We start from the raw sequence: 72089 nt of genomic DNA, 5'->3' as shown, positions 1-72089 counted from the left end.
TTGATCTCAGGTCCAGCATCGTCAGTGATGGTTTTGTACTGAGAGCGGAGACGAGATCCTCGGCCCCAGAATCTGTGAGACCGACACGGATCAGCCTGGAGATGAGAGAGAATGAGGGTGAAGGACACAGAGAGACAGGGGACGGTACAAATCCCCAGTGTTTATCAGTAACACAATTACTGATCACATTAATGTTCAGTGTCAGACACCCAGTGACTGTAAACACAATCTCCCACAGTCTGGTACTTACCGCAGTTTCTGTATTTTACACTCCGGGTTCCTCAGAGCCGCAGAGACCAGTTTCACTCCTGAATCACCCAGTTTATTATAACTCAGGTCTAGCCCCGTCAGTGTTGCGTTTGTACTGAGAGCGGAGGCGAGATCCTCGGCCCCAGAATCTGTGAGACCGACACATTTCAGCCTGGAGATGAGAGAGAGTGAGGGTGAAGGACACAGAGAGACAGGAGACGGTACAGATCACCAGTGTTTATCAGTAACACAATTACTGATCACATTAATGTTCAGTGTCAGACAGCCAGTGATTGTAAACACAATCTCCCACAGTCTGGTACTTACCCCAGTTTCTGTATTTTACACTCCGGGTTCCTCAGAGCCGCAGACACCAGTTTCACTCCTGAATCTCCCAGTTCATTATAACTCAGGTCCAGCTCCGTCAGTGATGGTTTTGTACTGAGAAATGAGACGAGATCCTCGGCCCCAGAATCTGTGAGACCGACACCCCACAGCCTGGAGAGGAGAGAGAGTGAGGGTGAAGGACACAGAGAGACAGAAGACGGTACAAATCCCCACTGTTTATCAGTAACACAATTAGTGATCACATTAATGTTCAGTGTCAGACACCCACTGATTGTAAACACAATCTCCCACAGTCTGGTACTTACTCCAGTTTCTGTATTTTACACTCCGGGTTCCTCAGAGCCGCAGAGACCAGTTTCACTCCTGAATCTCCCAGTTTATTATCACTCAGGTCCAGCTCCGTCAGTGATGGTTTTGTACTGAGAGCGGAGACGAGATCCTCGGCCCCAGAATCTGTGAGGCTGACCTTCCTCATCCTGGAGATGAGAGAGAGTGAGGGTGAAGGACACAGAGAGACAGGAGACGGTACAGATCCCCAGTGTTTATCAGTAACACAATTACTGATCACATTAATATTCAGTGTCAGACACCCAGTGATTGTAAACACAATCTCCCACAGTCTGGTACTTACTCCAGTTTCTGTATTTTACACTCCGGGTTCCTCAGAGCCGCAGAGACCAGTTTCACTCTTGAATCTCGCAGTTTATCAGCACTCACGTACAGCTCCGTCAGTGATCGATTTGTACTGAGAGCGGAGACGAGATCCTCGGCACCAGAATCTGTGAGACCGACATCCTTCAGCCTGGAGATGAGAGAGAGTGAGGGTGAAGGACAGAGAGAGACAGGAGACGGTACAATTCCCCAGTGTTTATCAGTAACACTATTACTGATTACATTAATGTTCAGTGTCAGACACCCAGTGATTGTAAACACAAAATCCCACAGTCTGGTACTTACCACAGTTTCTGTATTTTACACTCTGTGTTCCCCAGAGCCAAAAACACCAGTTTCACTCCTGAATCTCCTAGTTCATTATAATTCAGGTACAGCTCCGTCAGTGATGGTTTTGTACTGAGAGCGGAAACGAGATCCTCGGCCCCAGAATCTGTGAGACCGACATTGTTCAGCCTGGAGATGAGAGAGAGTGAGGGTGAAGGACACGGAGAGACAGGAGACGGTACAAATCCCCGGTGTTTATTAGTAACACAATTACTGATCACATTAATGTTCAGTGTCAGACACCCAGTGACTGTAAACACAATCTCCCACAGTCTGGTACTTACCATAATTTCTGTATTTTACACTCCGGGTTCCCCAGAGCCGACAACACCAGTTTCATTCCTGAATCTCCCAGGTCATTCTCCCCAAGTCTAAACACAAACAGACAAATTGATGAACAAAGTGATACAAACCGTGGGTCTGAGGGTAATTCTCTCACTCGGATATTTTAGGAAACATTAAACCCTTCCGTAAATCACTGATCGGAGTTCCTATCAATGTCAATGTCCCTCACTGCCCAGCTCCAGGGTATTCACCCAATGTCAGTAATTTAGTCTGTTGCTGTGAGCCTGTGAACTCCACATATTCTGTCCCACAGGAGGAAGAGGGATGAGGGAAAGTGTTCCCACAGGAGGAAGGGGGATGTGGAAGAGAGATCCCACAGGTGGAAATGGATGGGGAAAAGAGATCCCACAGGAGTTGGGGGGGGGGGTGGGGAAGAGAGTTCTCACAGTTGGAAGGGGGATAAGAAAGAGAGATCCCATGGGAGGAAAGGGAATGGGAAGGAGAGATCCCACAGGAGGAAGGGGGATGGGGTAGAGAGATCCCGCAGGAGTAAGGAAGATGGGGAAGAGATCCCAAAGGGCGAAAGAGAATGGGAAGAGAGATCCCACAGAGCAAGATGGGAAGAGAGATCACATAGGAGGAAGGGGGATTGGAAACAGAGATACCACAGGAGGAAAAGGGATGCGGCAGAGAGATCCCTCAGGGGAAGGGGGATAGGGAAGACATTTCCGGCAGGAGGAAATGGATGGGGAAGAGATTTCCCACATGAGGAAGGGGGATTGGGAAGAGAAATCTCACAGGAGGAAGGGAATGGGGAACAGAGATCCGACAGGAAGAAGGAGAATGTGAAACAGAGATCCCACAGGAGGAAGGGGACTGGGAAGGCAGATCACACAGCAGGAAGAGGGATGGGGAAGAAACATCCCACAGGAGGGAGGGGGATTGGGAACAGAGCTCCACAGGTGAAAGGGGGATGGGGAAGTCGGATAGCACAGGAGGAAGAAGATGGGAAGGAGATTTTCCATAGGAGGAAGTGGATATAGAAGAGAGATCCCGTAGTAGGAAGCTGAATCAGGAAGAGAGATCCAAGGGGATAAAGAAGATCAGGAAAATAGATCTACAGGGGGAAGGGGATGGGGAAGAGAGTTCCCACAGGAGGAAATAGGATATGGAAAAGAGATACCACAGTTATGGGGGGATGCGGAAGGAGAGATCCCACCGGTGGAAGGGGGCTAGGAAAGAGAGATCCTACGGGAGGAAGAGGATTGAGAAGGAGAGTTCCCATAGGAGCAAGGCGGATGAGGAAGGGAGATCACACAGGAGGAAGGGGGATGGGGAGGAGGTCTCATAGGAGGAAGGCGATGGCGAAGAGAGATCACACAGTGGGAACGAGAATGGGGAAGAGCGATCCCACAGTAGGAAGGGGATGGGGAAGAGAGATATCACAGAAGGAAGAGGGATGAGTAAGAGAGATCCCACAGGAGGACGGGGGATGGGGAAGAGAGGTCCCACAGGAGGAAAGGGGCTGGGGTAAAGAGATCCCAAAGGAGGAAGGGTGACAGGGAGGAGAGATGTCCCACAGGAGGAAGAGGGAAGGGGAAGAGAGATCCCAGAGGAGGAAGTGGGTGGGGAAGAAAGATCCCGCAGTAGGAAGCTGAATCAGGAAAATAGATCCAACAGGAGAAGGGAGACTGGGAAAAGAGATCTACAGGAAGCAGTGGGATGGGGTAAAGAGATCCCACAGGACTTGGGTGTATTGGGAAGGAGAGATCACACAGGAGGAAGGCGGATGGGGAAGAGATTTCCCACAGGAGGTGGGGGGATGGGGAAGAGTGATCCCACAGGAGGAAGGGGGATTGGGAAGAGGGATCCCACAGGAGGAAGGCGGATGGGGAAGAGATATCACGCAGGAGGGAGTGGATGAGGAAATGAGATCCCGCAGGAAGAAGTGGCATGGGGAAAATAGATCCCACAGGAGTTGGGGGTATTGGGAAGGAGAGATCCCACAGGAGGAAGGGGATGGGGCAGGGAGATCCCACAGGAGGAAGGGGGATGGGGAAGGGATCTCATAGGAGGAAGGCGATGGGGAAGAGAGATATCATAAAAGGAAGAGGGATGGGAAAGAGAGATACCAGAGGAGGAAGTAGGATGCGGAATAGCGATCCCGCAGGAGGAAGAGGGATGGGCAAGAGAGATCCAACAGGAGGAAGAGGATTGAGAAGGAGAGTTCCCATAGGAGCAAGGCGGATGAGGAAGGGAGATCACACAGGAGGAAGGGGGATGGGGAAGAGCGATCCCACAGTAGGAAGGGGATGGGGAAGAGAGATATCACAGAAGGATGAAGGATGGGTAAGAGAGATCCCACAGGAGGAAGGCGGATGGGGAAGAGAGATCCCGCAGGAGGATGAGGGATGGGGAAGATTGATCCAACAGGAGGACGGGGGATGGGGAAGAGATATCCCACAGGAGGAAAGGGGCTAGGGAAAAGAGATCCCAAAGGAGGAATGGTGATACGGATGCGAGATCCCACAGGAGGAAGAGGATGGGAAAGAGATATCCCACAGCAGGAAGAGGGATGGGGAATAGTGATCCAACAGGAGGACGGGGGATGAGGAAGAGAGATCCTACAGTAAAAAGGGAGAAGGTGATGACGGATCCCACAGGAGGAAGAGGATGGGAAAGAGATAGCCCACAGGAGGAAGAGGGAAGGGGAAGTGAGATCCCAGATGAGGAAGTGGGTGGGGAAGAAAGATCCCGCAGTAGGAAGCTGAATCAGGAAAATAGATCCAACAGGAGAAGGGAGATTGGGAAAAGAGATCTACAGGAGGAAGGGGATGGGGAGAAGAGAACCCGCAGGAAGCAGTGGGATGGGGAAAAGAGATCCCACAGGACTTGGGTGTATTGGGAAGGAGAGATCACACAGGAGGAAGGCGGATGGGGAAGAGATTTCCCACAGGAGGTAGTGGGATGGGGAAGAGTGATCCCACAGGAGGAAGGGGTATTGGGAAGACGGATCCCAAAGGAGGAAGGCGGATGGGGAAGAGATATCACGCAGGAGGGAGTGGATGAGTAAATGAGATCCCGCAGGAAGAAGTGGGATGGGGAAAAGAGATCCCATAGGATTTGAGGGTATTGGGAAGGAGAGATCCCACAGGTGGAAGGCGGAAGGGGAAGGGAGATCTCACAGGAGGAAGGGGATGGGTCAGGGAGATCCCACTGGAGGAAGGGGGATGTGGAAGGGGTCTCATAGGAGGAAGGCGATGGGAAAGAGAGATACCAGAGGAGGAAGGAGGATGGGGAAGAGCGATCCCTCAGGAGGAAGAGGGATGGGCAAGAGAGATCCAACAGGAGGACGGGGGATGGGGAAGAGAGATCCCACATGAGGAAGGGGGATGGGGAAGAGAGATCCCACAGGAGGAGTGGGATGGGGAAGAGAGATCCCACAGGAGGAATCGGTTGGGAAAGAGATATCCCACAGCAGGGAGAGGGATTGGGAATGGTGATCCCACAGGAGGAAGGGGGCTGGGGACTAGTGATCTCACCGGAGGACGGGGGATGAGGAAGAGAGAACCCACGGGAGTAAGGGGGATGGGGAAGAGATCCCAAAGTGATAAAGAGATTGGGAAGAGAGATCACACAGTCGGAAACGGAATCAGCAAGAGAGATCCCACAGGAGAAGGGGAAGGCGATGAGAGATCCCACAGGAGCAAGATGGGAAGGCGATGAGAGATCCCACAGGAGCAAGATGGGAAGAGAGATCACATTGGAGAATGGGGAATAGGAAAGAGAGATTCCACAGGAGGAAGAGGGATGCGGCAGAGAGATCCCTCAGGGGTAAGGGGGATGAGGAAGAAATCTCCAGCAGGAGGAAGTGAATGGGGAAGAGAGATCCCACAGTAGGAAGGGGGATTATGAAGAGAAATCTCACAGGAGGAAGGGGATGGGGAAGAAACATCCAATAAGAGTGAGGGGGATGGGGAAGAGAGATACCACAGTTATGGGGGAATTGGGAAGGAGAGATCCCACCGGTGGGAGGGGCATAGGAAAGAGATATCCTACAGGAGGAAGGGTATTGAGAAAGAGAGTTCCCATAGGAGCAAGGCAGATGAGGAAGGGAGATCACACAGCAGGAAGGCGATGGGGAAGAGAGATCCCACGGTAGGAAGGGGATGGGGAAGAGAGATCCCACAGGATGAAGGGGGATGGGGAAGAGAAATCCCACAGAAGTAAAGAGATGCGGAAGAAATCCCTCAAGAGGAAGGGCGATGGGGATGAGAGATCCCGCAGGAGGAAGAGGGCTTGTAAGGCAGATCGCACAGCAGGAAGGGGGATGGGGAAGAGATATTCCACAGGAGGTAGGGGATGAGGAAATGAGATCCCGCCGGAAGAAGTGGGATGGGGAAAAGAGATCCCACAGCAGTTGGGGGTATTGGGAAGGAGCGTTCCCACAGGAGGAAGGCGGAAGGGGAAGAGAGATCCCACAGGAGGAAGGTGGAAGGGGAAGAGAGATCCCACAGGAGGAAGTGGACTGGGAATGCAGATCACACAGCAGGAAGGGGGATGGGGAAGAAACATCCCACAGGAGGAAGGAGGATGAGGAAGAGCGATCCCGCAGGAGGACGAGGGATGGGGAAGAGAGATCCTCAGTTATGGGGCGATGGGGAAGGAGTGATCCCAACGGTGGAAGGGGGATAGGAAAGAAAGATCCTACGGGAGAAAGGGATTGAGAAGGAGAGTTCCCATAGGAGCAAGGCGGATGAGGAAGGGAGATCACAGGAGGAAGGGGGATGGGGAAGAAGTCTCATAGGAGGAAGGCGATGGCGAAGAGAGATCACACAGTAGGAACGAGAATGGGGAAGAGCGATCCCACAGTAGGAAGGGGATGGGGAAGAGAGATATCACAGAAGGATGAAGGATGGGTAAGAGAGATCCCACAGGAGGAAGGCGGATGGCGAAGAGAGATCCCGCAGGTGGAAGAGGGATGGGGAAGATTGATCCAACAGGAGGACGGGGGATGGGGAAGAGATATCCCACAGGAGGAAAGGGGCTAGGGAAAAGAGATCCCAAAGGAGGAATGGTGATACGGATGCGAGATCCCACAGGAGGAAGAGGATGGGAAAGAGATATCCCACAGCAGGAAGAGGGATGGGGAATAGTGATCCAACAGGAGGACGGGGGATGGGGAAGAGAGATCCCACAGTTAAAAGGGAGATGGTGATAAGGGATCCCACAGGAGGAAGAGGATGGGAAAGAGATATCCCACAGCAGGAAGAGGGATGGGGAATAGTGATCCAACAGGAGGACGGGGGATGAGGAAGAGAAATCCCACAGTAAAAAGGGAGATGGTGATGAGGAATCCCACAGGAGGAAGAGGATGGGAAAGAGATATCCCACAGCAGGAAGAGGGATGGGGAATAGTGATCCAACAGGAGGACGGGGAATGAGGAAGAGAAATCCCACAGTAAAAAGGGAGATGGTGATGAGGAATCCCACAGGAGGAAGATGGAAGGGGAAGTGAGATCCCAGAGGAGGAAGTGGGTGGGGAAGATAGATCCCGCAGTAGGAAGCTGAATCAGGAAAATAGATCCAACAGGAGAAGGGAGATTGGGAAAAGAGATCTACAGGAGGAAGGGGATGGGGAGAAGAGATCCCGCAGGAAGCAGTGGGATGGGGAAAAGAGATCCCACAGGACTTGGGTGTATTGGGAAGGAGAGATCACACAGGAGGAAGGCGGATGGGGAAGAGATTTCCCACAGGAGGTAGTGGGATGGGGAAGAGTGATCCCACAGGAGGAAGGGGTATTGGGAAGACGGATCCCAAAGGAGGAAGGCGGATGGGGAAGAGATATCACGCAGGAGGCAGTGGATGAGGAAATGAGATCCCGCAGGAAGAAGTGGGATGGGGAAAAGAGATCCCATAGTATTTGAGGGTATTGGGAAGGAGAGATCCCACAGGTGGAAGGCGGAAGGGGAAGGGAGATCTCACAGGAGGAAGGGGATGGGTCAGGGAGATCACACTGGAGGAAGGGGGATGTGGAAGGGTTCTCATAGGAGGAAGGCGATGGGAAAGAGAGATACCAGAGGAGGAAGGAGGATGGGGAAGAGCGATCCCTCAGGAGGAAGAGGGATGGGCAAGAGAGATCCAACAGGAGGACGGGGGGTGGGGAAGAGAGATCCCACATGAGGAAGGGGGATGGGGAAGAGAGATCCCACAGGAGGAGTGGGATGGGGAAGAGAGATCCCACAGGAGGAAGGGGGCTGGGGAAAAGAGATCCCACAGGAGGAAAGGTGATAGGGATGAGAGATCCCACAGGAGGAATATGTTGGGAAAGAGATATCCCACAGCAGGGAGAGGGATTGGGAATGGTGATCCCACAGGAGGAAGGGGGCTGGGGACTAGTGATCTCACCGGAGGACGGGGGATGAGGAAGAGAGAACCCACGGGAGTAAGGGGGATGGGGAAGAGATCCCAAAGTGATAAAGAGATTGGGAAGAGAGATCACACAGTCGGAAACGGAATCAGCAAGAGAGATCCCACAGGAGAAGGGGAAGGCGATGAGAGATCCCACAGGAGCAAGATGGGAAGGCGATGAGAGATCCCACAGGAGCAAGATGGGAAGAGAGATCACATTGGAGAATGGGGAATAGGAAAGAGAGATTCCACAGGAGGAAGAGGGATGCGGCAGAGAGATCCCTCAGGGGTAAGGGGGATGAGGAAGAAATCTCCAGCAGGAGGAAGTGAATGGGGAAGAGAGATCCCACAGTAGGAAGGGGGATTATGAAGAGAAATCTCACAGGAGGAAGGGGATGGGGAAGAAACATCCAATAAGAGTGAGGGGGATGGGGAAGAGAGATACCACAGTTATGGGGGAATTGGGAAGGAGAGATCCCACCGGTGGGAGGGGCATAGGAAATAGATATCCTATAGGAGGAAGGGTATTGAGAAAGAGAGTTCCCATAGGAGCAAGGCAGATGAGGAAGGGAGATCACACAGCAGGAAGGCGATGGGGAAGAGAGATCCCACGGTAGGAAGGGGATGGGGAAGAGAGATCCCACAGGATGAAGGGGGATGGGGAAGAGAAATCCCACAGAAGTAAAGAGATGCGGAAGAAATCTCTCAAGAGGAAGGGCGATGGGGATGAGAGATCCCGCAGGAGGAAGAGGGCTTGTAAGGCAGATCGCACAGCAGGAAGGGGGATGGGGAAGAGATATCCCACAGGAGGTAGGGGATGAGGAAATGAGATCCCGCCGGAAGAAGTGGGATGGGGAAAAGAGATCCCACAGCAGTTGGGGGTATTGGGAAGGAGCGTTCCCACAGGAGGAAGGCGGAAGGGGAAGAGAGATCCCACAGGAGGAAGGTGGAAGGGGAAGAGAGATCCCACAGGAGGAAGTGGACTGGGAATGCAGATCACACAGCAGGAAGGGGGATGGGGAAGAAACATCCCACAGGAGGGAGGGGGATGGGGAAGAGAGATCACACAGTAGGAACGAGAATGGGGAAGAGCGATCCCACAGTAGGAAGGGGATGGGGAAGAGAGATATCACAGAAGGATGAAGGATGGGTAAGAGAGATCCCACAGGAGGAAGGCGGATGGCGAAGAGAGATCCCGCAGGAGGAAGAGGGATGGGGAAGATTGATCCAACAGGAGGACGGGGGATGGGGAAGAGATATCCCACAGGAGGAAAGGGGCTAGTGAAAAGAGATCCCAAAGGAGGAATGGTGATACGGATGCGAGATCCCACAGGAGGAAGAGGATGGGAAAGAGATATCCCACAGCAGGAAGAGGGATGGGGAATAGTGATCCAACAGGAGGACGGGGGATGAGGAAGAGAAATCCCACAGTAAAAAGGGAGATGGTGATGAGGAATCCCACAGGAGGAAGAGGATGGGAAAGAGATATCCCACAGCAGGAAGAGGGATGGGGAATAGTGATCCAACAGGAGGACGGGGAATGAGGAAGAGAAATCCCACAGTAAAAAGGGAGATGGTGATGAGGAATCCCACAGGAGGAAGAGGGAAGGGGAAGTGAGATCCCAGAGGAGGAAGTGGGTGGGGAAGAAAGATCTCGCAGTAGGAAGCTGAATCATGAAAATAGATCCAACAGGAGAAGGGAGATTGGGAAAAGAGATCTACAGGAGGAAGAGGATGGGGAGAAGAGATCCCTCAGGAAGCAGTGGGATGGGGAAAATAGATCCCACAGGACTTGTTTATATTGGGAAGGAGAGATCACACAGCAGGAAGGCGGATGGGGAAGAGATTTCCCACATGAGGTAGGGGGATTGGGAAGACGGATCCCACAGGAGGAAGGCGGATGGGGAAGAGATATCCCGCAGGAGGGAGGGGATGAGGAAATGAGATCCCGCAGGAAGAAGTGGGATGGGGAAAAGAGATCCCACAGGATTTGAGGGTATTGGGAAGGAGAGATCCCACAGGTGGAAGGCTGAAGGGGAAGGGAGATCCAACAGGAGATAGGGGATGGGTCAGGGAGATCCCACAGGAGGAAGGGGGATTGGGAAGACGGATCCCACATGAGGAAGGGGGATGGGGAAGGGGTCTCATAGGAGGAAGACGATGGGAAAGAGAGATACCAGAGGAGGAAGGAGGATGGGGAAGAGCGATCCCGCAGGAGGAAGAGGGATGGCCAAGAGAGATCCAACAGGAGGACGGGGGATTGGGAAGAGAGATCCCACAGGAGGAGGGGGATGGGGAAGAGAAATCCTACAGGAGGAAGGGGGCTGGGGAAAAGAGATCCCACAGGAGGAAGGGTAATAGGGATGAGAGATCCCAAAGGAGGAATAGGTTGGGAAAGAGATATCCCACAGCAGGGAGAGGGATGGGGAATAGTGATCCCACAGGAGGAAGGGGGCTGGGGACGAGTGATCTGACCGGCGGACGGGGGATGAGGAAGAGAGAACGCACGGGAGTAAGGAGGATGGGGAAGAGATCCCAAAGTGATAAAGAGATTGGGAAGAGAGATCACACAGTCGGAAACGGAATTAGCAAGAGAGATCCCACAGGAGAAGGGGAAGGCGATGAGAGATCCCACAGGAGCAAGATGGGAAGAGAGATCACATTGGAGAATGGGGAATGGAAAAGAGAGATTCCACAGGAGGAAGAGGGATGCGGCAGAGAGATCCCTCAGGGGTAAGGGGGATGAGGAAGAGCGATCCCGCAGGAGGAAGAGGGATGGGCAAGAGAGATCGAACAGAAGGACGGTGAATGGGAAGAGAGATCCCACAGGAGGAAGGGGACTGGGAAGGGAGATCACACAGTAGGAAGGGGGATGGGGAAGAAACATCCCACAGCAGGGAGGGGGATGGGGAAGAGAGAGCCACAGGAAGAAGAGGATGGGAAGGAGATTTCCCACAGGAGGAAGTAGATATAGAAGGGAGATCCCGCAGTAGGAAGCTGAATCAGCAACAGAAATCCAACGGGAGGAAGGAGATCAGGAAAAGCGATCAACAGAGGGGAAGGGGATGGGTAAGAGAGATCCCACAGGAGGAAGGGGGATGGGGAAGAGAGATCCCGCCGGAGGAAATGGGATGGGAAAAAAAGATACCACAGTTATGGGGGGATGGGGAAGGAGAGATCCCACCGGTGGAAGGGGGCTAGTAAAGAGAGATCCTACGGGAGGAAGGGGATTGAGAAGGAGAGTTCCCATAGGAGCAAGGCGGATGAGGAAGGGAGATCACACCGGAGGAAGGGGGAATGGGGAAGAGGTCCCATAGGAGGATGGCGATGGGGAAAAGAGATCACACAGTAGGAACGAGAATGGGGAAGAGCGATCTCACAGTAGGAAAGTGATGGGGAAGAGAGATATCACAGACGGAAGGGGAATGTGGAATAGAGATCCCACAGGAGGAAGGGGGAAGGAGACGAGAGATCCCGCAGGAGGAATAGTGACCGGGAATAGTGATCCCACAGGAGTAAATGGGCTGAAGAAGAGAGATCCTACAGGAGAAAGGGGGATGTGCATGAGAGATCCCACAGGAGGAAGAAGATGGGAAAGAGATATCCCACAGGATGGAGAGGGAAGGGGAAGAGAGATCCCAGAGGAGGAAGTGGATGGGGAAGAGAGATCCCACAGTAGGAAGCTGAATCAGGAAAATAGATCCCACCAGAGAAAGGAGTTTGGGAAAAGAGATCTACATGAGGAAGGGGATGGGGAGTGTGAGATCCCACAGGAAGAAAGGGATGGGGAATAAATATCCCAGAGGAGGGAGGGGATGAGGGAATGAGATCCCGCAGGAAGATGTGGGATGTGGAAAAGTGATCCCACAGGAGTGGGGGGTATTGGGAAGGACGGATCCCACAGGAGGAAGGCGGATGGTGAAGGGAGATCCCACAGGTGGAAGGGAATGGGAAAGATTGATCCCACAGGAGGAAGGAGATGGGGAAGTCGGATCGTACAGGAGGTAGGGGGATCGGGAAGTGAGACCCTCAAAGGGAGGGGGATTGGGAAGAGGTCCCATAGTAGAAAGGCAATGGGTATGAGAGATCGCACAAAAGGAAGGGGGATGGGGAAGAGAGAGCCCTCAGGAGGAAGGGGTATGTGGAAAACAGATCCCACAGGAAGAAGTGGGATGGGGAAAAGAGGTCTCACAGTTATGGGGGGATGGGGAATGAGAGATCCCACCGGTGGAAGGTGGATAGGAAGGAGAGATCCTACGGGAGGAAGGGGATTGAGAAGGCGAGTTCCCATAGGAACAAGGCGGATGTGGAAGGGAGATCACACAGGAGGAAATGGGATTGGGAAGAGGTCTCATAGGAGGAAAGCGATGGGGAAGAGAGATCACACAGTAGGAACGAGAATGGGGAAGAGCGATCCCACGGTAGGAAGGGGATGGGGAAGAGAGATCCCACAGGAGGAAGGGGGCTGTGGAAAAGAAATCTCACAGGAGGAAGGGTGATAGGGATGAGAGATCCCACAGGAGAAAGAGGATGGGAAAGAGATATCTCACAGCAGGAAGAGGAATGGGAAATAGTGATCCCACAGGAGGAAATGGGCTGGGGAAGAGAGATCCAACAGGAGGACGGGGGATGAGGAAGAGAGAACCCACAGGAGGAAGAGGATGGGAAAGACATATCCCACAGGAGGAAGAGGGAAGGGGAAGAGAGATCTCAGAGGAGGAAGTGGATGGGGAAGAGAGATCTTGCAGAAGGAAGAGGATGGGAAAGAGATATCCCACAGGGGGAAGGGGGATGTGGAATAGAGATCCAACAGGAGGAAGGAGATCGGGAAAAGAGATCTACAGGGGGAAGGGGATTGGGAAGAGAGATCCCGCTGGAGGAAATGGGATGGGGAAAAGAGATACCACAGTTATGTGGAATGGGAACGGAGAGATCCCACCGGTGGAAGGGGGATAGGAAAGAGAGATCCTACAGGAGGAAGGGGTTTGAGAACGAGAGCTCCCATAGGAGCAAGGCGGATGAGGAAAATAGATCACACCGGAGAAAGGGGGATGAGGAAGAGGTCTCATAGGAGGAAAACAATGGGGAAGAGAGATCACACAGTAGGAACGAAAATGGGGAAGAGCGATCCCACAGTAGGAAGCGGATGGGGAAGAGAGATATCACAGAAGGAAGGGGAATGTGGAAGAGAGATCCCACAGGAGGAAGGGGCATGGAGACGAGAGATCCCGCAGGAGGAGGAGGAGGGATGGGGAATAGTGATCCCACAGGAGTAAGGGAGCTGGGGAAGAGAGATCCAACAGGAGGACGGGGGATGAGGAAGAAAGATCCCACAGGAGGAAGAGGATGGGAAAGCGATATCCCACAGGAGAAAAAAGGGAAGGGGAAGAGAGATCCCGCAGTAGGAAGCTGAATCAGGAAAATACATTCCATGGGGGAAAGGAGATTGGGAAAAGAGATCTACAGGAGGAAGAGGATGGGGAGTTGAGATCCCACAGGAAGAAAGGGATGGTGAAGAGATATTCCACAGGAGGGAAGAGATGAGGAAATGAGATCCCGCAGGAAGAAGTGGGATGGGGAAAAGAGATCCCACAGGAATTGGGGTTATTGGGAATGAGGGATCCCACAGGCGGAAGGGGGATGGGGAAGTGAGATCCCTCAGGAGGGAGGGGGATTGGGAAGCGGCCCATAGCAGAAAGGCGATGGGGAGAGAGATCACACAAAAGGAAGGGGGATGGGGAAGAGAGATTCCGCAGGAGGAAGGGGGATGGGGAGAGGTCTCATAGGAGGAAAGCGATGGGAAAGAGAGATCACACAGCAGGAAGCGGATGGGGAAGAGAGATATCACAGAAGGAAGGGGAATGTGGAAGAGAGATCCCACAGGAGGAAGGGGGATGGAGACGAGAGATCCCGCAGAAGGAGAAGGGATGGGGAATAGTGATCCCACAGGAGTAAGGGGGCTGGGGAAGAGAGATCCAACAGGAGAAAGGGGGAAGTGGATGAGAGATTCCACAGGAGGAAGAGGACGGGAAAGAGATATCCCACAGGAGGAAAAGGGAAGGGGAAGAAAGATCCCGCAGTTGGAAGCTGAATCAGGAAAATAGATCCCACAGGAGAAAGGAATTTGGGAAAAGTGATCTACAGGGGGAAGGGGATGGGGAAGAGAGATCCCACTGGAAGAAAGGGATGGGGAAGAGATATCCCACAGTAGGGAGGGTATGAGGAAAGGAGATCCCGCAGGAAGATGTGGGATTGGGAGAAAAGATCCCACAGGAGTTGGGGGTATTAGGAAGGAGGAATCCCACAGGCGGAAGGTCGATGGGGAAGGGAGATCCCACAGGAAGAATGAGATGGGGAAGAGTGATCCCACAGGAGGAAGGAGATGGGGAAGCCGGATCCCACAGGGGGAAGGGGGATGGGGAAGTGAGATCCCTCAGGAGGGAGGGGGATTGGGAAGCGGTCCCATAGCAGAAAGGCGATAGGGAGAGAGATCACACAAAAGGAAGGGGGATGGGGAAAACTGATCCCACAGGAAAAATTGGGATGAGGAATAGAAATCTCACAGTTATGGGGGGATGGGGAAGGAGAGATCCCACAGGTGGAAGGGGGATAGGAAAGAAAGATCCTACGGGAGAAAGGGGATTGAGAAGGCAAGTTCCCGTAGGAGCAAGGCGGAAGAGAAAGGGAGATCACACAGGAGGAACGGGGGTGGGGAAGAGGTCTCATAGGAGGAAAGCGATGGGGAAGAGAGATCACACAGTAGGAACGAGAATGGGGAAGAGCGATCCCACAGTAGGAAGCGGATGGGGAAGAGAGATATTACAGAAGGAAGAGGGATGGGTAAGAGAGATCCCACAGGAGGAAGGGGGATGGGGAAGAGCGAACCCGCAGGAGGAAGGGTGATGGGGAACAGAGTACACACAGGAGAAAGGGTAATGGGGAAGAGAGATCCCACAGTAGAATGGCGAATGGGGATGAGAGATCCCACAGAAGGAAGAGGATTGGAAAGAGATATCCCACAGGAGGAAGAGGGAAGGGGAAGAGAGATCTCAGAGGAGGAAGTGGATGGGGAAGAGAGATCCCGCAGAAGGAAGATGATGGGAAAGAGATGTCCCACAGGGGGAAGCTGGATGGGGAATAGAGATCCAACAGGAGGAAGGAGATCGGGAAAATAGATCTACAGGGGGAAGGGGATGGGGATGAGAGATCCCGCTGGAGGAAATGGGATGGGGTAAAGAGAAACCACAGTTTTGGGGGGATGGGGAAGGAGAGATCCCACCGGTGGAAGGGGGTTAGGATTGAGAGATCCTACGGGAGGAGGGGATTGAGAAGGAGCGTTCCCATAGGAGCAAGGCGGATGAGGAAGGGAGTTCACACTGGAGGAAAGGGGATGGGGAAGAGGTCGCATAGGAGGAAGGCGATTGGTAAGAGAGACCACACAGTAGGAACGAGAATGGGGCAGCGCTATCCCTCAGTAGGAAAGGGATGGGGACGAGAGATATCACAGAAGGAAGGGGAATGTGGAAGAGAGTTCCCACAGGAGGAAGGGGGATGGAGACGATAGATCACACAGTAGGAACGAGAATGGGGAAGAGCGATCCCACAGTAGGAAGCGGATGGGGAAGAGAGATATTACAGAAGGAAGAGGGATGTTTAAGAGAGATCCCACAGGAGGAAGGGGCATGGGGAAGAGCGAACCCGCAGAAGGAAGGATGATAGGGAACAGAGTACACACAGGATTAAGGGTAATGGGGAAGAGAGATCCCAAGGAGGAAAGGGGCTGTGGAAAAGAGATCCCACAGGAGGGAAGGTGATAGGGATGAGAGATCCCACAGGAGGAAGAGGATGGGAAAGAGATATCCCATAGGAGGAAGAGGGACGGGGAATTGTGATCCCACAGGAGGAAGGGGGCTGGGGAATAGATATCCAACAGGAGGACGGGGGATGAGGAAGAGAGATCCCACAGGATGGAGAGGGAAGGGGAAGAGAGATCTCAGAGGAGGAAGTGGATGGGGAAGAGAGATCCCACAGTAGGAAGCTGAATCAGGAAAATACATTCCACGGGGGAAAGGAGATTGGGAAAAGCGATCTACAGGAGGAAGGGGATGGGGAGTTGAGATCCCGCAGGAAGAAGTGGGATGGGGAAGAGAGATCCCGCAGAAGGAAGATGATGGGAAAGAGATGTCCCACAGGGGGAAGGTGGATGGGGAATAGAGATCCAACAGGAAGAAGGAGATCGGGAAAATAGATCTACAGGGGGGAAGGGGATGGGTAAGAGAGATCCCACAGGAGGAAGGCGGATGGCGAAGAGAGATCCCGCAGGAGGAAGAGGGATGGGGAAGATTGATCCAACAGGAGGACGGGGGATGGGGAAGAGATATCCCACAGGAGGAAAGGGGCTAGTGAAAAGAGATCCCAAAGGAGGAATGGTGATACGGATGCGAGATCCCACAGGAGGAAGAGGATGGGAAAGAGATATCCCACAGCAGGAAGAGGGATGGGGAATAGTGATCCAACAGGAGGACGGGGGATGAGGAAGAGAAATCCCACAGTAAAAAGGGAGATGGTGATGAGGAATCCCACAGGAGGAAGAGGATGGGAAAGAGATATCCCACAGCAGGAAGAGGGATGGGGAATAGTGATCCCACAGGAGGAAGAGTGATGGGGAAGAGAGATCCCACAGTAGAAAGGGGGATGGCGATGAGAGATCCCACAGGAGGAAGAGGATGGGAAAGAGATTTCCCACAGGAAGAGTGATGGGGAAGAGAGATCCCACAGTAGAAAGAGGGAAGGGGAAGAGAGATCCCAGAGGAGGAAGTGGATGGGGAAGTGCGATCCCGCAGTAGGAAGCTGTGATGGGGAAGAGAGATCCCACAGTAGAAAGAGGGAAGGGGAAGAGAGATCCCAGAGGAGGAAGTGTGATGGGGAAGAGAGATCCCACAGTAGAAACAGGGAAGGGGAAGAGAGATCCCAGAGGAGGAAGTGGATGGGGAAATGCGATCCCGCAGTAGGAAGCTGAATCAGTAAAGGAGTTTGGGAAAAGAGATCTACAGGAGGAAGGGAATGGGGAGGAGTGATCACACAGGAAGAAAGGGATGGGGAAGATATGTCCCACAGGAGCGAGGTGATGAGGAAATGAGATCCCGCAGGAAGATGTGGGATGGGGAAAAGCGATCCCACAGGAGTTGGGAGTATTGGGAAGGAGGTATCCCACAGGCGGAAGCTGAATGGAGAAGGGAGATCCAACAGGAAGAATGGGATGGGGAAGAGTGTTCCCTCAGGAGGAAGGAGATGGGGAAAAGAGATTTCGCAGGAGGAAGGGGGATTGGGAAAACAAATCCCACAGGAAAAAGTGGGATGAGGAAAAGAGATTTCACAGTTATGGGGGGATGGGGAGGGAGAGATCCCACAGGAGGAAGGGGGATGGGTAAGAGAGATCCCAGCGGAGGAAGTGGATTGGGAAGAGAGATCCCACAGGAGGAAGGTGGATGGGGAAGAGAGATCCCATAGGAGGAAATGCATGGGGAAAAAGAGATCCCGCAAAAGGAAGAGGATGGGAAGTAGATTTCACACAGGAGGAAGTAGATATAGAAGAGAGATCCCGCAGTAGGAAGCTGAATAAGGAAGAGAGATCCAACGGGAGGAAGGAAATCAGGAAAAGAGATATACAGAGGGGAAGTGGATGTGGAAGAGAGATCTCGCAGGAGGAAATGGGATGGTTAAAAGAGATACCACAGTTATGGGGGGATGGGGAAGAAGAGATCCCACCGCTGGAAGGGGGATAGGAAAGAGAGATCCTACGGGAGGAAGAGGATTGAGAAGGAGACTTCCCACAGGAGCAAGTCGGATGAGGAAGGGAGATCATACCGGAGGAAGGGTGATGGGGAACAGTGATCCCACAGGAGGGAGGGGATGAGGAAATGAGATCCCTCAGAAGAACTTGGATGGGGAAAAGAGATCCCACAGGAGTTGGGGGTATTGGGAAGGACAGATCCCACAGGAGGAAGGCGGAAGGGGAAGGGAGATCCCACAGGAGGAAGGGGATGGGGAAGGGAGATCCCACAGGAGGAAGGGGCTGGGGAAAAGAGATCCCACAGGAGGACGGGGGATTGGGAAGGCGAGTTCCCATAGGAGCAAGGCGGATGAGGAAGGGAGATCACACAGGAGGAAGGGGGATGGGGAAGATGTCCCATAGGAGGAAAGCGATGGGGAAGAGAGATCACACAGCAGGACCGAGAATGGGCTAGAGCGATCCCACAGTAGGAAGGGGATGGGGAAGAGAGATATCACAGAAGGAAGAGGGATGGGGAAGAGCGATCCCGGAGGAGGAAGAGGAATGGGCAAGAGAGATCCAACAGGAGGATGGGAGATTGGGAAGAGAGTACCCACAGGAGGAAGGTTGATAGGGATGTGAGATCCCACAGTAGAAAGGGGGATGGCGATGAGAGTTCCCACAGGAGGAAGAGGATGGGAAAGAGATATCGCACAGCAGGAAGAGGGATGGAGAATAGTGATCCCACAGGAGGAAGAGTGATGGGGAAGAGAGATCCCACAGTAGAAAGGGGGATGGCGATGAGAGATCCCACAGGAGGAAGAGGATGGGAAAGAGATTTCCCACAGGAGGAAGAGGGAAAGTGAAGAGTGATCTCAGAGGACGAAGTGGATGGGGAAGAGAGATCCGGCAGTCGGAAGCTGAATCAGGAAAATAGATCCCACAGGGGAAAGGAGATTGGGAAGAGATCTACAGGAGGAAGGGAATGGGGAGGTGAGATCCCACAGGAAGAAAGGGATGGGGAAGAGATATCCCACAGGAGGGAAGGGATGAGGAAATGAGATCCCGCAGGAAGAAGTGGGATGGGGAAAAGTGATCCCACAGGAGTTGGGGGTATTGGGTAGGAGAGATCCGACAGGAGGAAGGCGGATGGGGAATTGAGATCCCACAGGAGGAAGGGGATGGGGAACAGTGATCCCACAGAAGGGAGGGGATGAGGAAATGAGATCCCTCAGGAAGCATTTAGATGGGGAAAAGAGATCCCACAGGGGTTGGGGGTGTTGGGAAGGAGACATCCCACAGGAGGAAGGCGGATGGGGAAGGGAGATCCCACAGGAGGAAGGGGATGGGGAAGAGAGATCTCACAGAAGGAAGGAGAATGGGAAAGAGAGATCCCACTGGAGGTAGGGGGATGGGAAAGAGAGACGCTACAGGAAGAAGGAGAATGGGAAATAGAGATCCCACAGGAGGAAGGGGTTGTGGAAGAGAGTTCCCACAGGAGGAAATGGATGGGGAAAATAGATCCCACAGGAGGATGGTGGATGTGCAAAAGAGATCCCGCAGGAGATAGGGTGATGGGGAATTTCAACATGCAGGTGAACTGGGAGAATCAGGTTGGTGCTGGACCCCAGGATAGGGAGTTTGTAGAGTGCCTACTTGATGCATTCTTGGAACAGCTTGTACGAGAGCCGTCCAGGGACAAGGCTGTTCTGGATTTAGTCTTGTATAATCAACAGGATTTGATAAGCGATATTGAAGTAAAGGAGCCATTAGGATGTAGTGACCATAACATGATATGTTTTTATCTGCAGTTTGATAAGGATAAGGGGAGCTCGGAGGTGTCAGTGTTGCTGTTGAACAGGGGAATCTATGGAGCCATGAGGGAGGAGCTGGCCAAAGTTGACTGGATGGATAGCCTAGGAGAAAAGACAGCGGAACAGCAATGGCAGGTATTCTTGGGAATAATGCACAAGGTGCAAAATCAGTTCATCCCCAGAGAAGGAAGAATTCAAAGGAGGAGAAGGGGCCAGAGTGGTTGACAAAGGAATTTGGAGATTGCATAGCATTAAAAAAAAGGAAGTATGACAGAGCTAAGGTGAGTAGGAGGACAGATGATTGGGAAGTTTTTAAGGAACAACAGGACTTAACTAAAAAGGCAATACAGGGAGAAAAAATGAGGTACGAACGCAAGCTAGCCAGGAATATAAAGGAAGATATCAAAAGCCTTTTTAGGTATGTGAAGAGAAAAAAGATAGTTAAGAACAATGTTGGGCCCTTGAAGAATGAATTGGGTGAAATTGTTATGGGAAACAGAGAAATGGCAGAAGAATTTAATGAGTACTTTAGATCTGTTTTCACTAAGGAAGACATAAGCAATCTCCCAGATGTATGGATGGGCCAAGGACATAAGGTAACAGAGGAAATGAAACAGATTGACATTAGGAAGGAAACGGTGATGAGTAGACTGATAGGACTGAAGGCTGACAGATCCCACAGCAGGAAGTGGTATGGGGATGAAACATCCCACAGGAAGGAGGGGATGAGGAAATGAGATCCCGCAGCAGTTGGGTGTATGGGGAAGAGAGATCCCACAGGAGGAATGGGGATAGGAAAGAGAGATCCCACAGGAGGAAGGCGGATGGGGAAGGGAGATCCCACAGGAGGACGGGGATGGGGAATGGAGATCCCAGAGGAGGAAGGGGATATCGAAGAGAGATCCCGCAGTAGGATGCTGGATCAGGAAGAGAGATCCCGCAGTAGGATGCTGGATCAGGAAGAGAGATCGAAAGTGAGGAAGGAGATCGGGAAAATAAATCTACGGGGAGATGGGGAAAAGAGATACCACATTTGTAGTGGGATGGGGAAGAGAGATCACAAAGGAGGAAGGGGGATGGGGAAGAGAGATACCACAGCAGGAAGGGGGATGGGGAAGAGTGATCCCACAGGAGGAAGGGAGATGGGGAAGAGATCCCACAGGACGAAAGAGGTGGGGAAGAGAGATCCCACAGGAGGTAGGGAAAAGGGGAAAAGAGATACCACAGGAGGAAGGAGAAATGGGAAGAGAGATCCCACAGGAAGAAGGAGAAAGGGGAAGAGAGATCCCACAGGAGGAAGGGGGATGGGGAAGAGAGATCCCACAAGAGGAAGATGGATGGGGAATAGAGATCTCTCAGGAGTAAGTGGGATAGGGAACAATTTTCCGGCAGGGGGATGTTGATGAGGAAGAGTGATCCCACAGTAGGAAGCAGAATCAGGAAGAGTGATCCAACAGGATGTAGGGAGATGGGAAAGAGAGATATCACAGGAGGAAGGGGATCCGGAAGAGAATTCCCACAGAAGGAATGGAGATGGGGAAGAGAGATCCCACAAGAGGAAGGAGAATGGGAAAGCTAGATCCCACTGGAGGTAGGGGGATGGGAAAGAGAGATCCTACAGGAAAAAGGAGAATGTGAAAGAGAGATCCCACAGGAGGAAGGGGGCTGGGGAAGAGAGATCCCACAGGAGGATTGGGGATGGGGAAGAGAGATCCCACAGGAGGAAGGGGGATGGGGAAGAAACATCCCACAGGAAGGAGGGGATTAGGAAATGAGATCTCGCAGGAAGAAGTGGGATGAGGAAAAGAGATCCCACAGCAGTTGGGGGTAAGGGGAAGAGAGATCCCACAGGAGTTGTGGTGATAGGAAAGATAGATCCTACGTGAGGAAGGGGAATCGGAAGGCAAAATCCCACAGGTGTACGGGGATGGGTGAGGGAGATCCCACAGGAGGAAGGGGGATGGGGAAGAGAAATCCCACAGCAAGAACAGGGGTCTGGAAGAGAAATCTGACCAGAGGAAGGGTAATGGCTAAGAGAAATCCAATAGGAAAAAGATGGATGGGGAAGAGTGATTGCACAGGATGAAGGGGGTGGCATTTGTCACAATTCATCTCAATCTGATTTACTACAGTTTTACCCAAATCCGTTTACTTTGAAACAGCACAATGGAACAGTTTCACAGTTCTGACTGAGAGATAAATCAAGTTACCTCAACTCCTGGCACTTGTGCAGCCCGGGTCCCAGCCGCTGGATTCCTTCACACTGAATGTGGCAGTACTCCAGGTTGAGGTGTTTTATTGTATCACAGAGTCCGATGGCATGAGACAGCACTGCGCAGTCAACCGGGGTCAGTGTCATTCCACGGAATGAAAGTGTTTTCAGAGATCCCAGTGTGGCCTGAGCCAGTCCACCATTCTGAGACTCAAACAGGAAGTGCAATGTGTTCAGGAGTCTCGTTTTACCAGTGTCACGCGTGTTTCTTCCTTGGCGTGTAACTTCCTCCTTCACCCAGTCAATCACCCGGCAGGTTGTTTGATGAGGAAATGGACCCAGAAACTCCTCCAGGCCCCGAGCTGTCTTTGGGTTGGAGAGACCAGCAACAAAACGGAGAATTACCTCAAATCGCCCATCTTTTGTCTTGTGGGCTTCATTGAGGAATTTCAGGATATCCTCGGGATGTGGATTCAGGAATTGTGCGACTGCAGCTACAAACTCTTGAATGGTGAGGTGTGGGAATGTGTACACCACGCTCTGGGCAGAATCCTCTCTCTCCAAAAGCTCCATCAGGAACCCGGACAGGAACTGGGAAGGCTGCAGATTGTAGTTGATCAAATCTCCATCTGTAAACACAATCTTCTTCTCGAACACTCCTCTATAGGCCATCTGACCCACCCTGAGTAACACATCACGGGGGTTCTCAATCTCACAACAGTGGTTTTTCAGGATGTTGTAAATATAGTAGGAGTACAGTTGGGTGATGGTCTTGGGAACTCGCTGCGGGTCCCTGACTCTTTGTGTGAAGAAGGGGCCCAGTGCCAGAGCGAGGATCCAGCAGTAGGAGGGGTTGTAGCTCATAGTGTAAAGGATCTCGTTCTCCTGCAGGTGTTTGAAAACAGCTTCCGCCACCGTCTGATCTTCAAAATACCTGATGAAATATTCCTTCCGTTCCTCACCAACAAATCCCAGGATTTCAGCACAGACATTGATCTCTGCCTTTTCCAATAAATGTAACACAGTGGGGCGGGTGGTCACCAGCACTGAACACCCTGGGAGCAGCTTGCCCTGGATTAAACTGTACACTATGTCAGACACTTCACACCACCACTCGGGATCTGGGCACTGGTGCTTGGGTTCTGTATCTCTCCGACTGTCCGCAAAATCGATTCTGTGCTTGAATTCATCCAAACCATCGAATATAAACAGCAATCCCTTTGGGTTCTTCCAGACATCTCTCAGGATATTCCCAAAGTAAGGATACTGATCCAGAATCAGTTCCCTCAGGTTTATTCTGCAGTTGATAGAGTTTAAATCCCGGAATTTGAAACTGAAGACAAACTGGAATTGTTGGAATATTTTCCCCGCGGCCCAGTCATAAACAATCTTTTGTACCATTGTTGTTTTCCCTATTCCTGGCACTCCGGCTACTGCTGCGGAACTCCCAGATTTGGATTTACTCCGTGAAAAACTGCTGTGGAATAACTGAGCAGTCTGTATTTTTTCCAACGCTCCACGGAGATGTTTCTCTCTATAATCCTCGTGGTCTCTGCCTCTTGCCAGCAGCTCGTGTTCCACCAGTCTCCGATCTCGAAGAGTAGAAATGACGGTGAGCTTTGTGTATCGATCAACCAGCTGGAAAACCTTCACCTTCTCCCTCATCAGGATCGTGTTCACTCTCAGTGTTTCAGTTTGTGCCCGCAGAGTCTCCTTGTGTTTCTGTTGAACATCTTCATGGGAACAGAGAACATGGTCAAAATGTTAACTAGCTCAACTGACAAAGAACTTTATAACTACATTCCAATAATCAGTGTTTGAGATTATATGAATTAATTCAATGCTTCCATGGATATTAGGACAGAAAGTAAAATTCTGTTCACAGACACAGGAACTAACACCGATGATTGTCTCAGAAAAATGTCCAATCCACATATTCTGACTCTAATTACTGATGAAGGTGAACATTCCCCTGATATCCTATTGCAATCCTGACTGCACTCCCGATACAACATTTCACTCTATTTAAAGCATTGTTTGCATAATTAACAGACGATGTTATTGCTGACCTGGTGTGGAAATATGAAATATGGAGAGCAGGACACTGTGAATTTTGGCAAAGCTACACACTGGGGAGTCACAGGTGTCCACTGCAAACACCAATGGTGTCAAAACAGGAACAGAACATGCGGGAAATGGAGGTTTCTTTACCCAGAGATGTTCCTGATTCGGAAGAGCGTCAACATTTAGAGAAGGCAGGATAATGGGGTTGAGAGCAATTGCGGAGCAAATTCCCTGAGCTGAATGGCTTAATTATCTTCCAAAGTCTTATGGTTTTAGGGAGCATCTAGAGTATTGTGTTCACTTCTGATTGTCCAGCACTGGGGATGATTGGAGAGGGTGCAGAACAGGTTCACCAGGATGTTACTTGGATTCGGTGCCATGTGAGGCAAGTAGAGCTTTGAGAAACTTGGATTGTTTATTCTGGAGTTTGAATAGAGATCTGCCTGATGTTTATAAGATTGAGAGATAAGATTTTGGGTAGAGAGCCTGTATTTTATTTTCAATTTAGGATTGTTGGCTCATACCAGAGGGTATTTGGTAAAGGTGAAATGGGGTAAATTTAGAGTACATGTGGGCAGATTATTCACAGCCTGGGTCGTGTTGGAGCAACTATGTTATGGTCAATGGCATAAGAGAGGATAACAAAGTGATTTTTTTGTTCTTTCCCAGATATATAAAGAGAAAAAAAGTAGAGGGTTGATATCGGACCGCTGGAAAATGAAGTTGTAGAATTAGTAACGGGTGAAAAGGAAATGTCAGACATACTCTGTGGAAGTCACTAGCAGAATTCCAAATTGTAAAGAACATCAGTGGACAGAATTGAGTGCAGACAGAAAAGCAGTTTCAGCGACAGGTTACTATCGATGCAATGCTCCTCAGACAGGATGAAGAGGTCAATACTCCCCAATGCCATTAGGCTTTACAATTCAACCGCCAGGACTTAAGAACTTTTTTTTAAAGCTATTATTAATGCTTTTTGAGATAGTGATTTAGATGCATATCATATTTTTACTGAGTTAAGTATTGTATGTAATTAGTTTTGCTACAACAAGTGTATGGGACATTGGAAAAAAGGTTGAATTTCCCCATGGGGATGAATAAAGTATCTATCTATCTATCTACCTATCTATCTATCTATTACGAAGGAGAAGGTTCTTCGCAATCTGAAAGGTTTGAAGAGAGAAAGGTCACCTGGACTGGGTCATACGGTGTGTCAGGAGCCTGTCTGGGGTGTGTGGGGATTCCCAGAGTGTTACGACCCGTAGCGAAGGGTTCAGCAGACACAAGGGCTGGATTAATACATTAATAGCTGGAACAGCTGGAAAAATACACTTTACAATGTTCAGGCTGCAACGAGAGATGATCTGAATTGTAACCTGAAACCAGAGATCGGCGAATGATTGATGGTGGATTTTCGTTCCCAGATTCCGCCAAGTCACAGTCTAACATTTGAGTTGCGGTGTGAACTGAGGATTTCATCACTCACCTGTCAGTTCAGTGGGTAACTCAGACAACCCTTGTGCGATGTTTATGTATTCCTCTGGGTCAGGACCTGTTTAAATCAAAAAAAGAGTTCAGGAAAACAAAACTAAATAATTACAATTATTTAATGTGCCTTTGTGTTCAGTGCGTGTTTTTACCATACCGAGCTCCTGTATTTCCCTCAGTATCCTGTCCAACTTCGGTAACTCAGTCCTCCACATCACAAAGGATTCCCACATCGCCCTCCGGGCCCGGGAGCCTTTGCCCATCACCAAACTGAGGAAGAGTCTGGAACTCTCTGTCCGGTTTCCCTTCTCTGTCAGTTCAGTGACTTTCTATAAAAGCAAACAATTAATTTATTCTGGAGTAGATGGACAGACATGGCGAATCTCACAGATTAATATTCATCCTGGATTAATGAGCTGAGGTGAATTTGACCGACGGTCCTGATAAGATGCAAAATTAATTTTAGACTGAATGCCTGTTCAACAGTCCAGATATGCAGCCCTTGCACTTATGTCATACAACGATATGACTATTACAGCACAGTAACACAGTCCGTGCCGAGCGCTTACTCTCACCTAGTCCCACCTACCTGCACTCAGCCCATAACCCTCCATTCCTTTCCTGTCCATATACATATCCATTTTTTAAAATGACAATATTGAACCTGCCTTTGCCACCTCTACTGTAAGCTTATTCCACACAGTTACCACTCTCTGAGTAAAGAAGTTCCCCCTCGTGTTACCCCTAAACTTTTGCCCCCAACTCTCAACTCATGTCCTCTTGTTTGAATCTCCCCTACTCTCAATGGAAAAAAGCCTATGCACGTCAACTCTATCTATTCCCCCTTAATTTTAAATACTTCTATCAAGTTTCCCCCTCAAACTTCAACGCTGTAAAGAATAAAGACTTAACTTGTTCAACCTTTCTCTGTACTTAGGTGCTGAGACCCAAGTAACATTCTAGTAAATCTCCTCTGTACTCTCTATATTTTGTTGACATCTTTCCTATAATTTGGTGACCAGAACTGTACACAATACTCCAAATTTGTGCTTACCAATGCCTTGCACAATTTTAACTTTACTTCCCAACTCCTATAGTCAATGCTCTGATTTTTAAAGGCCAGCATACCAAAAGCTTTCTTCATCACCCTATCCACATGAGATTCCACCATCAGGGAACTATGCACTATTATTCCTAGATCACTCTGTTATACTGCATTCCTCAATGCCCTGCCATTTACCATGCATGTCCTATTTTGATTAGCCCTACAAAAATAAAGCACCTCACACTTATCAGCATTAAACTCAATCTGCAAACTTTCAGCCCACTCTTCTAACTGTCCTAAATCTCTTTGTAAGATTTGAAAACTAATTCATTATCCACAATGCCACCTATCTTAGTATCCTCTGCATACTTAGTAATCCAATGTACAACCCCATCATCCAGATCATTAATGTATATGACAAACAACATTGGACCCAGTACAGATCCCTGAGGCACACCACTAGTCACCGGCCTCCAACCTGACAAACAGTTATCCACCACTACTCTCTGGGATCTCTCATCCAGCCACTGTTGAATCCATTTTATTACTTCAATGTTAATACCTAACGATTGAAACTTCCTAACTAACCTTCCTTGCGGAACCTTGTCAAAGGTCTTACTGAGGTCCGGTACACTGATAAATACAGCAGGTGTGAGAGGAGAAGGTGACTCTGAACCTGCGGTTCCCAGTGCTCCCCACCTGAACAGCTGAAACAGATCTACTGAAGACAAAGGTCTGACTGAGGTCCGGTACACTGATAAATACAGCAGGTGTGAGAGGAGAAGGTGACTCTAAACCTGCAGTTCCCAGTGCTCCCCGCATGAACAGCTGAAACAGATCTACTGAAGACAAAGGTCTGACTGAGGTCCGGTACACTGATAAATACAGCAGGTGTGAGAGGAGAAGGTGACTCTGAACCTGCAGTTCCCAGTGCTCCCCACCTGAACAGCTGAAACAGATCTACTGAAGACAAAGGTCTGACTGAGGTCCGGTACACTGATAAATACAGCAGGTGTGAGAGGAGGAGGTGACTCTGAACCTGCAGTTCCCAGTGCTCCCCACCTGAACAGCTGAAACAGATCTACTGAAGACAAAGGTCTGACTGAGGTCCGGTACACGGATAAATACAGCAGGTGTGAGAGGAGAAGGTGACTCTGAACCTACAGTTCCCAGTGCTCCCCACCTGAACAGCTGAAACAGATCTACTGAAGACAAAGGTCTGACTGAGGTCCGGTACACTGATAAATACAGCAGGTGTGAGAGGAGAAGGTGACTCTGAACCTGCAGTTCCCAGTGCTCCCCACCTGAACAGCTGAAACAGATCTACTGAAGACAAAGGTCTGACTGAGGTCCGGTACACTGATAAATACCGCAGGTGTGAGAGGAGAAGGTGACTCTGAACCTGCAGTTCCCAGTGCTCCCCACCTGAACAGCTGAAACAGATCTACTGAAGACAAAGGTCTGACTGAGGTCCGGTACACTGATAAATACAGCAGGTGTGAGAGGATAAGGTGACTCTGAACCTGCAGTTCCCAGTGCTCCCCACCTGAACAGCCGAAACAGATCTACTGAAGACAAAGGTCTGACTGAGGTCCGGAACACTGATAAATACAGCAGGTGTGAGAGGAGAAGGTGACTCTGAACCTGCAGTTCCCAGTGCGCCCCACCTGAACAGCTGAAACAGATCTACTGAAGACAAGTCAGAGATCAAAGTCTCCATTGCCATGTAGAACTCCTAGAACGTGCAGGAGATTAATATCGATCAGTATTCCCTCTGATACCAGCAGTTCAGTGACAATACACTAAATACACTCACCTCATTTTCTTCTCTACTGAAATGTCCCTCCTTTGTCAACATCCAACCGAGTCGTTCAACTTTCTCTTCAATTGCATGTTTGAGTCTGTCCCTGTAGAACTTGGTCAGTTGGTACAGTTGATACTCGCCCCCCTCTGCCAGGAGGTCGGAGATTGTAAACTCTAGCTCTGCGAATATAAAATGAGAATGTAGTCACAAACTCAAATATCGCTTGTCTCCACCGCTCTCACCCAGCCCTAACAAACCAGTCATGTCTTGAACCTCAATGTTTACCTGCTTTCAGCTGGAAACACGTATTTTGCCCTAATCTCCAACACTGGCCTTAAAAAACCGACCCATCAATGCGCTGTGCTAGACGTTCCCAGAAGGAACCCATTCACCAGAAACCTGTCTCTCCCACGGTCCCACCCACTCACCGATTTCAGTTTAAAATGGGCAATAAATGTTGGGACTGTCGCTTCCCAGAGATACTCTCTCTATCCTGGCGAATGCATTTCCCATAACTCATATCCTGGAAATACTCTCTGATCCGGATAGCTGCATTTCCTCCGATACACATCCTGGAAATCCTCAGAACAGGTAGGACATTTCCTGTAGTGCGGTAACCGGTGCCACACGACACCGCATGCACCACGCTCACACTTTTCCCCTCTCTGACCAACTCTCCAACAAGGAATAACATTTACCCACTTCCCACCTCATTCTGCGAACACATCACCCTCATGTCTCACTCACCCACTCCCTGTTGGGCACTTGACAATTCCGTGTTTAATGAGCTTCCGAGCTGACAGGAAGTCGCCTCACTTGTGCCGGTTCCAGGGTCCTGCTCAGTGTCTTTGACGTCACTGTCTCTGGGCTGACAGGCAGTCGCCTCACTTGTGCTGGTTCCAGGGTCCTGCTCAGTGTCTCTGACGTCACTGTTTCTGAGCTGACAGGCAGTCGCCTCACTTGTGCTGGGTCCAGGGACCTGCTCAGTGTCTCTGACATCACTGTCTCTGGGCTGAATTTGCTCCTCCTCCTCTGCGGCCGGACCGCATTCCATTGGGACATTGCTCTCAATCTGACCCTGCTTTGGAACCTTGCTTCCCGTGTCCCGATCATCTTTCCTCGATGAGATGTCTGGTAAAAACCTCTTGAGTACTTTCTGTACCCGATTTAATTTCCCACCTGCAGTAAATGATGAATTGCCGGTTTAGAGTTATTTATGCTCGAACAAGGATTCACAAAGGGCGTCTGCAATGGAGCCGGGACTCCGGCTGACCGGATTTGGATTGGGACTGTGCTGGTGAATGTGAACCACACCTCCTGCTAGGTGACCATCCCGATAAGCCAGTGAGTGGACACATCCACTCCCAGAAAAAGAACTGGATAGACACAGTAATACTGATCACCGACTACGCATTAGATGAACACACCAATAACCAGCGGTTATTAATGGAAAGGCATTAGGTGATACCGGGAATTACCACTGGAATTATCTCCCAGAAACATAAATCTCCCTGGATCACAAACTGTCCAGTCACCTGTATCACTCACAGACAAGCCACTGGATTACTCGTGGTCCGATCCTCCAGATCGAACGTTCTCCGGTTGCTTTGTCACACACTGTCTTGTCCCCTGGGTCAAAGACTGACCACTGCCTTGAGATGGACAACGTCCAGTCCCATGGGTTACAGATTGAACATAACCTTGAAGCCCATGATGCCTGGTCCCCTGGGTCCCATCCCGTCTCCTGGATAATAATTGTCACGTAGCAACTATACAAGTCATTGGCAAAGGGAGAGTCTTGCGTGCAGTTCCAGTAGCTAAACAAAGTCTCGCTGAGAGAGCTTTGCATTTCCTAAGGATGCAGTTGCTAGCAATCTACAGGATGGATGTGATTCAGCTGGGAAGAGTGTCGGGGAGATTCACAAGTACGTTAGCGGATGGGGTTGTTTGTTATCTGGTTCGGCTGGGACAGTTTGCCCCGGAACACGGGAGCTTGAAGGGTAAACTTGCACACGTAAAACAGAATCTGAATCAGTTTTGTTATCACCGGCATGTGAAGTGAAATTTGTTAACTTAGCAGCAGCAGTTCAATGCAATAGGTAATCTAGCAGGGAAAAAATAATAATGAATAAAATTTTAAAAAATAATAAGTAAACAAGTAAACCAATTACATATATTGAATAGATTTTTTAAAAATGTGCAAAAACAGAAAGACTATATTTTGAACAAAGTAAGGGAGTGTCCAAAGATTCAATGTCCATTTAGGAATGGGATGACAGAGAGGACGAATCTGTTCCTGAATCGCTCAGTGTGTGCATTCAGGCTTCTGTACCTCCTCCCTGATGGTAACAGTGAGAAAAGGGCATGCCCTAGGTACTGGACGTCCTTAATAATGGACGCTGCCTTTCTGAGACATCGCTCCCTGTATATTTACAACTTCCGGCAGCTTCTCTCGGTCCTGTGCAGTAGCCCCTCCATACCAGACAGTGACAGACCAATGCAGACCACAAATGAAGTGTCTCCTGATCCTCAGCCATTTCCAAGGCTGGCAATGTTCCCGGCTCGGCTACAGAAAACTGAGTTCGGAAAACTCCCCTCATCTACTTTGCGCAGCGAGGGGGGAGTTGAGAGCTGCCCTGACAAAAACATGAAATGTTGTATTATCGCACAATCTCTGAAATCCAGGAAATGCTCTTGTCACCTGTCTCTGAATTTTGTAAATGAAAGTTGAAGATGTCTTTCACCTCTAAACAGGCCCTGATGTGCAACAGACCCTGAACCTAGATAATGTTGTAGGGGTGGAACTGGGCTCTCTGACGGTGGTGTCTGAAAAGAGGATGCTGTCCAAGTTGCATGCCATCTTGGAAAATGTCTCCCATCCACTCCATAATGTACTGGTTAGGTACAGGAGTACATTCAGCCACAGACTCATTCCACCGAGATGCAACACTGAGCGTCATAGGAAGTCATTCCTGCCTGTAGCCATCAAACTTTACAACTCCTCCCTCGGAGTGTCAGACACTCTGAGCCAATAGGCGGGTCCCGGACGGATTTCCGCGGCGTGATTAACTTATTATTATTTAATTATTTATGGTTTTATATTGCTATATTTCTACACTATCCGTGGTTGGTGCGGCTGTAACGAAATCCAATTTCCCTCGGGATCAATAAAGTATGTCCGTCTGTCTTTTACTTAACAAACAGCACCGCTGTCACATTCCTGTTTGTGTTTCACTCTCACGCTGCTGATTCAGGGTCTCCGGCTCCTTTCACTCAGGTGAAGCTTTGCCTGGTGAGCGGAGTCATTCGACCATTACTGGTGTCAGGTCCCTGCGCTGGAACTGTTGGACCGATCGATTACACAAAGGCACTTTACCAGCGGGATCAATAACACTGCTTGATGAAACTTTTTCTCTGCCCTGTTAGCGCCTGTGTAAGCTTCTTCGTCTGAACTGTTGTGCACCAACAGGGCAGAAGTTTAGTTATAAAGATCCAGGTGAACATACCTGTAGCCATTCTGATTCTGACTGACGGTTGTTGATTGTCGTCGTCTTGTTTACACTCTGATCCCGGTGCTGGACAGCTCCACCTGCTGGTGATGCCCTGAATTACACACAACAAGCAGACGGTGAGTCAGAGAGAGTTGGATTACTTTGCAAATGTGACAATACAACCATTCTCTGTATCAGAGCCGCAGTTCACATCAACTCCCAAACCATGTCTGTCTGTCTGTCCAGTGATATCTGGAGCATCCTTCCGATAGAGGCACAGAGCAACAGATCACAGATACTGATCATTCAACCCATCGAGACAATGCTGACCACAGTGTGCTCTGAGATGGTCCTAATTTTCAGGCCTTTGGTACAGGGTCAAACAGGAACATAACTTCATTGTAAAACCTAATTCTGCTTAATCACAGATTCGCAGGTTCTGGCAATTTATTAGTAGAAAAGAACTTGATGACGACAGGGTATGTAAATATAAATTATTGGTTGGCATTTGCTAGTTAGGACTGAGTGAAATGTGGTGTTGGGACATTTGGCTTCAAGGGGGTTTGCTCTCAGCAGAGGCTCGCACGACGATGTACTCGAGGGCAAGTATATCATTGCAGCTTGCAATAGACAGAGGAGTCAATGACATGTTGCTGTAGTTCGTGGTGATTCCACATTTCTGCAATCACTGCAGCAGGAAACAACAGCGGCGTCTTCTAACGGGAGGAAATTCTCCACGAATTTTGAGATAATTGTGACGTAACACAGACGAAGCAAGGAAAGGTCAGAGGTGATGTTGGAAATGGACAAGCAATGTGAGGGAATGTGCGTGGCTTCGCAGAGCTGATGCTGACATCTGCATTGATTGCGACTGCGTCTGATAGGCATAAATGGTATTTCTAGGCTTATTCAGTCTGACTCCAGCTATTTTCTACTTCCCTTGGTACAGAAATGTAATGACCAAAGAACTAGCGTTTGAGTAAATAAGACTCACCAAACTTTCTCTGAGTGAGTCAATGGAAACTCTGATTCAGACTGAGGGTAAGTTGTTCTACTCAGAGAGGTGTGGATGCCTGGATTGCCCTGTCTGTTACGGTGGTGGAAGCAAATACAATGGGGGCTTTTAAGCAACGTTTAGATAAGCACATGGGTGTGAGGAAGATTGAGAGTATATGGACATTGTGTAGGAGGGAGTCATTAGTTTATTTCGGAGGGTGTTGATTTACTTTTCAGCTGGTTTGGCACACCATTGTGGCGGGAAGGCCTGTTCCTGCGATGTACTGTTCCATGTTCTGTTCTATCTTCAGCATCTTGAGTTTCTCTTTGACTCCCACTGGCAGATGGACAGGTGACGGTCAGGGGGAATTTCCATATACGAATTGAATTCTGAAACCCCGGTCTCTTTCTACCGGTGCAAACACAAAACAGCGTATTTAACCACAGCCTCTCCCTGTGAGGGATGGAATGGGGACTCGTCCTCTGCTTTGCTTCCAAAGGAACTTCACAACCAAACACCTGAGCACAGAACAGAAATACTCGCTCAACATCTCATAAACCCGGACAGCTTGATCCCCTGACTCATTTTATCTGGATCAGATCAGGTGTGGTATCCCAGGTCCAAACTCAGAGGGTCACAGCCCACACCGAGAGACTCTCACATCTTTCCCACACCTCACACTGGGAGTTCCCACATCTCACATCGAGAGACTCTCACATCTTTCCCACACCTCACACTGGAAGTTCCCACATCTCCCACCGAGAGACTCTCACATCTTTCCCACACCTCACACTGGGAGTTCCCACAGCCCACACCGAGAGACTCTCACATCTTTTCCACACCTCACACTGGGAGTTCCCACATCTCACACCGAGAGACTCTCACATCTTTCCCACACCTCACACTGGGAGTTCCCACAGCGCACACCGAGAGACTCTCACATCTTTCCCACACCTCACACTGGGAGTTCCCACATCCCACACCGAGAGACTCTCACATCTTTCCCACACCTCACACTGGGAGTTCCCACAGCCCACACCGAGAGACTCTAACATCTTTCCCACACCTCACACTGGGAGTTCCCACATCTCACACCGAGAGACTCTCATATCTTTCCCACACCTCACACTGGGTGTTCCCACAGCCCACACCGAGAGACTCTCACATCTTTCCCACACCTCACACTGGGAGTTCCCACATCCCACACCGAGAGACTCTCACATCTTTCCCACACCTCACACTGGGAGTTCCCACATCTCACACCGAGAGACTCTCACATCTTTCCCACACCTCACACTGGGTGTTCCCACAGCCCGCACCGAGAGACTCTCTCATCCTTCCCACACCTCACACTGGGTGTTCCCACATCTCACACCGAGCGACTCTCACATCTTTCCCACACCTCACACTGGGTGTTCCCACATCCCACACCGAGAGACTCTCACATCTTTCCCACACCTCACACTGGGAGTTCCCACAGCCCACAATGAGAGACTCTCACATCTTTCCCACACCTCACACTGGGAGTTCCCACAGCCCACACCGAGAGACTCTCACATCTTTCCCACACCTCACACTGGGAGTTCCCACAGCCCACACCGAGAGACTCTCACATCTTTCCCACACCTCACACTGGGTGTTCCCACATCTCACACCGAGCGACTCTCACATCTTTCCCACACCTCACACTGGGTGTTCCCACAGCCCACACCGAGAGACTCTCACATCTTTCCCACACCTCACACGGGTGTTCCCACATCTCACACCGAGAGACTCCCACATCTTTCCCACACCTCACACGGGTGTTCCCACATCTCACACCGAGAGACTCACACATCTTTCCCACACCTCACACTGGGAGTTCCCACATCTCACAATGAGAGATTCATGCTACCAATATCCAGCCCCCGGAGACGTCTGCGTCATTGCGAAAGGAGGATCATCAAACCGCGACTGTAAAAGCACCAACGTAGACCGAAGCCCAGACACTGCCAGTTCCATATTCCTGGAGCCCCCATCCCAAGATTGTATCTCAAGCACCAACTCTCTCAGGGCTCTTTTCTGTCGGTAATATGCGGCAGTGTCTCAGCTAATCCCAGTTCAAAAACATACACTCCCACACCAACCCATGGCAGAACTGGAGCCTGATGATCCTTTGTCTGGACGGGCATCAGCCGGGAAACGTGAGCATTGGGTCACAAAGAGGGCGCTGGTACTTGTCTCCACAGTTACACTGAGCACAGTTGTTCATTATTTTACTGTTGAGTGCGGTGTAGCCCAGGACAATTAGCAGCCCCTTTCCTCGTCGTGTAACAGGAACAAAATGTTTTAAATATAAAATTGAAAATATAGCACTCAGTACAGGAGATTTTTTTTTTGTTCTTTTGACGTAGAAACGATTCACTGTCTGCAAGATGTTTGACACCCAGAACAGAATTGCATAAATACTATCCCTGCAATCTTCTTCATTCCATCCCGGACAGTAAATGCTCAAAGCATCCTCGTCTCTGAGGCCACTCTCTCTCCTCTGAGAGTCAGCAAGCAGAGAGCGAGAAACATGTTCAACACTATCTGCAGCTCGGGTGAGCCGTTGCCCTGGCGACGGAGGAAGTGGCTCGCAAAGATAACCGAACAGGGAAACAACAAACTCAGTGTCACATGTTCTCAGTTTCATTGTGACGAAGATGAACTGAACATTCAGCCATTTTGTAATGGTGACACTAAAATTCCGGTGGTTGTTTTTACCCTGTCGAGGTGCATTCGGTAAATCTCACGGTGGTTCCAGCTCTACAGAACTCTCAGCGGCGTAGATGCTGGTCCAACATAAAAAAACAATTGTTGGATACGACCCTTCCGCAACAAATGTCGATGATGTGCAGAAGTTTCAATTGAGATTCACAGAGACCTTAGAGCACAGACTGTTAGCCCATCCAGTCCGTGTCGTGTTCGGTGTGGTCCCATCCCCCCGCACCCAGACCACAGCCCTCCATACCTCTCTCATCTAGATACCCAACGAAACATAGCTCAAATACCACATTAGAACCTTCATCTCTCGCTTCTGCTGGGAGCTGTTTCCGCATTCGCACCACCCAGTGAGTGAAGTAGTTCCCCCTCAGATTCCCCTTCAAAGTGTCAGTTTTTGCCCTAAATCCATGATCTTACCCAGCCTGAGGGGAAAATGTCTCCCTGCATTCACCCTGCTTATAGCATCATAGATTTCTGTATCTCTAGCAGGGATTCCCAACTTGGGGTCCATAGACCCTTCCTTTAATTGTAGGGCAAAATGGCTTAGAAAAGTTGGAACCCTGCTAGGGTACCCCGTCATTCCCTTGTATTCCAGGTAACAAAGTTTAACCTGTTCAAACTATCACCATAATAAATTCCTGAAATACCAGCAATGTCCGTGTAATTTTCCCTGCACTCTTTCACGCTTATCGGTAACTTTCCTCCAAGCAGCTGGCCAGAAGTGCAGACAATTCTGCCTATTGTAAAATCACGGTGCCCTTTACAACTTTAGCATTAATATCCCAACCCCTCTTCGTAATAGCCTGCGTTGTGAAGGTCAATCTGCCCAAAACTCTCTTTATGACTCTGGTGCTACCTTAAAGGAATTGTGGATCTGTAACACACACGCCAGGACAATCAGGCTCAAAACAGTTATTTTCCCCAAGTAGTAAGCCTGATCAACACCTCTACTCACTAACCCACGCTCCACACCCCACCCACTACCAGTTTAACATTTCCTGACAGTTCCAGACTCTCCTGTGCCTAACGTCACTTTATGGACAGACAATCAATGTCAGTCTCCATATGTCCAGACACTTCTGTGCCTAACGTCACTTTATGGACAGACAATCAATGTCACTTTCCGTATGTCCAGACATTCCTGTACCCACCGTCAACTTATGAACATAGAATAAAAGTCACAGACCAGACAATTGTGCAATATTGCAAAGGAAGAATCGCTGAATCAAAAATGCAATGAAGTAGAAGACTATATTAACAACAGCAAAGATATGCACAAAAAAAGGAAATTACTGGGATTAAGGAAACCTCCTCTACAGGATGCATAACAGATCAATAAAGTATGTGACAGCTGGATTCAGTATAGAGAGCAGCTTTTTCTGAAGGTAGTAGAGGGGAACCCCCAGATATTAAACACCCTAATTCTGGCCCACCGATTGCCAAAGAAGAAATAACTAAAGCAATGAAAAGCATGAATCATGGTAAGGCCACTGGACCTGATGAAATATCAATGGAACTGATACAAGCCCAAGAAGATCTGGGCATAGACATTCTTTCTGAAGTGTTTAATGGCGTATATGAGTCTGGTGTATTCCCTGACGATCTCTTGAAATCAGTGTTTATAACTCTGCCTAAAATTCCTGGAACTATTGACTGTGAAAATTATAGAAGAATCAGTCTTGTGAATTACATAATAAGGATTTTGTTGAGAATTGTTCTGAGTCGAATCAAAAACAAGTTAAGGCCAGACATTTCTAAGCTGCAATAAGGGTCTATTTATGATAGAGGAGCTAGGAACACAATTGTCATACTACGAATACTTTCAGAAAGGGCAATTGAATATCAGAATGATGTCTTTTTTATGATTTATTGAGTTCACTAAAGCATTCGACAAAATCAGCGTGAAAAATTATTTCAAATTCTCACTAAACTAAACATTGACGGAAGGGACCAATAATCTCTTCAAAATGTATATTGGAATCAAATGGTGGAGGTAAAAATTGATGATTTAATAAGCATTTGCACTAAAATTCAAACAGGAGTTAGAGATGCGTTGCCTCACTGAAATTATTTAATATCTATACTGAAATGATTTTCAAAGAAATAGAAGACCTAAATGGGATAAAAATTGGAGGTGTTAACATCAACAATATGAGATATGCAGATGATACCACCCGAATAGCAAGTGCTGCAGAAGGCCTACAAATCCTCCGAGACAAAGTAGCACAAACAAGTGCAGATTTTGGTCTAACCATCAATTGTAAAAAAAAATCCAAATATATCGTAACATCAAAAGAGCAGAATTCTCCCAAGTGCCAATTGTCCATCGGTAACAAAAGAGATTGAACAAAAGACCAGCTGTAATTACCATGGTAGCTTTATATCACAAGATGCTGGAAGTAAAGTAGAAATAAAAAGAAGAATTGCCATTGCCAAAAACAACTTCCAAAAAATGAAATCTATTTTTCCCAACAGACACGTTTCAATGACAACAAAGCTTAGGCTACTAAAATGTTACATCTGGTCAATCTTGCCGTATGCTTCCGAAACATGGACGGTAACATCAGAACTCCAAAGAAACTTAGAAGCAACAGAAATGTGGTTTCTCAGAAGAATTCTGAAAATATCATCTAGAGATGGGGTAACTAATGAGACAGTACTCCAACATGCCCAGACAAAAAGATCATTAATGAGAATATTACATGAGAGGAAACTTCAACTCTTGGGCCATGTCATTAGAAAGGGAGGATCAGAATGTCTTACATTGCAAGGCCGTATGCCTGGGAAACGTGACAGAGGAAGGCAAAGAAGAAAATATATGGACACTGTGAAAAAATTAACAGATCTAAGTGTGCGAGGTATCATCGACGCTGTTGGGGATCATTGGATGTGGAGAGTCATGATCGGCCAGGCATGTAAGGCGCAAGTCACATGCAGAAGAAGAATCAGTGTCAGTCTCATATGTCCAGACACTCCTGTGCTTAACCTCACTTTATGGACAGACAATCAATGTCAGTCTCATATGTCCAGACACTCCTGTGCTTAAACTCACTTTATGGACAGACAATCAATGTCAGTCTCATATGTCCAGACACTCCTGTGCTTAACCTCACTTTATGGACAGACAATCAATGTCAGTCTCATATGTCCAGACACTCCTGTGCTTAACCTCACTTTATGGACAGACAATCAATGTCAGTCTCATATGTCCAGACACTCCTGTGCTTAACCTCACGTTATGGACAGACAATCAATATTTTTAAACGATCATACTTTATGTATCGTGCTTTGTCTATTATTTTGGTCTCCATCATTATTTTTCTGTCTTGCTTTGGATCCAGAGTAACACTTATTTCGTTCTCCTTCACACTTGTGTACTGGAGTGACATAAAACAATTTAGGATCTTGAACCCTGGGGAGAATACCACGACCATCCACATTATCTAATCTCCCACTTGATTCCATCAGCTCCTACAATGTCACCCTCATTCTCCTCTGTAATAAATATCCAGCTCGGCCAAACGCTTCCTATGACTCGACGGCCCAATAGTCCAGGCAACATCTTCAGTAATCTCTTCCGCACCCTCTCCAGCTTGCAAATATATTTACTACAGTAGGGTGAACACAACTGTACATAATGCTCTCTGTAGCCATGTTGATTCATACACAAATCAATGGCATGAATAGTGAATTACAGAGGTCTCAACACTGACACACACACCCCACTCGTCACATGCCTCCATTCGCTAAAACCATCTTCAATCATCTCCCTGTGCTTCTTGTTCTCGAGCCCGGAGGGAATCCTCCTCGCCAGCTCCCAGTGACTCCATCGTGACCGAGCCTCCCCGATCAGCTGCCACGCGGGATTTTGTTACAGACTTTACCAAAGTTCGGATAAACAACATCACTGCCCAACTTCACCCAACTCCCTAGTGAACTCTTAAATAATATCCAAAATACTTGACAGATATGATGTCCTATTGGGCAGTGTAGAGGGTGATTTCCCCATGACTGATGCCCAACCGCCCGAGACTTCAGCTTCACTCCAGACTGAGAAAATTCCGATCCCAGCTGTGGAATTACCAACCTGGACTGAAGCCCGCATACTGCCAGTTCCATATCCTCAGAGTCACCAGCCCAATATCATCACCCACACACAGACGCTTTGGTGCGGGCGATTTGCCGTGGTGTTCCTGCCATGTCCGATTCACAGACTAAGGTGGAACTGGAACCTAATGACCCTCTGCCGGGGCCGGGGCTCAGGCTGGTTCCCCGGTCTGTGTAGAGGATGCGGATACACTTCAGCCTGACCCCAGCAGCAAAACCGAGCACATTTGATCACAATTTTCCTGCTGTGTGGGATCGTGCCCAGCACAGCTGGCTGCTATGTTTCCCGCAGTGTAGCAGAAACAAAATGTAAAATTACAAAGTAGAAAATGCTGGGAACTCAGTACATCAAACTACATCTCTGAAAGGTGAAATGGTGGAAGACTGTCCGAGATCTGCTGAGCGTCTCCAGTATTTTTCTCCTCCTCACTTTAAATTTCCTGCAACTGTAGTATTTCCTCCCTCTTCATTTTAATGCACAGATAGTAATTGATTGCCACCCTTGACTGTCAATGCCACCCCACCCCAACCAATTTGTCAGTTCTCAGTTCATTCTGACCCTGGTGTAACACAGCCCATACAGTCAATGCTCACAGCATCCTTTCCCCCCATTATCACTCTGTCAGTTCTCAGTTCATTCTGACCCTGGTGTAACACAGCCCATACAGTCAATGCTCACAGCATCCTTTCCCCCCACCATCACTCTGTTGCATTTGCCCCTGAGGCCGCTGTCTCTGCGCTGAGAGGCCCTGACCACAGAACCAGAGAAACACTCGCTGCAGCTCTGACGAGCTGTCACCATGGAAACAGAGGAAGTGGCTCACTGAAAATAACCGAAAAAGGAAATAACAAACTCATCATGTGCTACAAGTGTCGTTATGACAAAGACGAACACTGCAGCCATTTTGTAACGGTGAAACTAAAATTGAAATGGCCGCTTTTACCCCGCCCCGTTCAAATAAACCTCTGTCTGAACGGGGGAAAGATGCATCTACTCATACACGTGGAGCCGTGTCGCGAGGATGAGATCATTCTGTTTAACCCTCGCTGTCTGCAAGCACACAGCGAACCGAACGGCCGCTTCCGGTGTGATGGAAGCATTTAAAACAAATATCGACCCCAGGCATCGATCCAGGTGAAGTCTGGATCCGCTACCGGGCCGGGTGATGGAGGTAAAGTTCACCAGGTACATCTTAATGCATGGGTTTAATCTCGGCATCACCACCTCATCCCGCTCCTGGGACCAGAACACCAGGGGCTGAGCGGCGGCTCAACTCAGGCGGTTCGGCGTGAAGGTCCCATAACCCGGACCGACCACGACAGGTTGTATCCAGGAAGCGGGACGAGGCCGCCAGTTCGAGGAAGTTAATAGGACTCTCTGCCCGACATCAGGTACCCACAGCCACACTCCCCCCCCCCCCACACACACACACACAATCCGCTTCAATGCTCACCGCTGAGAACTTGATTAATTTTTCCCGCAGACAGTAACGGTCCACCTGCTCCCCGCCGCCGACCCGCTTCAACAGAGAGCGCAAAGAAAGGCACCGCCCATCCGGAGAGTGTGAGAGCGGGGGCGGGCCTCGGAAGCGAGAACCTAAGATGCTCCAGATCTGTGTTTGAAATGGGAGCCAGACGCTGGATCACGTGACGGGTGGAGGGACTCCTTCCTGAACCGGGGACTCTGCTCCTCGCCCCTCACACACTGCCCGACCTACCTGCCGCATTTTAAACCTTATTTCATACTTACACGAGCTACATTTTTAATTTTCCCCTCTGTATTTGGCCGTCCCCATTGCTCGGCCTCCCGGTTCCTGGAGTTTTACGGGTTCGATTCCATCCCGGTCCGATACACAATGCCCACCCGAACAGGAATTGCGCGGGTTTCATTGAAATCACTTGTATGTTTATAAACAGTAATTTCTATTCACAATCCTCCGGAGCCTCACTGGACAGGAACACTATAACATCAAGTGAGAAACAGCAGGAGGAGTCTGTTCAGTTCCTCAAACCAAAAACAAGATGGCGGCTGCTCTCCCATCTCAGCCCACATGTTTCTCCCCGATCCTCATTTCCTCGATCCCTTCGGTCTCCACACATCTACCGGCCTCTGTTTTATGTGAAGACGATCACTGAGACTTCATCGTCCTCCAGGAATCAGTCTGGTAAATCTCTAAATCAAACACTCTCTAACTTCTTATAATCCTCCATGGAATTAAATTCTATTTCTGCAGCCCCGTGTTGCCACACAACTCACCTCCCACCCCTGTCACTTTTTCCACCTTGCCACCTCCCCCCTCACCTGGATCCACCTCTCTCTCCCCAGCTCTTGCCCCATCCCCACCCCTCACCGCTTTTCTCTGAATATTTCCTGTCAACTATCTGTCCAGATGGAGAGTCTCGGTCCGAAATGTTGACGGTCCATTTCCCTCCACAGCCGCTGCCCGACCCACTGCGTTCCTCCGGCAGTTTGTTCTTTGGTCTGTATAACCCGTGTTAGTATGGGGAGCGGGATTTTACACCAAATATTCTGCAGATGCTGGGGTCTAAGAAACACACACAACACGCTGGAGGAACTCAGCAGTTCGGGCAGCTTCCGTGGAAACGAGCAGTCAACGTTTCGGGCCGAGACCCTTCGGCAGGACTGAGAGGGAGGGGGCAGGAGCACTATAAATACGGTGGGGAGGGAGGAAAGGAGAACGCTGGTAGGTGCCAGGTGCAAAAATAACAGTAAGGGGAAAGATCAAGGGGTGGGGGAGGAGAAGCAGGAAGGGGTTAGGCAGGAAAGGTGAAGAAGGAGTGTAAGGGGAAAGCACAATGTGTAGTATAAGAAGGCAAAATCATGAGAGGTGATATTTGTGGCAAATACGATTATATGATATGTATGCACAATTTCTGATGTATATCTTTTGGAAATGTTTATTTGATTATGAAGTTCAATAAAAATTCAATTGCAAAAGAAATAAGTTTTCTGATTACACAAAGGCTGGGGGTGTTGTGGATAGTGTGCAGGGCTGTCGAGGTTACAGCGGGACATTGATAGGATGGAAAACTGTCCTGAGAAGTGGCAGAGGGCGTTCAGCTCAGATTATTGTGAGATGGTTCATTTTGTTAGGTCAAATATCATGGCAGAATGTCGTATTAATGGTAAGACTCTTGGCAGTGTGGAGGAGCAGAGGGATCTTCGGGTCCGAGTCCATAGAACACTCAAAGCAGCTGCGCAGGTTGACTCTGTGGTTAAGAAGGCGTACGGTGCATTGGCCTTCATCAACCATGGGATGAGTTCAAGAGTCAAGAGGTAAAGTTACAGCTATTTAGGATCCTAGTCAGACCCAACTTGGAGTACTGGATTCAGTTCTCATCCCCTCAGTACTGAAAGGTTGTAGAAACTATACAAAGTTTGCAGAAGAGATTTACAAGGATTTTTTCTGGATTGGGGAGCATGCCCTATGAGAATAGGTTGAGTGAACTTGGCCCTTTTCTCCTTCGACAGATGGAGGATGAGATGTGACCTGATAGAGGTGTATAAGATGATGAGAGGCATTGATCGTGTGGATAGTCAGCGGCTTTTTCTCAGGGCTGAAATGGCTAACGCGAGAGGACACAGTTTTAAGATGCTTGGAAATAGTTACCGAGGGGATGTCTGGGTAAGGTTTTTGTACGCAGACAGTGGTGAGTGCGTGGAATGGCCTGCCGGCGACGGTGTGGAGGCGGATAGAGTGGGGTGTTTTAGGAGAATTTTGGGCAAGTAGATGGAACTTAGAGGAATAGATGATGGGTAACCCTAGGAATTCTCGAAAGAAAGTTCATGTTTGGGATAGCACTCTTGGCCGAAGGGCCAGTGTATTATGTTACAGGTTCTCTATGTTTCTGTGCTTCTATGTTCTCAGTTCATTCCATACCGCCAATGCTCACAGCATCCTTTCCTCCCACTATCATTCTGTTTCATTTGCTCCTGAGACCACTGTCTCTACCCTGAGAGGCGGTGAACACTGAGCGTTAAAAAGATGTGCAGCTCTTCTTGCAGCTCTGGTGGGCCGTTACCCTGGAAACGGAGGAAGTAGCTCACCACAAAATAACCGAAAAGGGAAATGACAAACTCAACATCGTATGCTGTGAGTTTCATTGTGACAAAGGTTGACACTGCAGCCATTTTGAAACGAAGAATCTAGAACTGTAAAGTCTGCTTTTAACGTGCTGTATTCAGTTAATTCTCTAGTAGTTCTGGCTAACAAAAATGATCAATAGTTAGCGATCAATAATATATTAACCTCTGCCGTAAATATACGCGGTGACAGCCTGAATCACCATCTGTTGTTACAAACTCTACAGATTGAACACTCTTTTTTCTGAAGAGGTTTCTCTCATCTCAGTTTTAAAGGGAAGCTTGATTATTTGGATGTTGTCATCTCAAACCCCAGACTCTCCGTTTCGCTCCCGACGCGATTCCGTTGTCCATTTATACAATCATCCCTCCTCACCGACCTCCCTCCGGGCACTCATCCACCTGCCCCCACACATCTTCCCTCAACACCATCCCAGGCCCCAGACAGTCCTTTCAGGTGAGGCACCACTTCACCTGCGAGTCAACTGGGGTGATATACAGTATCCGGTACTCCCGATGCGGCCATTTATACATTGGGGAGACCCGCCACAGACTAGGAGACCGTTTAGCCGAACACCGGCGCTCAGTCCTCCAGCAGTGGCGGGATCTTCCTGTGGCCACACACTTCAAACCCACAGACCAGTCCCACTCTGACATGTCTGTCCATGGCCTCCTCTATCGTCAAGATGAGGCCACACACAGGTCGATGGAGCAATACCTTATCTCCGGCCTAGGTAGCCTCCTACCTGCTGGCATGAACATTCAACTCACAGACCTCCGTTGATACCCCTGCCCCCCCTTTCCCCATCCCTATGTATTAATTTTGTCTGGTTCTCTTTCTCTTTCTTTTCCCCCCCTCACTATAATCTCCCCCAGTCCTACCTTTCTTTCTCTTCTATTTCCCATATATCTCCACCTTCCCCTAGCCCATTTCCGTCTAGCCTATCACTTCCCAGTTCTCTTCGTGATCCCTCCCCCCACTTCTTATTCCCCCTCGACCATACCATGATACTTCACTCCTGATGAAAGGTTTCGGCCCGAAACGTCGTCACTACCTCCTCCCATAGATGCTGTCTGTCTTGCTGAGTTCTGCCAGCATTTTGTGTTTTTACTTGGAGTACTGTGTCCAGTTCTGGTCGCCTCACTATAGGAAGGATGTGGAAGCATTGTAAAGGGTACAGAGGAGAATTACCAGCATGCTGCCTGGTTTAGAGAGTGTGCATTATGATCAGAGATTAAGGGAGCTAGGGCTTTACTCTTGGGAGAGAAGGAGGATGAGAGGAGACATGATAGAGGTGTACAAGATATTAAGAGGAATAGACAGAGTGGACAGCCAGCGCTTCTGCCCCAGGGCACCACTGCTCAATACAAGAGGACATGGCTTTAAGGTAAGGGGAGGGAAATTCAAGGGGGATATTAGAGGAAGGTTTTTTTACTCAGAGAGTGGTTGATGCGTGGAATGCTCTGCCTGGGTCAGTGGTGGAGGCAGATACGCCAGTGAAGTTTAAGAGACTACCAGACAGGTATATGGAGGAGTTATATGGGAGGCAGGGTTTCAGAGTCGCACAACATTGTGGGCCGAAGGGCCTGAACTCTGCTGCACTGTTCTTTGTTCCATGTTCCAAATAATCTCTTTCCCAGATCCCTCTGAACCTCTTATTCCCAAATATATTCCCTTTGACCTATGACACGTCAGCTCCCGGACTGTGACCGATACGGGCATCAGAAGGCCTTTGATCAGGTTCCACATGGTCAGCTGCTGTGGGAAGTTACACCGCATGATACCCAGGGAGAGACGGCGAACTGGATGCACGGTTACCTCGATGGCAGGAAGCATGGAGCGATGCTGGGAGGCTGTATATTGGACTCGAGGCCCGAGCATTGTGGTGTTCGCGGTGTTATTGTCATTTGATACATGTCACCTGTGTCAACACTTTGGTTCAGACTGTACAATGTGTGGGTAGTAATTTTGTAACAAGTAGGTTGAACTTTTTTTTGAACGACAGTAAGTGTAAACACTTCCCTCTGTTTCCCTCACACCTACCAACTTCTCCCTCCTCCCGCACCTTCTACCCACTTACCCCTCCACCCCATCTTCCCTCTCCCCCGACAGAGATCCCGGATAAAGGATGACATATTATAGGGAAACCTGCGGGGATTTTCTTTTCACTCACAGACTGGTGTGAGTGTGCAACGAGAAGTGGTGGAAGTGGGGCCAATTTTAAAATTTAACAAACATTCAAGTGCAGAGATGGGAGGGGTGCAGGTAGATGGGACTAGGCAGAAAATCAGTTTAGTTTGCAGTTCGGACTAGATGGGCCAAAGGGCCTGTTTATGTGTTATGGTACTCTGTGACTCTAATCATACTCCGATGTTTTAATTCCACAGTAAGTGCTTTGCTGCTAATGACTAAACCCAGAAATTTACAGAATGGGTGAAGAGGCTGTCCAGTTACTGTTCCTGTGCTTAAAGTCACTGGGACGTCCCATCACTGAGCTGATATTGTCTTCTCCATTCTCTTTCACTCATCCTGTCACTCGACAAGTTCATTGTTTACAGGACTCGGAGAGAAGGAAATACCGACAGAGGATTCCTTCTCCTCCTCAACTTGATATTGGGGAAAAGCTCCCAGTCCCAGGGAATGATATGGGAATGCTTTCTGAAAATAAGGAAAGGATTGGCAAAGTTGGATAAAATGCTGGAAGAAGTTCTTGAGCTCGGTATGGCAAAACAACAGACTGATCGAAAATCACATTGGAACAATGGGTTAGATAGGGTTGTAGGGTTGTAAAGAGCGCTTTTGGTACATTATAAATCAAAATATTGAGTATAAGATTTGGAATGTAATGGTGAGGTTGTATAAGACATTGGTGACACCAAATTTGGAGTATTGTGTGCAGTTTTGGTCACCTAATTACAGGAAGGATATTAATAAGGTTAACAGAGCGCAGAGAAGTTTTACAAGGATGCTGCCGGGACTTGAGAAAACTGAGTTACAGAGAAAGGTTGAATAGGTTAGGATCTGATTCCCTGGAGCTGAGAAGAACGAGAGGTGATTTGATAGAGGTGTATAAAATTATGATGGTATAGATAGAGTGAATGCAAGCAGGCGTTTTCCACTGAGGCCATGGGAGGAAAAAAAACAGAGGTCATGGGTTAAGGGTGAAGGGGGAACTTTAAAGGGAACATGGTGGGGGGAGGGCTTCTTCACGCAGAGAGTGGTGGGAGTGTGGAATAAGCTGCCAGATGAAGTGGTGAATGCGGACTCACTTTTGACATTTAAGAAAAACTTGGACAGGTACATGGATGAGATGGGTTTGGAGGGATATGGCCCAGGAGCAGGTCAGTGGGACGAGGCAGAGAAAATGTTTCAGAACAGCCAAGACGGGCCAAAAGGCCTGTTTCTGTGCTGTAATGATCTATGGTTCCATGGACAGAATTAACAATGTCATAGAACATGGACAGGACATAGAACAGCACAGCCCATAAACAGACCATTTTGCTCACATTCGTGTGACTTTCTCAGAGTTTCTTAAACGTCTCTGATGTTTCTATCTCTAGCACTGTCCCAGGCACGGATTCCAGCCACTCACCAATCTGTGTGAACGAACTCGCCTCTCACATCTCCTTTCGGCATCTGCTCGTGGGACGGACAGAGTTTGTGATGCCCCAGACACGCATTCCAGCCACTCACCAATCTGTGTGAAAGAACTCGCCTCTCACATCTCCTTTCGGCATCTGCTCGTGGGACGGACAGAGTTTGTGATGCCCCAGAAACGCATTCCAGCCACTCACCAATCTGTGTGAAAGAACTCGCCTCTCACATCTCCCTTCGGCATCTGCTCGGGGGACGGACAGAGTTTGTGATGCCCCAGGCGCGCATTCCAGCCACTCACCAATCTGTGTGAAAGAACTCGCCTCTCACATCTCCTTTCGGCATCTGCTCGTGGGACGGACAGAGTTTGTGATGCCCCAGAAACGCATTCCAGCCACTCACCAATCTGTGTGAAAGAACTCGCCTCTCACATCTCCCTTCGGCATCTGCTCGGGGGACGGACAGAGTTTGTGATGCCCCAGGCGCGCATTCCAGCCACTCACCAATCTGTGTGAAAGAACTCGCCTCTCACATCTCCTTTCGGCATCTGCTCGGGGGACGGACAGAGTTTGTGATGCCCCAGACACGCATTCCAGCCACTCACCAATCTGTGTGAAAGAACTCGCCTCTCACATCTCCTTTCGGCATCTGCTCGTGGGACGGACAGAGTTTGTGATGCCCCAGACACGCATTCCAGCCACTCACCAAACTGTGTGAAAGAACTCGCCTATCACATCTCCTTTCGGCATCTGCTCGGGGGACGGACAGAGTTTGTGATGACCCATACACGCATTCCAGCCACTCACCAATCTGTGTGAAAGAACTCGCCTCTCACATCTCCTTTCGGCATCTGCTCGCGGGACGGACAGAGTTTGTGATGCCCCCGGCGCGCATTCCAGCCACTCACCAATCTGTGTGAAAGAACTCGCCTCTCACATCTCCTTTCGGCATCTGCTCGGGGGACGGACAGAGTTTGTGATGCCCCAGTCACGCATTCCAGCCACTCACCAATCTGTGTGAAAGAACTCGCCTCTCACATCTGCTCGTGGGACGGGCAGAGTTTGTGATGCCCCAGCCACGCATTCCAGCCACTCACCAATCTGTGTGAAAGAACTCGCCTCTCACATCTCCTTTCGGCATCTGCTCGTGGGACGGACAGAGTTTGTGATGCCCCAGACACGCATTCCAGCCTCTCACCAATCTGTGTGAAAGAGCTCGCCTCTCACATCTCTTTTCGGCATCTGCTCGTGGGACGGACAGAGTTTGTGATGCCCCAGGCGCGCATTCCAGCCTCTCACCAATCTGTGTGAAAGAACTCGCCTCTCACATCTCCTTTCGGCATCTGCTCCGGGGACGGACAGAGTTTGTGATGCCCCAGTCACGCATTCCAGCCACTCACCAATCTGTGTGAAAGAACTCGCCTCTCACATCTCCTTTCGGCATCTGCTCGTGGGACGGGCAGAGTTTGTGATGCCCCAGACACGCATTCCAGCCACTCACCAATCTGTGTGAAAGAGCTCGCCTCTCACATCTCTTTTCGGCATCTGCTCGTGGGACGGGCAGAGTTTGTGATGCCCCAGACACGCATTCCAGCCACTCACCAATCTGTGTGAAAGAACTCGCCTCTCACATCTCCTTTCGGCATCTGCTCGGGGGACGGACAGAGTTTGTGATGCCCCAGACACGCATTCCAGCCACTCACCAATCTGTGTGAAAGAACTCGCCTCTCACATCTCCTTTCGGCATCTGCTCGTGGGACGGACAGAGTTTGTGATGCCCCAGACACGCATTCCAGCCACTCACCAATCTGTGTGAAAGAACTCGCCTCTCACATCTCCTTTCGGCATCTGCTCGTGGGACGGGCAGAGTTTGTGATGCCCCAGACACGCATTCCAGCCACTCACCAATCTGTGTGAAAGAACTCGCCTCTCACATCTGCTCGGGGGACGTACAGAGTTTGTGAGTACACTGGAGGGGACTGAGCTGTCTGAGGCGTTTTGACATGAGAACGGATGAAGTGTTGGACTTCTTCATTCATGTCCTCTGGTCCTAGCTCTCTTTCAGATGGGCTGGATATACTGGCCCGAGTCAAGTCGGACCGCCGGCAGGAAGTCATCAGAACGATGGTCAGCTGGACAGAGTGGGTAAAGGTGAAATACCGTGTACAGAGGTGTGTAACTTTGGAACAAACGCTTTACCTGTAAAAACATTTCTAACTGGAGGGGCAAACACAGAAATAAGACTGATAGATAGATACTTTATTGATCCCGGTGGAAATTACATAATGAGGGTAATGTTACAAGTGCACAGACATCCAGATATTAGAAGATAAGTTTGAAAGAATAAATAATAGGTTACCTCAAACTGTGTAGCAGTAGGGGATAATCATTTTCCCGGATGTAGGTTAATTCATTAAGGAAGGTTATGGTCGCAGGGAAGAATGAAGAATGCCCTCATTTAACGCTCTACGTCTTAGTCTGTTACTAAATGTGCTCCACCGCATAGAAGATCGTACTGGCGACAACAGACTGGTAGAGACGTGAAGGGGAGGACTGCACACTCCGAAGGAATTCACTCTCCTCCGGAACTGGAGGGACTCTGGTACTTCCTGAACTGATCTACGTCTGAATTCTGTCCGTTCTCCTGGTGACCGCAGTATTTCCACTTCGTCCTCTGCAACCGAGAATCGGATTGGCCGATGTGCATTTCCGTTGGACCATGGGATTCATGGTCGAAAATGGGTGAGGCCGTGCCGAGAACGGGAACATGGCGAAAAAGAAATTTTAAAAATGATAGAACGCTTAATAATTGCTCGGAGGTAGAGATCGCGGGCTGCGGGTTCCGAAGGGTCTGTGCCCGCCCTGTGTCTCTCTGGGGCTCAAAACCAGGGTTGTTTACCTTGCCGTGTTCTTCAATGACCGCCAGTTCTCTATTGTCAAGATGGAGAACACTGCGACCGCCTCTGAAAAGCACTCAGAAATACTGTTTATTAATGAATCGAATAGGGTGATTCCAACCACGTACATTCCAACGTATTCCCTTAATCCGTTTAACTGCCGTACGATAATTTTATTCCATTTTGTTTTATACATGCGCGCTCCCTACCGCTCTGTACATATACAAATTTCGAAATTCAAGGCAAATTTATTTCACCCGTTTACATGTCTTAGCCTGTTCCTCGACTCTCATTTGTCACCCGGCCCCGCTTTGCACACTTCTTTTCAATTCCGTAACTACTCTTGGCAGTTTCCTGCGCACTTTGACAGGGTATTGGATCAGAGAGTTTCAAGTGTCCGCTGGTAAAAATGTGACTGACCCGCTGAACGTTTCGGGTGTTTTCCCTGTTATTGCTTCAACAATACAGGAAGGACAATACAGGTACCACAAATCATCTGCCTCTTTCAGGGTTTGCTCCGAATTGCGGCAACATTATTCTAAATGCTTCAATGCTTATTGTTCCAAAGCGGAGTATCACATAAACTTTACCTCTTCTGATCTCTAAGGAACAGTGCTGGGCTGGCTTGTCATTTCCTCATCACTCCATAGACAACAGGACGCGGTAACGTGCTCTGGGATACTAAAACACACCCCAGAACCTTTTCTACATTTGCCAAACCCCCAATGACACAGCGTATAACTCATTAGTTATGTCTACCGCTCTCTGCTGAATCTCAACGGCGATTCGCTTCCGCGTTCCCTTCAAACTCGCAGCCACAATATTTCTCAATCCAGATCAGTGAGCTTCAACTTGGATTTAAAGCACGTGTTCTAATTCAAAGCCTGCGATCCGAATGACACCAATTATCCCGTAAAGGTGTCCAGCGCGCTCGATTATGGGAATTTGCTTCGACAACGGCTGTGCGTTAATAAATCAGAATTGCGTGCCGTGAATTCACAAGGTGAATCCATTTCTCCATTCTTTCTTTCTGCGCCTGTTTCCACTTCGGTTACTTCTCGCCGGGCTACAGATTAAACCGGGATGGGGCGGGGGAGCTCGATTTGTCATTTTAATTACTCAGGGAACAACACAATCCTAACACTTGTGAAAAATACAGTAACATTCGTATTTTAGCGTGCTTCACTCTGCACTGGCACCCACCTTTCGTGAACGGGGACACACACTGATCCCAGAGGCCTGTGCCAGTACCAAAATAATGCCACCATCTCGCTGTCTCCCCAGCCTGCTGTCTCCCCAAACTAACCCCACTGCCCCGTTAAATCCCAGCTTATTCCCCATTGCCCGGTTTCAGTCCTTAAACTAATCCCGCTGCCCCGCTGTGTCCGCACACCATCGTGTCAGTTTCCAAACGAATCCCGTTACCCCGATCTCTCCCTACGAACCAATGTCAGTCCCCGAACTAACCACACTGTCCTGCTATCTCCCCACAAGCCCGAATTTTCCAAAGTCGTGAAATGGCTCAATGGAATGATGATGCATTAGGCTGGAATCTCAAACTGGAAACGGATGCACCCTGGAAAATACACAACGGAAATGAGAAGGTATTTTAGTCAGTACTTGCATAGGGTTCTGGACAGGTGAAGGAGCCATGTTTGACAGAGATGTGGATCATCTGGTGAAGAGAAAGAAAGAAGCTGACCAGGTTTAGAAAGCTGGGATCGGACACGGCTGTAGAGTTGCAAGGCGGCCAGGGACGAACTGAAGAATGGAATTAGGAGAACAAGAAACCGCCACAGAAGGCCCACGGCGGGATTAATGAAAACCTCGCGACATTCCAGATGTGTGTGAAGAGGAGGATGACTGGAGTGAGAGTGGGACCGGTCAGGGACAGAGATGAAACACGCGGCTGGAGTTGGCTGGAAGTGGGACTGGTCCTTAATGAGGACTTTACTTCAATTTTCAACCGTGACAGATCCTGGCGTTTGTGAGGAAGCGTTAAACGGGCTTACGTGCGACGACAGGAGGAATAACTTTTGAAAAACATTGGGATAGATAAGTCCTCTTGTGAAGTTGCGAGAAATCCCAGGTTACTGTGGGAAGCGGAGGAAGAGATTGCTGCGCCCTTGGCGATTACCTTTGCGTTATCACTGCCGCACATGCAGTATCAGGGGATTGGAAATGGAAATAGTATCCCTTTGCTCAGGAAAGGGAGTATGGATACCCTTGTAAATTATAGCCCAGTCAATCCTACTTCAGTGATGGGCAAATTATTGGAGAACATTCTTCGAAACGGAATTTGCGAGGTTTGGGAGAACATGATTTGGGAGAGTCAGCACGAGGAAACCTGCAGAGGCTGGAAATTCGAGCAACACACACACAAAATGCTGCTGGAACACAGCAGGCCAGGCAGCATCTATGAGGAGAAGCACTGTCGACGTTCCGGCCCGAGACCCTTCGTCAGGACCCTGCTGTGTTCCACCAGCATTTTGTGTGTGCTGTTTGGGAGAATCAGAATGGTTTGGGGAGAAGCAGGTCATACCTCACCCTGCCTGGTTCAATTCTGTGAGGATGTGACAAAGTACAATGGTAAAGGTAGAAAAGTTGATCTGGTATAAATGGATTTTAATAAGGCATTTGATACGGTTTACCGCGGTAGGACCGTTCATAGCGTCAGAAGGCTTGGTATGCAGGGAGAGTTGGCTGGTGGATTCAGGACTGACGCCCACAGAAGGCAGACTGCAGTTGTGGATGGAGCGTTTTCTCCCTGGATGTCAGTGACCAGCGGTGTCCTACACTAATCATTTTGAGACCCCCGGCTTTTTTTTTTTATGAATGATTTGGATGAGCGGGTGGAAGGGAGGATTTGCAATGATGTGGAGGTTGGTGGAATTATGGGTAGTACAGAATCCTGTCACAGATTACAACAGGACAGTGACAGGATGCAGAGCAGCGCTGAGAAGTTACAGATGGAGTTCAACCCGGAAGTTACGAAGTGATTCTCTTTGGGACAATGGATTTGAAGGCAGAGGTATTACTTGATGGAATCAACCGCGGGCCGCACGTTAGTACGAGCCCCACAATGGAAACAGAGCGGTGAGACTCTCTCCAATAAGCCGAGGGCCGCTCATCGGTGTGAGTACCACAATCGGCACGGAGCGGTGCACTGCAGGAGCTGAAGGAAGTGTGATTGACAGGTGATCTTGACCACATCCGCTGCTCTACACAGACTCATAGTAACGATTGCTTGATGAGAACAGTTGAATAAACTCGGCCTTTTCTCCTTGGAGCGACGGAGGATGAGAGGTGACCTGAAAGAGGTGGATAAGATGATGAGAGACATTGATCCTGTGGATAGTCAGAGGCTTTTCCCCAGGGCTGAAATGTTTGCCACAAGAGGACACAGGTTTAAGGTGCTGGGGAGTAGGTACACAGGAGATGTCAGGGGTAAGTTTTTTACTCAGAGAGTAGTGAGTGCGTGGAATGGGCTGCTGGCAACGGTGGTGGAGGCGGATAGGAAATGGGTCTTTTAAGAGTCTTTCGGATAGGAACATGGAGCTTAGAAAAATAGAGGGCTATATGTAAGCCTAATAATGTCTAAGGTAGGGACATGTTCGGCACAACTTTGTGGGCCGAAGGGCCTATAATGTGCTGCATGTTTTCTATGTTTCTATGAAAGACAATATACCTGAACGCAATTCAGGAGAAAAACAGACAACTTCGTAGCAAATAATAGAACAGCCTGAAAACCTGCGGAATATTCACAGATTTTAGAGCCATAGAACCATAGAACACTGCAGCACAGTACAGGTCCTTCAGCCCTCCATGTTGTGCCGACCCACGTAATCCTAAAAAAAAAGTACTAAACTCACATTACCCCAGAACCCTCCATTTTCCTTTCATACATGTGCCTGTCCAAGAGGCTCGTAAATACCCCTAATGTTTTAGCCTCCACCACCATCCCTGGTAAGTCATTCCAGGCACTCACAACCCTCTGGGTAAAAAACTTACCCGTGATGTCTGCCCTAAACTTCCCTCCCTGAACTTTGTACCTATGCCCTCTGGTGTTTGCTATTGGTGCCCTGGGAAACATTTACAGACATTCCACCCTATCTATACCTCTCATAATCTTGTAGACCTCTATCAAGTCCCCTCTCATTCTTCTAAGTTCCAAAAAGAAAAGTCCCAGCTCTGCTAACCTTGCTTCATATGACTTGTTCTCCAACCCAGGCAACATCCTGGTAAGTCTCCTCTGCACCCTCTCCTTTACTTGTTACTTGTTACTTTTGTTCAAACAGAGAATGGATTTGCGAAAGACTGGTAGAATTGTGGCTGGTTTGAGAATATCTTTAAAGCGAACTCGACTGTATCGCAGGTCACGGGTGCGGGGTGGTCAGGTCATTCACTGGCAGAGGTCAGGTTCCTGCCAAACGGCCCGTGTGTGCGCCGGAAAGCATTGTCCTTCGAACTGTCCACAGCCCTCGCTAATTCCCCGAGGACACGGTCCGTTTTTGTTCACAGGTCTCCGGATCATCGCTGTGGATCGTTTAAATTATTCGGAGGAGCAGCAGTGCATTGTTACTGTAACACATGTCAGCTGTCATTGTTTGTTCCATCACTCGCACCTCCCGGAATGACTGGAACAATCGAAAGGAAAGAATGAACGAATATTCCCCTTTACTAAAGAAGTGTTCTCCATTTCACCCGCCAGAACAAACTCCTTCCCTCAATTTCAGAAGCGAATGTGCTCCGTCAAATGTTACAAAACAAATCGACTTCAGGGTGAATGCCAGCTTTGAGAGTAAAACAGTTATATATATAGAATATCCTCTTTAAATAGCTGAAGCCAGGTATCATGAAACATAGCACGGAAAATTCACATCATATTTTATTTTAAGGTACATAGATTGCAATATCCCTTGAGGAGCCAAATTAATGACACGGGAACAGTAAGTAAAAATAGTTGAACGTATTTGTTTGTGCAGTTGGCTGTCACTAATGTCCCTGACGTGACAGCCACGCTAATTGCCTCAGTGGATTTGCTCTCTCCTCAATAAAAGTCTGCCAAACCGATCCCCAGTCACTCTGAGCAGCTGAAACGCTCCGCACAACCGAACGCTGATTCTGACGGAATATGGGATATCCGGCGATTTACTACATCGCGGGCATTTTCTATCCCACACTTGTAGCGGTTGGTGTCCCCGGTAAGATGCCGGAGCTGGTTACTTTATGTATGGCGCCGTCGTTACTCTGCTGCGGTATCCGCACTGTTACTGAGCACAGATGCTACCCTCGGCTGAAACGTGTTTCCGGAATGGAGGATTCAGGCACCTGATTGCTTTATTTCCATTTTTCATATTTTGATCTCGGTGTTTTCCTCTTTTGTCAATTAAGTTGGTGCCGATATTGTCACTGTTTCATAGTCGCACCTCGCTCGGCTTTCTGAAGTGACGCTGGTCTCTGCTTTTCCAGGCCCCAGTCTCTATCAGTGCAGACAGTTCGGCCTCATAACAACGTGGCAGCTCATTTAAATGACACGTAGGTCTGTTCTTCTGTAAGTCAGTTTATGAGATCTGTGCTTTATATCTCCTTGCCTGCACTTTGTCACCGCTACAAACAATCCCTTCAGCTATTTCACCTCTAGTAATGGTGTTGTTTACAGGAGCGATCGACTGCTCACCGGTCCGTGAGTCGTGGAACTCGGATGCCTCGCTCTAAACTGTGGGAATGTCGCCGATCCACTGACACCCACTTCCGTCATTGTCCTTCAGCCGGAGTGCAGCGACCGAGACCGCACACCCTCGATTCCCGCTTTCCACTTCCAAACAGACCACACCCTGCAGGAATCGGGGTGGGGGGGTGTGGGGTTGGGGGGGGAGTCATTGAATCAGTTGCAGCTAAACCATCTTCTGCACAGCATCTTTAGTATGGGCGTTCAGAGAGTTACCACTGACGATATTTATTTTTTATTCAAATTTCTTGTAGTTAATTTAACGGCGATTGTGATCCTCTCTCGGGGAAAATGCGGACTCTCCAAATGCATCACCCGTTACCTGGTTGGAATGGCGACAGCGGATCTACTGGTGGTTATCGTTGTTGCTTTAGTGGAACAGACCAACAATATCTACATTTATTCCCGAACCCTGCTCATCACTCCTGTGTGCGCTCTGACCCTTGTATTTAGGGTCATCATGACCGACTGTTCTGTTTGGTTCACGGTCAGTTTTACCTTCGATCGCTTCATCGCAATATGTTGCCGAAAGCTGCGGGAGCGATACTGCACCGAGAGGACAGCAACGGTGGTTACCGTGATCGTGGTTATATTGAGCTGCGGGAAATGTATCCCGTTATACTTTGCCATTGAACCTTACGTCATCATTGACAACATGCCGTGGCGTTGCGCCCTCACGCATGAGTACGCTACGTCACCCGCGTGGAGAGGATACGAATTACTGGAGAGCATTTTAACACCGCTGCTACCAATCTGCTTAATCCTGGTGTTTAACGGGTTAACCGTAAGATATATCGTTGTGGCGAATCGAGTCCGCAGAAAGCTTCGGCACAGCGCCGACAATCAGAAAGATGCTGAGGTGGAAAACCGCAGGAAGTCGATGATTTTGCTGTTTTCTATATCAGCTAATTTCATATTATTTTGGATGCCCTACGTAGCCCATTCCCTGAAATGGCAAGTGCAAAACTATTTTTACGAGGACAGATATTTGAGTTCCCCGGTATACATCCTACAGCAATTTGGGTTCATGTTGGAAATTCTCAGCATGTGCACCAACACTTGTATCTATACACTGACACAGAGGAAATTCAGAGAAGAGCTGAGGAATGGAATGGCGTATGTGTTTACATTGAATGGCCATCTGTGTAGATAACGCCCGTGTCCAATGGTAAGTCAGAGGGATTTTTAAATAAAGCCGTTTTACAATGAACAGGTTTGGATAATATGTCATTAATTCAAACAACCATACGCCTGGTCATCCGGAAATTGCAGAATTGGCGGAAGGTTGCTGACTTCATACGGGTCAGGTAGGTAGCAATACAAGCGCTCACTGCCGCTGGCGTGATTGTTACATTGGTTGAAGTACGTTCCAAACTATCACAGACTCTCGACTGTCACAAGGTCAGGGATGGCTTCAGGACTTTCCGCGTTTTAGATGTTTCAAAATGACCAGGGTCGGGTAACAGAGTGTAAAGGGAGTGCGATGGGAAACCGGGGAGAGTATCGCAGCTGCAGGAAGGGAGGACAACGTGGAGCGTTCGTTTGTTAACAGACTGGGAGGCGAACACTGAAACATGAAGGGCGCGAACACCCCATGTGGAGGATTCTGTACAGCCGCCCACCAGATTAACAAAAAAAAAACTGCAACGGAAACGGAGAGGAACCGATCCGGAAGCGGATCTTTGACATGTGCCATGTTATCGGCACGGGTAAGTGAATCTTCCACAATATTCCTCGGCACCTTCCCAGGGTAAAAGGTCCGGCATAATCTGTCAGTTGTGTGTTGGAGGGATTCATGTCAATTTAAAAAGGCAGGCGGACTAGCGAACAGTCCAGACCGGATCTAATATTAGAAAAGGGAACGGATCAGGTGACAGATCTCTCCGCGGGTCAGCATTTCGCAACGATAGGGCAGAACTCCCCTCCATTCACCTTACACGGGGATAGGACCAGGGAGTATGGAATGTATTTAACCGGAGATCTGCGATTTGTGGTGCTGCCTGGCCAGAACTTGGGAAGGGAAATAAGGAGACGATGCACTCAAGGAAATGAGCAACAGATAGGTGGAGATTTTTCAGAAAACATGGTGTTCGGTATCAGCTTGTCTCGTTGAGGCAGGGAAAGGATGAGAGCGTAAAGTAACCCTTGCTGACGGGAAATATGGAACAGCTCGTCAAGAGGAGGAAAGAAAGATACTTAAGGTTTAGGAAGTGTTACGTACCCCGTAACGGGTTAAAGAAGAACAAGCAGAAATGGACACTCCTGGAGTCTGAGTCTTCCGTTGTAAACTCTATTTTATCAGTGACTGCGTGATGAAGTGATATAAAACAAGATTAGGTAAACAGGTTAGCAGAGTATATGCATATAGAGGTGAGTAAATAAGGCTCCCCAAGCTTACCGAGCTCAGGTGATTGGGTGATACAGTCTTACGGTGGTATGGTCAGTAATCAGTTCAGTTCTGGAATTTGATTTGAGAAGAGGTGGAGACAGAGAGACAGGGAGTCTTCCGATGCTGGTGCCGATGCCGATCCTCCATGTCGTACTCCATGCCCCGAAGCTTACAGTCACCAACCTGTGATTAAAGAAAAGGGTGTCCGTTTCCACAGTAACGCTATCAACCCAGGCGAGGGTTATACACACCGATAGCGTTCCATCGGTCACTCCTGTGTCCACAGTGTGAGCAGAAGCCCCACCCTTGTCGTGGGCACACAAAGCTCACCGGTGCCCTCCTTGCCTCTGGAGTCGTATGTCCGATTGAAAAGTCAGCTGACCTTGTACGTATCTCAGCAGTGCGGAACACCAGCTGTCCGTCATATAGCTCCGCCTTTCAGATTCCCAGGCAACTCACAGACTCTCTCTCTCTCTCTCTCTCTCTCTCTCTCTCTCTCTCTCTCTCTCTCTCTCTCTCTCTCTCTCTCTCTCTCTCTCTCTCTCTCTCTCTCTCTCTCTCTCTCTCTCTCTCTCTCTCTCTGCTGAATTAGTACGCAAGCTGTTCGCTCCTTCTTAACCTCTCTGAAAGGAACAGTCCACTTTAGAATAATCCTTCAGAACTCGTCACACCTTTTAAGAAAGAAATGATGACACAGCATTTTCTTTGCCTTAACTATCGATTATACACTTAAAGCAATGCATGTCTAATTATCAGGTAACATAGCAAAGCATTACAAACTTAAACTTAGCATCTAGACAGACAGTCTGCTATAATATAGTCAGTACCTTTCACGTGTTTTATTTCCGTGTCATACTGTTGCAAGATCAGACTCCAGTTAAGCAACCTTCTACTCTTATCCTTCATTTTCCTCAGAAACAATAATGGGTTATGGTCCGTGTCAAGCACAAGTGGTTTCTGAGCAGGACATATGTAGATATCGAAATGCAGCAATGCTAGAATGAGTGCTAGCAACACTTTTTCAACATTGGAGTAATTTTTCAAATGCACATTAAATTTCTTAGAGAAATAAGCTACCGGATGTTCAATTTCATCATCGTCCTTTTGCAACAATTCCACCCCAGCAGCTTCATCACTGGCGTCTACCGCGGTTAAAAATGGTTTATTGCAATCAGGTGCTTTGAGCACAGGGTGATAACACACTTGCCGGTCGGATCGGGAACCTCAGCAATAGTCTGAACCTTGTCCTGCACAGGTGCCAGTTGGCCCCGGCCTACTACATAGCCAAGGTACGTGACAGTGGCGTGGCCAAATTCACTTTTATCAAGGGTTACAGTGAGATTTGCTTTAGACAGCCATTCAAATCGTTTCTCTACAGCTGAGATATGCTCCTCCCAGGTGTCACTCCATACAACCAAGTCATCAATATAAACCCCGGTACTTTCTAAACCTTGAATCACTGAATTCGTCATCCTTTGGAACGTCCCTGAAACATTCTCCCTCCCAAAGGATAAAACATTGAACTCATACAATCCAGACGGTGTCACAAATGCAGATACTTCTTTATCCATTTCTGTTAAAGGAACACACCAGAGACCTTTCAGCAGGTAAATCTTTCTCCGGTTTTTAGCCTTCCCCACTCTGTCAATACAGTCATCCACTCTCGGGATGGGATAAGCATCTGTCTTAGTTGTTGCATTAACTTTCCTGTAATCAGTACAGAATCACATATTCCCATCCAACCTAGGGTCAATCAGGCTCGGTGACGGCCAGTCTGAAGTGGATGCTTTAATTATGCCGGCTGTTAGCATGTATTCAATTTCTTGTGCAACCATTTTATTTTTGTCTGGGTTCATTCTGTAAGGGTGCTGCTTAACGGGACCAACTTCATCTACAATTCCATCATGCAACACAACCTTAGAATGTCAGGGAATAAATCTTTATACTTGTTAATTAAACTCTTCAGTTGTTTTCGCTGCCTGGACTGCAAATGTTGAGTCTTTCCATCAAGATTTTTCAAAACATCAGAATTTCTGCGGCTTGTGGAAACTACAGGGAGCTCAGGTATTCCAGTACCAGACACTACAATCTCCTCCGTTGTCATAACAGTATTCACCAGTGCAGTTTCGGCGTCATGATAACCCTTCATCATATCCACGTTGACGAGTTCTGCAGCCTTTCTCCAGTCAGGAGTCCTAATAACATAATCCAAAGAATCAAATTTCTTAATTATTTCATATGGTCCACTAAATCCCGTTTGAAGGGGGTTGGTAAGGAGGGGGGACAGCGTCAAATCGCTTTCTCCAGCATGTTTCATGTTTATGTGAGAGTGCTGTAAATTCTGTTTGGCAAGGTCACAAGCCTTTTAAGTCTGTCTCTGAATTCCAAAACATAACTAAGGACACTCATACTCACAATCTTATCTGACCATTGCTCCCCGAGCAGGGTCAAAGGTGACACAATGTGCTTAGCTCTCAACTCTTTAACTAACCCTACGGATTTTTTTGAAGTAAGGTTACTACCCTGGTTAGATTGGATTTCTTTAGGTTGACCTACCAGTGCGAAAACTTTGATCAGTGCTTTTACCACCGTCTTGCAAAGCTTCACAAAATCCTTCCTTAAATTAGGCCAGTAGAATTCCTTCCTAATCCTGTTTACTGTCTTACTCACTCCAAAATGTCCACCTAAAGGCATACTATGAGCCACAGTTAAAATCCCAGCCCTGTAAACTTTCGGGACCACAACTTGATGCTCCATGGCCGAATCCTCACTTGCAAGCACCGTAGGTGGTCTCCACTTCCTCAGTGATACCCAGTCATTAAGATAATATCCTTCTGACTCTCTCTGAACCTCCTCTTCTGTGAGGGCTGTCTCCTTTAACGCAGCAATTTCAGAATCACGACGTCGTTCCGCTATAAATTCATCCCTGGACCAGGACAAACCTTTCTCCTCCTCCTTGCTACCCAGATCGTGATGTAACATGGAAGGTTGAAAAGCCTCTGACAAGCTGTCAAATATTAAACCCTTGTCTTTGTTAACTGCATCAGCACCCTTTCTAGACATGCTTCGAGTCATGTGAGGTTCACATCAGTATCTGTGCGTGGGTCATCAGCAACAAGCTTGCTTTTTAGCTGCACTGCTGAATAAACTTCACCCTGGATAGGTGCCAACCTAGTGTTTACCGAACTCAGTACCATCACTAAGCTTGCGAAGACCATGTTTACATTATGAAAATTTGCCTCCAACCCATCGATTCTCTTCCTTCGTCTTTTACTTCGACTCGTCTGCATAGTAACCCAGTCAGGTGGTCTCTCAAAACCAAAACAATCCTTTCTCTTCACATCGCAATCGTGAAAGACAGCTCCATGACCTTGCAGTTGTTTACTTCCGACTGCGAAAGCAAAATTCTTCAGAGTTTCACAGACTTCAACAGGACATTGTCCTGCAAGAGGGTCAAAGGTCGTGAAACCAGTCCAAACTTCCCAAGTTCTTTGTTTAAAAAATCCAGAAACAGCACCTTTCTCAATAATTCCAATAAAATTCACATAATCAGTTTTCAACCCATTACCAACTCTCAGAACACCGTCTAACACAAGTGACTGAGAATCCTCAATTTCCACTGGCACCAAGGTTTATTCACTGAACCAAGTCCATCTGGCTCAGAAAGATTGCATTCCTTTCCAACCGAATCAGACACCTCAGACCTTAACTGAGTTTCAACACAAGGTTCAACACCCTGGAAATTCACAGGTGCTTCAACAACCTGAACACAGGCAATCGGGACAGCTGCCTCCTGTAGGCTTTCAATACCAGTACCAGTTTGAAATTCCAGGTTCCCCTGATCCTCCCAGCTACTCTCTGGGAAACTCTCATCCGGAGTAAACTCAACCTTGTGGGGTAAAACAACCTCGTCTGCTAACCCAGCAGACTCCCACAAAGTAGAGGCATCCTTTTCATTCTAGTACTGCCCTCATATCATCGGGAACACACTTAAATTCTTCAACTACAACCAGCTCTTTCAAGCTACCAGTGTCCAACCCTGGACTTTCGAGCTGCCCCATCTGTTTCTCATCTCGGCTCTGTGCCTCCATAAGCTCCTTCCTCACTCCAAAATGTAAGGCGTCCTTTTCATCTCGGTATTGCCTTACCTCATCGGGGACAACCTTCTTAAATTCGTGAATCACAACCAGCTCTTACAAGCTATCCAAACCCTCAGTTACCCCTTCCGAGGTATACCAGCGATTGAAGTACGCCTGTTTTTCATGGACAAACTCCAAATCAGTTTGTATCCCGGACTTCCTTAAATCTCTGAACGTTTGTCCATACGCCTGTGGAACCAACTCATGGACTCTAAGCACTGCATCTTTCACTGGATCATAGTTCCATGACTGGTCAAGGGTCAGGGGCGAATACGCCTGCTGAGCCTTCCCCTTCAACACACTTTGTGACATGACAGCCCACTCATCCCTCGGCCATTTCCGAGTCTGGGCCACCTTTCCGAAGTGTAGGAAATACCGGTCGACTTCAGCTTCATCAAATGGTGGTACTAACTTAATTTCTTGCTGATATTAAACTCATTGCCCCGACCTGACGCTTGATCCTGTCGCTGCCACATCTTCTCGAACAGTCTCTGTTTTTTCTCTCTGTCTCTTTAGCCTCCAGCAGTTTTAATTACAACTCACACTCATAGATCAGTTTCGCTGTCTGAAGCTGAACCTCAGCCTCTGTAAGCACTTTACCATCAGCAAACATTTCAAAACTTCCTCTTCGAACTTGCCCTCGGCTACATAATGCTGTGTTATTAATAGCTGTATCTGCGTCTTCTTCATGCGAGTGGTCACCTTAACTTTCAACTTACGAGCAATTGCCAACCGTACATCCCTCTTAGCATCATCTAACGCCTCCGGGGTTTGTTCTGCCACAAACTTATTAACCACAAACTCAATTTCTCCTGATAATCCACCCACACAAATCAAAATCTAATCAAATCAGCTAGTCAATCAAGCCCCCAAAAGATTTCACAATGGTTCCCACCAACTTTTGTTCATCTCCGGGACGAGAGCCCAGTTTGCTCAGATCCCAGATAGACGCTCCAATATTTGTTACGTACCCCGTAACGGGTTAAAAAGAACCAGCAAAAATGGACACACCTGGAGTCTGAGTCTTCCGTTATAAACTTTATTTTATTAGTAACTACGTGATAAAGTGACATAAAACAAGATTAGATAAACAGGGTAGCAGAGTACATGCATATATATTTATATAGGTGAGTAAATGAGGTTCCCAAGCTTCCCCGGCTTTATCAGGTGATTAGGTGATAAAGTCTTACGGTGGTATGGTCAGTAATCAATTCACCCTTGGCGTGGGTACACAAAGCCCACCAATGTCCTCCTTGCCTCCGGAGTCGTGTGTGTTCTGTGGTGTGTCTTGTGTGTCTCTGGTGTGTGTCTTGCGTGTCTGATTAAAAAGTCCACTGACCTTGTATATATCTCAGTAGTGCGGAACATGCTGTCCGTCATATAGCTCCGCCTTTCAGTTTCCAAGGCAACTCACAAACTTTCTGTTGCTCTCTCCCTGAAATAGCACACAAGCTGTTCGCTCCCTCTCTCTCTTGTTAAAAGAACAGTCCACTTTAGAATAATCCTTCGGATCTCGTCACGTGACCGTCCACAGAAAAAAAGAACCCTAGGTGTACATAAGAGGGACCAACATTGCTCATAATTCCACAAATGAGCCCACTCAGGTTCCTTGAAAAGCCTGGAAATTAAATCTTTACTCTTATACTCTAGTCATCTGGAAATGAATGCGAACATTGCATTTGTATTCCTTACCACCGACTCCATCTGAAAATTAACCCTGACGGAATCCTGCAACATGACTCCCAAATCCCGTGGCGCCGGAGATTGTTGAATTTTCTTTCTGTTTATGAAATAGTCTGCACTTTTATTTCTTCCAGCAAATCGCATGACCGTAAACTTCCCAGTCCTGTATTCCGTTTGTCAGTACTTTGCCCATTTTCCCTGATCTGTATGAGACCTTCTGTAGCGTCTCTGCTACTTCAACACTAACGGTTGATCGGGAATGATCTGCACGGACTGTGGTTTCCCGATGAGGAAGCCAAACATTCTGTTGCAGATGGAGTTACACCAGCCCAGGATGAGAACTGAGGAAATCATTGCGCTGAACGCTGAGCTGTTGCCAGTAAACCGCAGCGTGACGTAAGTATTGCTGTTGACCGGATGTTGCAGGGCCAGTGGAGAGCAAGTGAGCTGACGACAGCATTAGACCTATTGTGGAGATAGACAAATGGTCGAGGTAATTTTGCATGGAGGCCAGGGAACTGCGGTGTTATCTGGGACCACTCCTCGTTGTGATTTTTAGAAACGACTTGGATGAGGAAGTAGAAGGGTGGGTTAGTAAGTCTGCTCATGACACAAATGTTGGGGGTGCTGTGAATACTGTGGAGGGCCGTCAGAGGTTACAGCGGGACACTGATCGGATGCAAAACTGGGCTGAGAAGTGGCAAATGGAGTTCAACCCAGATAAGTGTGAAGTGGCTCATTTCGGCAGGTCAAATTTGAAGACATAATTTAATATTGATGGTAAGACTCTTGGCATGGTGGATGATCATATTGGACACTCAAACCTACCGCAAATGTTGACAGTGTTGTTGAAAAGGCGTATGTGTGTTGGCCTTCATGAACCGTGGGAGGTAACGTTACGACTATATAAACCCTTGGTCAGACCGCTCTTGGAGTAATGTGTTCAATTCTGGTCACCTCACTGCAGGAAATATGTGAATATTATAGGCAGGGTGCAGAAGACATTTACAAGTATGTTACCTGAATTTGGGAACATGGCTTAGGAGAATAGTTTGAATGAACTTGGCCTCTTCTCCCTGGAGCGACGGAGGATGAGAGGTGACCTGATAGAGGTGTGCAAGATGATGACAGGCATTGAACGCGTGGATAGCATTTTCCCAGGAACGAAATGGCTCATGCGAGAGGACACAGATTTAAGGTGCTTGGAAGTAGGTACCGAGGAGATGACGGGGTAATTTTTCACACAGAGAGTGGTGAGTGTGTGGAATGCACTGCCGGCGATAGGTACATGGAGTCAGTAAAATAGAGGGCTATGTGGTAGGGACATTCTAGGCGGTTTCTGGAATAGTTTATTGGGACGGCACAATTTTGTGGGTCGAAGGTCCAGTAAAGTGCTGCAGATTTCTCTGTTCCAGCCAATAAACACTAACGCGTTATTTTACACTCGATGGTCGCGGAAGCAGCTGGCCCACCCTTCCTGACCACCGGGATGATCGTCGCCCTTTTGAATCGGCTGGGATCCTTCGAATGCAGAAGTGAGAGGCTGAGAAAGAGCCTGGGGCAGTCCCGTCTATTGGTCGGCACAGGTCTGCAAGGCCCCACCAGGTACATCATCGGGGCCTGACACCTGGAGAGCGTTCACCCACCTGAAGGGTGCTCTGACCTTGTGCCCCGAAACAGAGATAGCAGAAGATGGGGTGTTGACACCACATCCCTCACTACTGACCAGCTTCATGAGCTCCTGACACCTCCGGCGTATCCGTCCCCTCCATAATCCCTTACTCCGACTTCCCGTCACCGACAACCCCTTTCTACCTCAGACTACTTCCCCGTCTCGATCACCCCCTCCTTTCCGAAACAACAGCTAATTCCGTCACCTCCTTGACGCACTGCACCGTTCCCCCTCATCCCCAACCTCCCCGAAGCCACTCTCTGTTTGAATGGAGCGCTCCGTCCCCAACAGTCATCCAGATCTCCGGCACCAACACGAGCCCCTCCTCTATAATTCACCCTCTCTCTGTTCACCGGGATTTGTGAGAACGGTGGGGAGCATTGACGCCTGGTTTTACTCCTTTTTTCACCCGATATCGGTCTCTGGGTTCTGAGCCTCTCTACAGGTCTGTGTGGATAGGCTTACCATGTAAGGCCTTTGACAGGGTTCCGCACTGTAAGTTAGTTTGGAAGGTTCAATCGTGAAGTAGTGAAATGGATTCACCAGTGGCTGGATGGAGATGCCAGAGAGTAATGGTGGATAACTGTTTGTCAGGTTCGAGGCCAATGACTAGTGGTGTGCCTCAGGGGTCTGTACTGGGTCTAGTGTTGTTTGTCATATACATTAATGATCTGGATGATGGAGTGGTAAATTATATTAGTAAGTAAGCAGAAGATACAAAGGTAGATGGCGTTGTGGATTTTCAAAGCTTGCAGAGAGATTTAGGCCAGTTAGAAGAGTGGGCTGAAAGATGGCAGATGGAGTTTAATGCTGATAAGTGTGAGGTGCTGCATTTTGGTATGAATAATCCAAACAGGACATACATGGTAAATGATAGGGCATTGAGAATGTAGTAGAAAAAAGTAATCTAGGAATAATGGTGCATAGTTCCCTAAAGGTGGAATCTCATGTAGATAAGGTAGTGAAGAAAGCTTTCGGTATACTGGCCTTTATAAATCAGAGCATTGAGTATAGGAGTTGGGATGTAATGTTAAAATTGTGCAAGGCATTGGTAAGGCCAAATTGGGAGTACTGTGTACAGTTCTGGTCACCGAATTATAGGAAAGTTGTCAACAAAATAGAGAGAGTACAGGAAAGATTTACTGGAATGTTACGTGGGTTTCAGCACCTAAGTTACAGAGAACGGTTGAACAAGTTAGGTCTTCATTCTTTAGAGCGTAGAAGGTTGAGGGGGGATTTGATAGAGGTACTTAAAATTATGAGGGGGATAGATAGAGTTGAAGTTCATGGTTTTTTTCCATTGAGTGTAGGGGTGATTCAAACAAGAGGACATGAGTTGACAGTTAGAGGGCAAAAGTTTAGGGGTAACACGAGGGGAAACTTCTTTACTCTGAGAGTAAAGCTGTGTGGAACGAGTTTCCAGTAGAAGTGGTAAAGGCAGGTTTGATATTGTCAGTTAAAGCCAAGTTGGATAGGTATATGGACAGGAAAGGAATGGAGGGTTACGGGCTGAGAGCTGGTCGGTGGCACTAGGTGAGAGTTAGCGTCCGGCACAGACGAGAAGGGCCGAGATGGCCTGTTTCCGTGGTGTAATTATTAAATGGTTAAATGTAGATCCTGTCGTATGTGCAATCTCACCACACCGTCCCTTCCCGCTCCTCGCCTCTCCTTCCTTCCTCTTCCCTCTGCACCGCAACGCCTCTCAGACACACAGACACACACAGACGCGCAGTCCCTGAGGCAGACACACAGGTCAAGACCTCTGTAACGGCTATTGGTAGGAAAATGGTGCAGAAGGGGGGAATGGGGAGAGGGAAAGAAGGAGCGGGTAAGGGGTGAGGGTGGCAGTGAGGGAGACGGATGAAGAGGGCTGTGGTAAGGGGGCCGGGAGGGACGAGTAGGAGAGAGGGAAAGAGGAACTGTGTGGGGGAGAAAAGAGGAAGCGAAAGAATGTGCGGAGGTAAGTGACAGAGAAAGGAAGAAGGGAGACGGAGTGAACGCAGGGGGAGGGTGGGGAATGGGGGCATTGAGAGAATGTGAGAGAAGGCCGGGTGCCGGAGCTAAAAACGTACGCAACCCCTTGCCCATCCACGAAAATACGGAAGGGGAAAGTGTGGTGGGAGATTTGGGAGGAGAGAGAGAGTGGGAATGGAAGAGTAAAGGGGAATGAGAGAGAGACGGGGAAGGAGGGAGCAAAGAGGTGGGAGTTGGGAGGGGGAGAACGAGAGCGAGATGGAGAGAGAGAGAGAATGAGAGAGAGAGATGGAGAGAATGTCGTCCGATAAGGAAGGGAAGACAGAGGACGAGGAAGGCGATTGTGTGTTGGGGGTGTATCCTTTGGCCAGTTGCTCTCCAAATCTTTGTTTCTCACCACCCCGACCCCCCCATTCTTATCTCTCTCAACCACCCTCTGTCACACTCTCAATCTCTCTCCTCTCCTCACTTCCTCCCCCATCTCTCGGTCCCTCTCTTTATCGGCTGTTCATCCGGTGTTTGTGGGAGACGGTCTCCCACTCCGGGCTTCCTCTCCCGACTGTCCCGTCCCTTTCAGGAGCTCAGAGACTCGACAGGATGGACGACAGCGAGACCTACGCGAACATGCGGTTCACAGGAACGGACCCACAAGCTCCTTTGAGAGGTGAGTGGTGCGGAGAGAGGAGAGAGCTTACCTCTGTGTCTGATTCCGGGTGTATGTGAGATCGGACAGCGTGGACGGTGCTACTCTCTGTGTCTGATTCCGGATGTGTGTGAGATCGGACAGCGTGGACGGTGCTACTCTCTGTGTCTGATTCCGGGTGTGTGTGAGATCGGACAGCGTGGACGGTGCTACTCTCTGTGTCTGATTCCGGATGTGTGTGAGATCGGACAGCGTGGACGGTGCTACTCTCTGTGTCTGATTCCGGGTGTGTGTGAGATCGGACAGCGTGGACGGTGCTACTCTCTGTGTCTGATTCCGGGTGTGTGTGAGATCGGACAGCGTGGACGGTGCTACTCTCTGTGTCTGATTCCGGGTGTGTGTGAGATCGGACAGCGTGGACGGTGCTACTCTCTGTGTCTGATTCCGGGTGTGTGTGAGATCGGACAGCGTGGACGGTGCTACTCTCTGTGTCTGATTCCGGGTGTATGTGAGATCGGACAGCGTGGACAGTGCTACTCTCTGTGTGTGATTCCGGATGTGTGTGAGATCGGACAGCGTGGACGGTGCTACTCTCTGTGTCTGATTCCGGGTGTATGTGAGATCGGACAGCGTGGACGGTGCTACTCTCTGTGTCTGATTCCGGGTGTATGTGAGATCGGACAGCGTGGACGGTGCTACTCTCTGTGTCTGATTCCGGATGTGTGTGAGATCGGACAGCGTGGACGGTGCTACTCTCTGTGTCTGATTCCGGGTGTGTGTGAGATCGGACAGCGTGGACGGTGCTACTCTCTGTGTCTGATTCCGGATGTGTGTGAGATCGGACAGCGTGGACGGTGCTACTCTCTGTGTCTGATTCCGGGTGTGTGTGAGATCGGACAGCGTGGACGGTGCTACTCTCTGTGTCTGATTCCGGGTGTGTGTGAGATCGGACAGCGTGGACGGTGCTACTCTCTGTGTCTGATTCCGGGTGTATGTGAGATCGGACAGCGTGGACGGTGCTACTCTCTGAGTCTGATTCCGGGTGTGTGTGAGATCGGACAGCGTGGACGGTGCTACTCTCTGTGTCTGATTCCGGGTGTGTGTGAGATCGGACAGCGTGGACGGTGCTACTCTCTGTGTCTGATTCCGGGTTTGTGTGAGATCGGACAGCGTGGACGGTGCTACTCTCTGTGTCTGATTCCGGGTGTGTGTGAGATCGGACAGCGTGGACGGTGCTACTCTCTGTGTCTGATTCCGGGTGTGTGTGAGATCGGACAGCGTGGACGGTGCTACTCTCTGTGTCTGATTCCGGGTGTGTGTGAGATCGGACAGCGTGGACGGTGCTACTCTCTGTGTCTGATTCCGGGTGTGTGTGAGATCGGACAGCGTGGACGGTGCTACTCTCTGTGTCTGATTCCGGGTGTGTGTGAGATCGGACAGCGTGGACGGTGCTACTCTCTGTGTCTGATTCCGGGTGTGTGTGAGATCGGACAGCGTGGACGGTGCTACTCTCTGTGTCTGATTCCGGGTGTGTGTGAGATCGGACAGCGTGGACGGTGTCTGATTCCGGGTGTGTGTGAGATCGGACAGCGTGGACGGTGCTACTCTCTGTGTCTGATTCCGGGTGTATGTGAGATCGGACAGCGTGGACGGTGCTACTCTCTGTGTCTGATTCCGGGTGTGTGTGAGATCGGACAGCGTGGACGGTGCTACTCTCTGTGTCTGATTCCGGGTGTGTGTGAGATCGGACAGCGTGGACGGTGTCTGATTCCGGGTGTGTGTGAGATCGGACAGCGTGGACGGTGCTACTCTCTGTGTCTGATTCCGGGTGTGTGTGAGATCGGACAGCGTGGACGGTGCTACTCTCTGTGTCTGATTCCGGGTGTGTGTGAGATCGGACAGCGTGGACGGTGCTACTCTCTGTGTCTGATTCCGGGTGTGTGTGAGATCGGACAGCGTGGACGGTGCTACTCTCTGTGTCTGATTCCGGGTGTGTGTGAGATCGGACAGCGTGGACGGTGCTACTCTCTGTGTCTGATTCCGGGTGTGTGTGAGATCGGACAGCGTGGACGGTGTCTGATTCCGGGTGTGTGTGAGATCGGACAGCGTGGACGGTGCTACTCTCTGTGTCTGATTCCGGGTGTGTGTGAGATCGGACAGCGTGGACGGTGTCTGATTCCGGGTGTGTGTGAGATCAGACAGCGTGGACGGTGCTACTCTCTGTGTCTGATTCCGGGTGTGTGTGAGATCGGACAGCGTGGACGGTGTCTGATTCCGGGTGTGTGTGAGATCAGACAGCGTGGACGGTGCTACTCTCTGTGTCTGATTCCGGGTGTGTGTGAGATCGGACAGCGTGGACGGTGCTACTCTCTGTGTCTGATTCCGGGTGTGTGTGAGATCGGACAGCGTGGACGGTGCTACTCTCTGTGTCTGATTCCGGGTGTATGTGAGATCGGACAGCGTGGACGGTGCTACTCTCTGTGTCTGATTCCGGGTGTGTGTGAGATCGGACAGCGTGGACGGTGCTTCTCTCTGAGTCTGATTCCGGATGTGTGTGAGATCGGACAGCGTGGACGGTGCTACTCTCTGTGTCTGATTCCGGGTGTGTGTGAGATCGGACAGCGTGGACGGTGCTACTCTCTGTGTCTGATTCCGTGTGTGTGTGAGATCGGACAGCGTGGACGGTGCTACTCTCTGTGTCTGATTCCGGGTGTGTGTGAGATCGGACAGCGTGGACGGTGCTACTCTCTGTGTCTGATTCCGGGTGTGTGTGAGATCGGACAGCGTGGACGGTGCTTCTCTCTGAGTCTGATTCCGGGTGTGTGTGAGATCGGACAGCGTGGACGGTGCTACTCTCTGTGTCTGATTCCGGGTGTATGTGAGATCGGACAGCGTGGACGGTGCTACTCTCTGAGTCTGATTCCGGGTGTGTGTGAGATCGGACAGCGTGGACGGTGCTACTCTCTGTGTCTGATTCGGGGTGTGTGTGAGATCGGACAGCGTGGACGGTGCTACTCTCTGTGTCTGATTCCGGGTGTGTGTGAGATCGGACAGCGTGGACGGTGCTTCTCTCTGAGTCTGATTCCGGGTGTGTGTGAGATCGGACAGCGTGGACGGTGCTACTCTCTGTGTCTGATTCCGGGTGTGTGTGAGATCGGACAGCGTGGACGGTGCTACTCTCTGTGTCTGATTCCGGGTGTATGTGAGATCGGACAGCGTGGACGGTGCTACTCTCTGTGTCTGATTCCGGGTGTGTGTGAGATCAGACAGCGTGGACGGTGCTACTCTCTGTGTCTGATTCCGGGTGTGTGTGAGATCGGACAGCGTGGACGGTGTCTGATTCCGGGTGTGTGTGAGATCAGACAGCGTGGACGGTGCTACTCTCTGTGTCTGATTCCGGGTGTGTGTGAGATCGGACAGCGTGGACGGTG

General features: G+C 49.1%; 1 protein-coding gene across 1 annotated transcript; it reads right to left on the bottom strand.

Annotated features, from left to right (window-relative positions):
* Window positions 1–22771: 22771 nt before the first annotated feature.
* On the bottom strand, window positions 22772–61610 carry LOC140721955 (uncharacterized; the record flags this gene model as incomplete). Its single annotated transcript, XM_073036779.1, has 10 exons — window positions 61104–61610; window positions 41286–41444; window positions 39446–39577; window positions 31998–32094; window positions 29471–29670; window positions 29239–29326; window positions 28504–28664; window positions 25800–25971; window positions 25641–25706; window positions 22772–23823 (listed from the first exon to the last, which is right to left on the bottom strand). Coding segments are annotated over exons 1-10 (2634 nt in total), but the record flags the coding sequence as incomplete, so codon positions are not given.
* Between the last annotated feature and the right edge of the window lie 10479 nt (window positions 61611–72089).

Source organism: Hemitrygon akajei, unplaced genomic scaffold (genome assembly GCF_048418815.1).
Source record: "Hemitrygon akajei unplaced genomic scaffold, sHemAka1.3 Scf000065, whole genome shotgun sequence".
NCBI lineage: Eukaryota > Metazoa > Chordata > Chondrichthyes > Myliobatiformes > Dasyatidae > Hemitrygon > Hemitrygon akajei.
The sequence above is the reverse complement of the archived record's forward strand: the minus strand, read 5'-3'. Positions and strand labels throughout refer to the sequence as shown.